Raw genomic sequence first — 72089 nt, 5'->3', positions numbered from 1 at the left:
CGCCAAGGGCTTGCTTCCTAGATGAGGTAAGGTCTGAGAGCTGCTCTCAAGTTACACAGCATGGTAGGAAAGGTGGCATTGCGGTGTGTGAGACAGAGGTATAAGACATACTCTCGAGTCTCCTACAGCCTTAGAATAGCATGAGGGGAGGGCAGAAAGTTTCCCTTATTCAGGGTCACAAAAGTGGCTAAGAAAGGCTTTGAAATACCAAGTAAATATGTCACAGTACTACTGTGTTTTGTCTTTTAATCCTCCACCAAGGCTGTAAAGGACATATACATAGGAAGCTACAAAACTTAACTAAAAGAAACCAAAGAAGATCTAAATAAGTGGAAGGACATTCCATGCTCATGAACTAGAAGACTAATTATTGTCAAGACATCAATTTTGCCCAAAATTATTCACAGATTCAACACAATCCCAATCAAAATTGCAACAACCTATCTTGCAGAAATGGAAAAGCCAGTTATCAAATTTATTTAAAAGGGTAAATGGCCCCAAATAGCCAAAAACATCTTAAAAAGAACAAAGTTGAAAGATTCATACTTTTTTACTTTAAAGTTTATAACAGAGCTACTGTGGTTAAAACAGCATGGTACTGGTACAAGGAAATATATGTAGACCAATGGCATTTAATTGAGAATTCAGAAATAGACCCTTGCATCTACAACTAAGTGATTTTCAATGAGGCTGTCACATCCACTCAATTGAGAAAAAATAGTCTCTTCAACAAACAGTGCCAGAAAAACTGGATATCCATAAGCAATCAAATTAAGGAGGACCTCTATCCCATACCATATACAAAAATTAACTCAAATTGGATCAAAGACCTAAATAAAAGAACCAGGATTATAATACTCCTAGAAATAAATGTAGGGAAGCATCTTCAGGATCTTGTGTTAGGCAATGGTTTCTCATCCTTTACACCCAAAGTACAGGCAACAAAAGGAAAAAACAGATTAATAAGACTTCTTTTGTGCATCAAACAACTTCATCATGAAAGTGAAAAGACAACCCACTCCCTGGGGAAATATATTTGGAAATATCATCAATAATAGTTTAATATCTAGAATATATAAAGAAACCCTATAACTCAATAATAAAAAGACAAACAGCCCAATTTAATAATGGGCAAAAGACTTGAATAGACATTTCTCCAAAGAGGATATACACATGAAAAGATGCTCAACATCATTAGCTTTTAGGGAAATACAAATTAAAATCAAACTGAGATACCATTTCACACCTGCTAGAAATGAGCTACTGTTAAAAAAAAAGAAAGAAAGAAAGAAAGAAAATTACAAGTTTTGGAACACTCATTCATTGCTTGTGACAATGTAAAATGGTGCAGCCAGTGTGGAAGACAGCTTTCTCCAAAAGCTATGTATAAAATTACCATATGACACTGGAATCCCACTACTAGATAAAAACCCAAAATAAATGAAAGCAGGGACTCAAACAGATATTTACACACTGGTGTTCCTAGTGGTATTATCCACAATTGTCAAAGAATAGAAGCAACCCAAGTATCTATTAACAAATGATAAACAAAATGTGGTATATACACAATGTAATGTTATTCAGCAGTAGAAATCATGAAGTCCTCATTGATGCAACAACTTAGTTGAAACTTGAAGACATAAGCCAAACACAAAAGGACAAATATTATATGAGCTCACTGATCTGAAATAATTAATATAAGCAAACGCATAAAGTTACCATCTAGAATATATATTACCAGGGACTGGGTTGAGGGTAAAGAATGGAGAATTAATTCTTAAATTGTGCAGAATTTCTATTTGAGTTGATTGTAAAGTCTTAGAAACAGATAGTGGTGATGGTAGCACAATATTGTGAGTGTAATTAACAGGACTGAATAATGCATGTGATTAAAAGGGGAAATTTTAGATTTATTACATATGTTACTAGAATAAAAATTAAAAGTTAAAAAAAAAAAATTAGAAGATTTCCTCCTCCACCAAGCTCCCCAGGCAAAAAGTTGCCACCCTGTGAAGAAAGAAGGGCAGAGGGGAATCTTGAGTTAACAGAGAAAACCCAGCTAACAGAAAACCCAGTTAACAGAGAAAACCCAACTAGATTAGGCCTCAGATATCAGGTAAATGGGGCTCCAAAGACAGAATTGCATTATAAATTAAGTTTTACATTGCGATAAACAGAATTTGTGGATTGTGCAAAGTGAATCCACCACTCTTGCTTTGCAAGACTATTTTAAATGTGAGGAGGTGAGACTAAGTTGGGAAGAGGTCCCATATACACCTCTCTAATTATCAACAGCTAGTTGTCATTATAACAACTCCTGATTTCTTCACCTGGTCTTTTTCTGCTCCATTATTTACTAAACAGAAGGGGCTACTCAGCTTGATTTAACTATGGGTAAGAATACATGAAAGTCCCTGGGACCGAAGAGGAAATGGGGCCTCCCAGCAGGATTGGCTTAGGGTCTCTGTTCAGCCTGGCTCCACCATGTGGAAGGCTGTCTTTAAGGTCACACTGACTTCGTACCCCCCACTATCAAACAAAGGGCTCGGTGTTCCTGAAAGGACACTTCTCAAAGCTGTCTTAAAGTTTGCAGCAGAAGAAGGTAAAGTTCCTGCAGCAACAAGTGCAGTTATTACCAATGATGGAGTGGGGACACATCCCCCATAGACTACTGGAAATGTGTCTCTAATGCATGGTTCAGTATGGCAAATTATTCTTAGAGATTGTGTTGGAAGTTAATGTCTCCTATTTGGAACACACAAGTACCTTTCAGAATCAATAATGTGGGGTTTTTTGTGTGTGTAAAATTGAAATCAGGCTATTTAAAATACTATGGAAACTCCAATAGTCAGTGAAGGAATGAAAGATGATTCTTGTATACCTTCTTGTAATTCACAATCAATGTGAAGAGGGAAAGTTTATGAAATGAGGAGGTAACTACCACAGAAGATCAATCTTTCACAGCTTCCTCACAGTACCAACAGGTAGTTCATTTTGGGTAAATGGATTATCCAACTGTTTTTTAACTGGAAAATACTTCTGATAATTCTTTCTGAAAACATTTGGAAAATTAAAGTTTACTAAATCTTAATTGCTTATCTTTGAGTTATTTTTTTTTAATTATGGTTCATAGCAGTTTTTTTGCATAACATCTGACTTGAAGGACTGATAGTTAAATTCTTATATTTGGTTTATGATGAAGGTAGTAGACATACTAATGAATACTTAAGTATTTTAAATATTTGTTGTTTAATTGCGTTGTTTAGTTTCAAACCTCATGTGTGCATATAACTTTCTATTTAATATCAAAGTGCCAAAAATTGAATCTTTTATTTAGCCCTTAAATAATCTATATCCCACACCAAATGGTTTTAACTACAATCTTACAGAATCCAGTACTCTTACTGGTGAGAAGTAACTATATATTATTAATAAAATCATCATTTACTGAATTATGCACTTCTTTATCAGTCTGTTAGTCCCACCTTTAAAACAAGAGTCCTCAAGAAACCATTATCTTTTAGAGGATAATAAATTAAAGTAGCATTCAGGAAGAGAGTATTATTGCAAAGAAGATCTGATATTCATAACAAAGCTCAAGGAAATATTAATTGGAAATGCTGATTTGTTCTACTTATTGAAAACCCAATGTTTTAGTTTGCCATATGCATTTAATTTGCCAATGCAAAGTACCAGAAATGGATTGGCTTTTATAAAGGGGATTTCTTTGGGGTAAAAGCTTACAGTTCTGAGGCCATGAAATATTCAAATCAAGGTACCATCAGAGGTGTTTTCTCACCAAAGTCAGCTACTGTTGATCCTGTTGTCCAACCATGTGGCAAATCAAGATGGCTGCCAATCTTGCAAGGCCTCTGACTTTCCCTGGGCTTCTCTGTTTTTCCTCTCTCTCACATGGCCAGATCAAACACAGCAAGGATTTCTTTTCTCGTGTGTGTCTCCACTTATATCAGACCCAGCAAAAGGGCAGAGACTCAACCTAAATCATGTCTCACTGATGTAGTCCAATTGAAAGGCTCTCACAACCACAGGAATGGATTAGTTCAGTTCATAATCTTTCTCTTCTTGGGATTCATAAATTTCAAACTGCCACACTCAACATTTAAAGAAGTGTAAAGATTAGTCACCAAAGTGAACAGGAAGCCAGGAAAGGGAAGATGGCGCAGCCCAGGTGACCAGGCTAATAAGGAGGAAAGCAACAAAGGACCACAGTGAAGGGAAAGAGAAAGCTGTAGCAAAGTGTCACAGAAAAAGTTAACTGGGGGAAGCGGACTTGGCCCAAGGGATAGGGCATCCACTTACACATGGGAGGTCCGCGGTTCAAACCCCAGGCTTCCTTGACCGGTGTGGAGATGGCCCATGCGCAGTGCTGATGCACACAAGGAGTGCCATGCCATGCAGGGGTGTCCCTCGTGTAGGGGAGCCCCACGGCCAAGGAGTGCGCCCCATAAGGAGAGCCGCCCAGCACGAAAGAAAGTGCAGCCTGTCCAGGAAAGGTGCTGCACACACACAGAGCTGACACAACAAGATGACACAACAGAAAGAGACACAGATTCCCAGTGCTGCTGATAAGGATAGAAGTGGTCACAGAAGAACACACAGCAAATGGACACAGAGAGCAGATAACTGGGGAGGGAGGGGAGAGGAGGGGAAAGGAGTAAATAAAAAATAAATCTTTAAAGAAAAAGTAACTGGGTAGACAAAACTGCAGAGGTATGTTGCAGAGGACTAAGAGGAAAAATGAAATACTTGACATTGTCATAAATAGCAAAAGGCAATTAGACAAAGTATAGGCCTTGTCAGGGAAATGGATGTGACTCAAGCAGTTGAGCTCCTGCAGATTCAGGGTTCAGTCCTCAGTGCCTCCTAAAAACAAGCAACAAAACAAAACAAAACAAAAAAAAGACAACATGCAAACAAATGAAAAACCCAACTCAAGGAAGCCGATGTAGCTCATAGCAGAAATTGATATGTATGCAAATCCTGAAAGATGAAACAAAGATTCATCATGATTCAGGGTTACCATGATTCAAAACCAGTGCTCTACCTGTTGTATTCTAGAAGGTTAGCTCTCTGAAAGCAAGCACTGTTCCTATCTTGCTCTGTCCAGAGCTGGAAATATAATAGGCTTGAAATAAATACTTGCTGAATTATTCATGAATAAATATCTCCAAGATCAATTTTTATCTAAGTGTATTTCAGTGTCTTCCCTATCATAGGCCCTAGGTTAATTGAAGAAAAAATCTATAAGAAAATGCAACAGAATTAGTAACTGAAGGCTGATATTAGTAGCTAAATTTAAGAAGAACCAGAGGTTTTTCATAAATTTGATAAATGAACAGCAAGGTTCTTACTTATCAAAGGGGAAAAAAATATCTTTGCTGAGATAGAAAAATGTACTGCTGATGTTTTCTGAAGTTGTATTTTTATAAATAAAGTTTGCTGCTCTATGGTTTCTGGTCCTAAGAAATTTATGAACACACATTCAATGAATTTTTGGTTGGATTACTATTTTTCTCCATTGTTACTAGCACAAAGATCTGTCTGGGCAGTGCCTAGTGAAGGAGAACAGGTCATTATGCCAGGCCCTTGATATTGATGGTTGCACTTATGAACCTTTCCTTGTGACTTTGAAACTTAGCCTAAGAGTTACCTCCTGAAAGGCTCTGAGTTGCTCAAATGTGGCCTCTCTCTAAGTTGAACTCAGCATTTAAACTCACTACCTTCCCCCCTGGCTTGGGACATGAGGTTCCCTGGCACCCAGGGATTATTATCAAGTGCCAACTAGCAATGTATCCAGAAAAAGACCTTGATCAAAAAGGAAAATATTAAATACAAATGAGTTTTCATGGCTAAGAGATTTGAAAGCGAGTTGGGAGGTCATTCAAGAGGTTATGCTTATGCACATCTCAGCAGGACCACACTGAATACCACAGTAAACAGTGCCTCAAACATTGGGGCTTCTGAGGGCTCTAGAGACATCTAGTCACTATAAGCAGGGCAGACAAGCTTAGGAATTTGGCACCCTGTCAGTAGGGTTTACTTTGGAATATATGCTCCCCAATGTAACAAAGTTAGACTCATTTATAATTTCCCTACACACAGTTCTTCTGCTCCCTTTATTTGAACCTATAATTAGCACTGTACTCATTAAATGTTGAGCCCTGAATCTCAGCAGAGTTGCAATACCTACTCTCCAGTTCATTGAACTTGCCCAGGACAACTAACAAAAGGATGATGGTGGATAATACCATCCCCAAAAATAGAGTATCTATAACTGCAAGCAAGACAGTTCCATCCATCTGCCCCCATGAGATCTAAGTCTCCTCTCAATCAGAAACAGAGTGGACATCACCTCCCAACATCCTCAAGATTGAGGAATGAACAAACATAATGGAGGAATGCAACTATGGACTAAAGTAGACATTATTATTATTCTAGCAATAGAAGAGCCTGCATCATTGATATAAAGGCTTTGGCCACCAGAGATTCTGAGAGGAGGGAGAAGGAAGAATAGGTATAACATGGGGTATTTTAGGGACATTGGAATTATCATCATGACACTACAATAACAGATATAGGCGGCGGACTTGGTCCAGTGGTTAGGGCATCCGTCTACCACATGGGAGGTCCGTGGTTCAAACCCCGGGCCTCCTTGACCTGTTTGGAGCTGGCCCATGTGCAGTGCTGATGCGCACAAGGAGTGCCATGCCACACAGGGGCGTCCCCCACGTACAGGAGCCCCACATGCAAGGAGTGCACCCTGTAAGGAGAGCTGCCCAGTGCGAAAGAAACTGCAGCCTGCCCAGGAATGGTGCTGCACACACGGAGAGCTGACACAACAAGATGACGCAACAAAAAGTGCCTCAAACCGCCAGCAGATCGAGGCAACACATGGACCTGAAACAAAGCAAATAATGCAGAGACAGGGACAAGAGACATGAAGAAATGGAGACAGAAAAAGATTCTGATCAAGTCTCGTTTATTGAGGATCAATCAGGGGTATTTATAGCCAGGAATGAAGGAGGTAGTACGTACTGATGACAGTGCATGTGTCGGTAAGTGATTGGGTAACTAGATTTTCGACTTGTGCGCCACACGCATGCGCAGATGGTTGTTTGGCAACATCCGCGGAAAAACTTTTGTGCGATTTAGGGAGTGCCCAATCGGAGCTCGGGGGAGTGGCGTAAGGAGAAACAGAAACTTAACTTACTTCAGCGAGGATGGGAAAATAGAAACTTAACTGGGTTAGTATCTAAGATGGCGTTCGGTAACAAGATGGCCGATACAATACCAGTGCCAGAGGCAGCTTCCCACAGGTCCCCCTTTTCTTTACTATTTTTTGTAGAAAAGGAAGACTGACAAGACGGCCCATTCTGGGGGGACTGTGCCTGTCTTAGGTCAGGGCTGGCAAAAAGACGACCACATTAAACCTTACCCGTCATTGAGAATCGTGGCAGCGAAAGGCCACGTCTCTGACTTAGGCGGTTGCTATCGTGAGAATGCCTTGCCCAGTTGCCCATCATTGACTAACCAGTCCAGCGCCTCAGAAGATACTGATGAGATATTCATGGTCTGGGATCAGGCCTACCGGCAGGATCCGTTTTGCAAGTAGTAGTTAGACCCCTCGTCGTGGGTGGCCATGTCCAGTCTATGATAAAGGACCTGGATGGGCTGCATATTTATGGCATTCAGTTGTTGCTTTAAAAAGGCCATAATCTTGTTAAAGAGAATAGGTCCTAGCGATAGAAGTATGAGTAAACCAAGCAGGGGTCCCAAGGGGGGGGGGCAGCAGGGCTGGAGAGAAGTATAAGCATGCTGTTTCTAGGTAATGTCTTCCTGTTGTCCAAGCACCCGATACTGCCGCAGCTGGGCGACGTATACTGCATAAGCTGATATGGCTTCCACATGTTTCTGTAAGAACTTAAGAAGACAGGGTGCAAAAGCACAGATTATAATGATTATGATAAAGGGGCTGATTAAAGGCACAAGCCAGGCCATGACGGGAGAGGTGAACCAAGCTGAAAAGGGGTGAGACGGAGTAGGGGGCAAAAGTCCGTTTCGTAGGTCTTTAAGTCTCTTGATGTTTTGCTCTACGATGCCGGACTCATTTACATAATAGCAACATTCCTCTTGTAGGAACAGGTAGGTTCCTCCCTTATCAGCCATTAAAAGGTCTATGGCACCCCGGTTCTGGAGTACAACTTGGGCTAGTGAAGTTAGTTGTCTCTGTAGGGACTCTAACAATTCTGCTGTGGATTGCAGATTAAACCTGCCTTAGGTTTTCAAAATGTTGTCCTTGAAGGACGGAATGAGCGAGGGCACCCACACTGAGTCCTATAGCGGTGGCGGTGCCTGCAAGGGCTGTTCCTATTAGAACGGGTAGTAGGACAGCTCTTTGCCGGCGTCAGTCAAAGAATTGTTCAAATTCACCAAGGGAGTAGTAGGAAAACTGAGGTATTAAGAAGACGGGACTGCAGGGGGAAAGTGTAGATGCATTGATGCACCGGTAGGTGGTATGATTGCACCAGTACAGGTAGGGTTCTTGGGAACAACTCTGATTAGTGGTTATGTCGAGGGTACAGGCTATAGGAGAAGTATAATTGGTAGCATTAAGTATGTGGATACAGGTGACGTTTGTTTCAGAGGGTGCCAAAGGGATAGTTTTGACAATGTTTGGGGTCACTAGTGATTGGTTATATGAAGGAGTGTCATTAAGCCACAAGGGGGTAGCAGCTAATGGTGGGCGGCTTAGGGCTGCGCAGAGGAAACAACTTGTGAGATCCAGCCGAGATGTGTCATTAAGGATGTAGAGTGTATTTTGAATGATATCAACCCAGGTTAGGAGGGGGTGAGCTGTGGACTGGGAATCAAACATTTGTGTTAATTTTTGTTCCTGATCATGTATTTCCTTAGCCACTTCTGATAGGTCCCAGGTGACATTATAAAGAGCATATGTTCTAAAAATGGACACTTCCGCAAAAGGCTGGGAGTATCTATCATCAGGATAGACTGCTCCGTGGACTCCTTTTTGCCACCTATCATCCCATGGGTCCAATATGCAGATCCACATGGTGCCATTAGCATGAGAATGATAAAAAGCACACTTTGGATTGGAGGGTGGATGCAACGAAACGTAACACGTGTGTTCATCATTCAAGAAACAGGACCAGTATGGGCATCCTCCGTAAGTCTTTCCGTAGTCATACTGGTTACAATAATCTTTGGTTTGTAAATGAGGAAAACACATGTAAGCATCATAGATAGTACCGACCGAGGTATCTAGGGTTAAAGCTGTTTCTTTAAAAGACATAGTGACTGCAGTTTGACATCCTGAAGGGCTACAATAGCCAGTGGCTAAGGTGGTACCTTTGTCATGTCCACCTTTGTTTTTAAAGAAGGCGCGCACTGTAAAGGTTTGGAGGTATAACTCCTTCTGGTATTTCTTCCTTGTGGTGGAAATGGAAGTTTGAGTGCAGGTGAAGGTGGATAGTAGGAAAATGATCCCTACTACAATAGGATGCATAGTGACAACAAGTTACCAAAAACAGGATACTGTAACAAGAAAGGATGTATACATTACAAAGAGGATAATAAGCAGGAGTTTCTCTAGCGTGGTCCAATCGTTAGGTGTTCCGGCGTAAAGCAGGAGGGCTCCTGTGATGATGGCTCCACCACAAAGGAGGATTCCGGGGATGCTGCACGGCTGCATGAAGACTGGTAAATATACCTGTGGGTGAAAAGGAGTGCTAATCTCAGGGAGAGTTCTCTGCCCTGGATGGATTATTGTTATCTATTTGTTTGACCAGACGTTCAGGCAACCATCTGTCTGCATCTAGTTCCTTTGAATATACACAGACGGATCCTCGGCCCCATATCAGAACTGGGTCAGGTCCATGCCAGGTGTTATCCATTGGGTCTTTCCATAGGACTGTGGCATGCTTCGTGTCAGTGTTAGGATGCCAGAAGCATTCGGCTGCTGAATGCCCTTGCTGGTCCAAGTTTAGAAAATTTAATATGAAGAGGGAATGAGATATTAGATGTTTTGGTGCTCCTCTTGTGGGATACCATTCCCCCTTTTTTATCTTTTGAATGGTATTTTTTAAAGACAGGTGTGCTCTCTCGACTATACCTTGTCCTTGGGGGTTGTATGGAATTCCTCTGGTGTGTTTAATACTTAACTGTTGGCAAAAGGTGGAGAAAACATGGCCAGTATATCCAGGGCCATTGTCGGTTTTTATGTGTTGTGGGGTTCCTAACACTGACATGGCAGCTAACACATGAGCAACAACGTTTTTTCCTGCTTCCCCTGTTTGTGGGGTGGCGTAGATAAAACCGCTAAAGGTGTCAACTGTGACATGCACATATTTTAGGTTTCCAAAATCGGGAATATGAGTTATATCCATTTGTCAGAGGGCATTAGGTATCAGACCATGGGGGTTTACTCCTAGATGAGGTGTAGGTAAAAGGGTTACACAGGAAGGGCATCCTTTAACAATCTGACGAGCTTGTTCTCTGGTAATTCTGAACATAAGCCTTAAAGTGTGTGCATTAATATGATGTAACTGGTGGGCTTTAACAGCTTTGTTAAGGTTATTCGAGTTGTCATGCATGCCCTGGTTAACATAGCACAGTAGCCGAGTGGCCTGATCAGCCAAATGGTTTCCTTGGGTGAGGGGACCCGGAAGATTGGAATGAGCTCTAAGGTGACCAATATAAAAGGGGTGATTCCTTTTATAAATAAGAGATTGCAGTTGAGTGAACAAAATAGCCGCCTCCAAGACGTTTTTTATTTGAGCGGCCGTTTCAAGTAAAGGGACTGACTGAGCTATATAAGCGCTATCCATGAAGAGGTTAAAAGAGGCACTTCGGAATGCAGAAAACACAGCTATGACAGCTTGTAGTTCTGTAAGCTGTGCAGATTTTGAATGAGTTTGAAACCAGACAGTTTTGTCATTAAAGATGTAAGCAGCCATTTCCGAGGAGGACCTGTCAGTGAATACTGACAGGGCTCCAGTGATGGGTTGGACAGAGGTGGTTAAGGGAAAAATGAAGTCATGGGTACTCAAAAATTATAATAGCTTATCATTGGGGTAATGATTGTCTATTTGCCCGGTATGATGCACAAGCAATAGGCCAGCTGTCAGTTGTCTGCAACAGCCAGCTAATTTGTTCCCTAGTATATGGCTGAATAATGGCATCAGGTTCTTTACCAAAATAACGTTTGCCTTGTTCTCTCCCTATACAGACAATATCTGCAACAACTTGGTAGTAGGGATAAATTACCTTAGCGGGTGACGCGGGTAAGTGTACCCACATTAGGGGGGCTGATTGCCAGAAAACTGCCGTGGGTATAAGAGAAGTTTTACATATGACAAAGAGTAAAGGTTGGTTATAGTCCACGGTAGTGACAAATTGTGATTGTATAGTTTGTTCAACCATTATAAGGGCTTGGCGTCACTCCTGAGTGATATCCCTAGGCGAGTTAGGGTTAGAGTCTCCTTGTAGTATGTCAAATAGGGGTTTTAAATCTCCCGTAGTCAGTTTTAGGTAAAGGCAGAGCCAATTTATATCACCTAAGAGTTTTTGGAAGTCATTTAGGGTTTTTAGTTTATCTAGTCTGATATTGGCTTTTTGAGTGGTTATTTTATTTCCCATCATATGAAAGCCTCAGTAAGTGTAAGTGTCTTGTAATTGTACTTTATCCAGGGCAATTCGAAGCCCATGTGCCTTTAAGGCCTTTTCCATATCATGGTAACATTTTAGGACATCTTGTCCATTTTTACCAGCCATCAAAATGTCATCCATGTAGTGAATAACATAAAGGTCCCTCCATATTGCTCTTACTTCCCTTATGGCAGTAGCCACAAATTTTTGACATAAGGTAGGACTATTTGGCATGCCTTGGGGTAGGACTTCCCATTGATATCTCTTCATAGGTTCTTTAAAGTTTACGGAGGGGAGACTAAATGCAAAATGCTTTTGGTCTGCTGGATGCAATGGGATGGAAAAGAAACAGTCCTGTAGATCTATGATTTTATAGTACCCAAGGGGAATGGCTACAGGGGAAGGAAGTCCAGGTTGTAGGGCCCCCATGGGGACCATGATTTTATTAACAGCTCTCAAATCTTGGAGCAATCGCCATTTTCCGGATTTTTTCTTAATGACAAAAATAGGTGTGTTCCAGGGTGAATTGCTTTCTATAACATGTCCGGCCGCCAACTGTTCCTGTACTAACTGTTGAGCAGCCTGCAGTTTGTCTGCTGACAAAGGCCATCGATTGACCCACACAGGTTCCTCTGAATACCAAGAGATGGGGTCTGCATGGGGTACAGGAGAATCAATGACCTCTAGGCTAAATTTCCTAAGCCTTTCCTATCACATTATCCCTTTATCGATAACGGCTGGTGGATGCCCGATTCAAATTTTCCTAAACCCTTTCCTGGTTTGAAACCTTGTGAGAGCATTTGAGCTGTAATCACGCTGTTGGGACTACACATGATAATTTGCATCTGGGAAAGTATGTCCTGTCCCCAGAGGTTAATAGGGAGGTTAGCTATGACGTAAGGCTGCACTGAACCTTGATTGCCTTCGTTGTCTCTCCAGGTAAGTAGTTTTGAGCTTTTTTCAGGATTTTCAGTTTGTCCTATACCTGTTAGGTGAGTAGGGTTGGGATGAGGGGCCAGGATTGGGGCCATTCATTCTTTTTTATAATAGTTACATCTGCCCCTGTGTCTATAAGTCCGGAAAATTTTTTGCCGTCTAAGAGTAGAGATAACATTGGTTTACCGGATGAAATGGCTTGGGCCCAGAAGACATCAAAAGAACCAAATCCCCTATCCTGTCACCGCCTTTTACTGTATTGTTAGTTTGCACTAGAGGGAGGATTAATAATTGGATCTGTTGCCCTGCAGGAAAGGAGATAATACTTTGTGGGGCAGAAGCCATTACCTTTATCTCACCGGTGAAGTCATTATCAATGACCCCAGGGGAAATATGGAGGCCACTGATAAGGGAACTGCCTCACCCGATTATTAGGCCAAAGGTGTTCTTTGGCATGGGGCCAAACACGTGGTAGGTAGGGCCTGTACTCCCATTTGAGGTGTTAATACCGTGTGGGAGGAGGCACAGAGTGCCAATCCTGCGCTCCCAGGTGTGGCTCTACAGAGTTGCGAAAGGGATTGGCGTTCGCAGGAACAAAGTTGATTGCCCCATAAGCTTGTTTGGGTTTTGAGGCCTGGGGCTGGCCCCGCCTCCCGTTTCCCTGACGGGGAGGGAGAGGTTGGCCTTGTATGTCGGTTTGGGACCTGCATTCATTAGCCCAGTGTTTGCCGCGGCGGCAACGAGGGCAAACTCTGGGGGCACTATTAGTTTTGTGGGTAGTACCAAGGGCGGCACAGTTTCGGGCAAAATGGCCAGGATCACCACACTTAAAACAGGCTTTTCTTTGTTGAGGCTGCAAAACATCTTTCAGGGCGGCGGCCATAGCAAGGCCTTGTTGATAGGCAGGGCCTATCTCAGAGCAGAGCCTAATGTAACCAGACAAGTCCTCCTTTTTTCTATAGGGTCTAATTGCGGCCTGACAAGCTGCATTGGCATTTTCGAAAGCGATCTGCTTTACATAATCAGCCTCTGTATTGGCATTGCCAAACATTCTTTCAGCAGCTGTACACAGTCTGCCCACAAAATCTGAAAAGGGTTCTTCTGGTTTTTTGCTTAACATTAGTGAGGGAGGAGGCAGCATTCTCTTTGGTAGGCAACCTTTTCCAAGCCTTAAGGGCAGCGGTTTGAATTTGGGCAAACAGGCCAGCGTCATACCTCATTTGGTTTACATTATCTCTATAATCATTTGATCCTGTAAGCATATCTATATCCCACCCATTGCCGGCTTGAGCATTACGCCTGGCTGTATCGGCACAGAACTCGGCGTACTCAGAGTTCCATAATAGGTAATCTCCCGCACTGAGAGAGCGAGCAAGAGTACACCAATCATGAGGTGTAAGCCAGCCATCGGCAATGTGCTCCAAGATGGTAATAGTATACGGAGCAGTGGGCCCATAAGTAGAGGCGGCGGACTTAAGCTCTTTTAAAGTTTTAAACGGGAAGGTAGAGTGCATCCGAACTTCCTCATCATCATCATTTCTTTTTTCGGTAACCAGGTATGCAGAGGTAATTATAGGGGGGTGGAACGAAAAAGAGTTAGGAGGGTATTTAGGTGATGGTTTAAGCGTGGGTGGCCCTGACAGGAAACTACAGCTGGGCAGAAAGTCGATAAAAGGATTGTGGCTAACTGCCTTCCTGTTTTTATGTTTTTCTAATTCTTTTAGCTGCTCTAGCTCCTTTATGAGTTGTAAATGTTTCCTCTGTAAACGAATTTGCTCTTTTGTTTTTTCTATTTTTGCTATGATTTCTTGGTTATCCTCTCTTTCAACAATGCCCGCACCGGTAGGGTGATAGGGCGGCGGCGCGGAAGGGAGAGTTGTATACGGCAGCGGGAAGGTAATGCAGTTATACTTTATCGGTTTGTCCGCGGCATGGTCTGTTTCAGAACCAGAGGATTCAGTATCTGAGTCTGTTTTAGTATTTTTTCCCACACCGGTATTTTTTATTCTTTGTTTTCTAGTTTTGGGTATGGCGCCTCTCGAGTCACCCGAAGATGTTTCTCCCTTGCTTTCTAGTGAAATTAAATCTACTTCATCTCTATGCCTTTCATGGATGCCAGGGGAATTTGATCCAGGAGGATCTGTTCGGCCCTGTGACAAGATTTTTTCACGCTTTTTAAATCACATTTGCTACGACTGCATCTCTATGGCGGACACAAACTATATCATTGATAAGGTTCCAATAGGAGAAGGCAGTTACGGGGATTTTTTCAGGACCAAAGGTTTTATAGAAATCCTGTAGAGCATCTCCTACTCTCCTCCACCATTGCTCATCTATGCTCCCTTCCTGTGGAAACCAAGGACAGACTTCTTTTAGGAAATCAAAGAATTGTAGGAGTTGCTTAACTTTAACCTTTACTCCTCGTGCCTTTAGTGCCTCACGTAAGCCTTCAACGAACACCTCATGTTCACTCATTGCTTGTCCCATTTCACCGCTTACTCACTGAGGTCCTGACTGCGCAGCAGGTTCCTGTGTGGTGTCTTCTCCAGCTACCAAGATCCTGACCGCAAGGCTGATTCCACACGGTGTCCTCTCAGGATTTAGGGTCGACCCTTTAACTGGCGCTCTCTACATCATTGTTCCGGATTCAGGCCCCACGTTGGGCGCCACTTGCCTCAAACTGCCAGCAGATCAAGGCAACACATGGACCTGAAACAAAGCAAATAACGCAGAGACAGGGACAAGAGACACGAAGAATGGAGACAAGACAGGATTCTGATCAAGTCTCGTTTATTGAGGGTCAATCAGGGGTATTTATAGACAGGAATGAAGGAGGTAGTACATACTGATGACAGCGCATGAGTCGGTAAGTGATTGGGTAACTAGATTTTCGGTTTTCACGCCACACGCATGCACAGATGGTTGTTTGGCAACGTCCGCGGAAAAACTTTCGTGCGCTTTAGGGAGTGCCCAATCGGAGCCCGGGGGAGTGGCGTAAGGCAAAACAGAAACTTAACTTACTTCAGCGAGGATGGGGAAATAGAAACTTAACTGGGTTAGTATCTAAGATGGCATTCGGTAACAAGATGGCCGATACAATACCAGTGCCAGAGGCAGCTTCCCACAAAAAAGAAAACACAGATTCCCTTGCAGCTGACAACAGAAGCAGACAAAGAAGATGAAGCAAATAGACACAGAGAACAGACAACCAGGGGGGGGGGGGGGGGGGGAAGGGGAGAGAAATAAATAAATAAAATAAATCTTAAAAAAAAAATAACAGATACAGGCCATTATACCTTTTGTCAAACCTAGAAAATTGTGTGGTACAAAGTGTAAACTATGTCATCTATAGTCCATGGTTAGTAGTAATGCTTCAATATGTATTCATCAATTGTAGCAAATATACCACACTAATGAAAGATGCTTTTAATGGGGGAAGGTATGAGAGGAGGAGGGGATGGGATATAGGGGAATCCCCTATATTTTGATGTAACATTTATGCAATCTAAAGCTTCCTTAAAATTTTAAATTTAAATTTTAAAAGTCTGCCTGCTGGTTTACATAAATAAGCATATAAGGGAAGCAGATTTGGCTCAACAGAAAGAGTGCCCACCTACCATATGGGAGGTCCAGGGTTCAAAGCCAAATGATGAGCTGGCCCACGCGCAGTGCTGATGCGTGCAAGGAGTGCTGTGCCATGCAGGATTTCCCCCATGTAGGGGGGCCCCACGTGCAAGGAGTGCACCCCATAAGGAGAGCCACCCAGCGCAAAAAAGATGGAGCCTGCCCAGGAGTGGCACAGCACACACGGACAGCTGACCCAGCAAGATGACGCAACAACAACAAAAAAAGAGAGACATGGATTCCTGGTGTCACTGACAAAAATATAGGTGGACACAGAAGAACACACAGCAAAAGGACACAGAGAGCAGAGAACTGGGGGGGAGGGGGGCAGGAAAGGGGAGAGAAATTTAAAAAATAAATCTTAAAAAAAAATAAGTGTATGGTGTCCTGTGCCATAAAGTGATTTATATAATATTTTCTCAGTTTAGAAATAGTTCTTAAAAGCATTTTTTATAACTAGATATTTTGCTAGTAAGTAAATGTGATCTGTAAGTTCTTATTTTGTTTCATATGTTGTGAAGTACTGTATTTAGTTTAATGCATTATTGGTACATAATATCTTATGAAGTACATTTCGTTACACTGTAGTAAAAAAACAATATATGAAAGCATTACTTTAACATATATTCTGTTTTCTTCCCACCTACAAGTAATGTGACTGGTTTTTTTAACTCAGTTGTCCTGGCTGTAACACAAGATATTAACTCTAAGCTGATAAAATACACTGATTCAAGATTTCCTTTACCTAGGACAATATGTGATTTAGCAAAGCATTTTTCCAAAGATACAATCCAGACCAGTTTTTCGGCTTCCTTGTCAAATCCAATTTGATTGAACTAGGTTAAAGTAAGCTCAACTGACTACCGGTCTTCACCTGCTGCTGAGCACCCCAGAGAACACTGATTATTTTTACTTTAAAATTGTGAGGAAGGCTAGGTTAGGGAATGGGAAGACAAATCTAAACCCTGGCAGAAAAACATGGCCATGAAACATGAGGCTATGGTACCCACCCTGGAAGCCCCAGGAGGGAAAGACCCCCATCAGAAAGCTGCTGGAAGATCCCACAAGAATTTCCCATTTGGAACGAGATTTCATCCCGGGTCAAGGAAAAGCCCTGGATATTCTCAAGAGGCCTTATCATTGGGTCCCCTCTGGGGAAATTCCAGGGTGGGGTAATCACTCAAAACTGCAAACAGCTGGGGTCCCTCCCCAGAACATGAGCAAGGGGGGGAATAATCAATGATTTAAAAAGCAGTCGCACAGGCTAAATCCCTCGCTCTCTCTGCCTGGAGCAGCCTGCATGTACACATAGGGACGAGTAATCTGTTATTTTCTCCCCTTTCTATTCTCTTCTCCCATTTCCTTAATAAACTACTGGCCTAACTAAACCAGGATGTTCTTAAATTCTTTCATGTAACATAGCCAAAAACCTAGAGGAATCTGGCTACAGTCACACCATTGGGCACAAGAAATGAATTCTCATTAATGCATTTATCATAAAAAGGATAGCAATGTCTATTGCATACCTACTATATGCTAAATATTTTGGATAATTACTTCAATCTTGACAACTATCCCTGTTTTATAGATTAGGAAACTAAGGCTCTGAAAGGTGAAGTCACACTAATGGCACAGTCAACGGCAACGCTTATATTTGAATCCAGATCTGTCTGACTTCAAAGGCCATGCTCTTTCCAGTATACCACAATGCTTTATTAATGCAAATATATAAGCTTACCTTTATGCTTAAAGAAAATTCTTGTCAGGGTACCCAAGGTCTAGAAAAATTAAAGTTAATCTACCTACGGCCCACTCCTCCATACACCTTTCCTCTGCCACACTGAATTATACCTATTGCCCAAACCCACCTGCCTTCTTTCCGGTCCTAACAGAAGCGGTTCTGTCTGTCTACCTCGATTGCCCTTCTCTTTCCTCTCCTCGAAGAGAAATCCAATCCATCCTCTACGACAGTGAGTGACTATGAAAAGTTTTGCGGGCTTCCCAAGAACAATTAGCTACCTCTATCCCAGCTTCTGCAATATTTCATCTTTCTACCAAAGCACAAATCACTTGAGATTAGCCTTCACTTATGCCTCTGTAACCACTACCAGTATGAACTCCTCAAAGTCAGGATCTGGGGCACACATCTTTACATAACCCGTAGCCTAGGGTATTTAGTTCATAGTAAGAGTTCAAGAGATGCCTGTTGAACTAATGCATTAATATTCTTTGAAATCAAGGTCTATGTTTTACATATACTCGATTGTGAAAGCAAGCCCTGTGAAGGGACTCCCAAATGATTTTGCGGATGAGCACCAAGAAAGCTTCAATAGTCCGGAAGAATTTTCCGAAGAGACTCAGAAACCCGATTTGCCACAGGGACAGCCAAAGCCAGAGGCGGCCCCGCCTTTCTACCTGCCAATCAGTCGCTCCTAGCGCCTGCGCAGGCCCCTCCCTTTCCCGGAGCTCCGCCCTGGCCACCGCCTAGAAGCGGTCGCGGGCGGTTAGGTCCAGCGGGAGCCTTTCCTTCACTGGCTCGGCCGCTATGACGATCACCTACAGTTGCATTGCTAATGGTCGAGTGGTGCTAGCGGAGCTGGCCCTCACCGGCGGCTCCTATCAGGTACCCTGGGACCGGCGCCTCCGCCTTCGCGGGTTTCTTCCGCCCGCGGGTCAAGACGCAGGGCGCGGCGGTCGCGAACAAGCTGCGGGGTCATGAGGCCCCGCCTCCCGGGAAGGCCCCGCCTCCGCGCGCGGCGGGACTCGCGAGGCGTGAACTCCGTCCAAGCCCAGAGCTCTCAGGCAGTGCGTCGCCCGTAGTTACCGGTGATGCTGCGAGCGACCCGTTTTGCAGTGATTTAATGGTCTCCAATTTCGGAGACCATTAAAGATTTTCTCTCTCCTGCGGAGAAATAACTTGCAGTTCAATACACATTCTTTGAACATGCCTTAGTTGCCAAATCCCGGGGTAAAGAATGTGGGTGATGTAGTGATGAAGACAAGACAGTGCCTGGCGTTGATCCTTAATGAGGTAACGACCTCACGCCTATTTCTTGATGTGCAAAGGATATATACAATTGTCGTACAGTGTAAAAGTATTTAAATGGAAGTAGGTCGAGAGTGCACCTGCAACACTCAGAGTGGATGGCTTCCTGAGACCACAAAAAGGTGATGTTAGAGTGCTTAGATTACAGGAAAAGGTAGTTCCAGCCTGGCACAGGAAAAGGGAATGGGAACTCCGCGCAATGGGAGCAGCATGCTGTTTGGGGGAATATCCCCAAGAACCTCAGTATAGTTAGAGCAGACGGTCACAGGGAGCACAGACTGGAGATGAGGCCACAAAAGTAGGCAGAGGATATTAATGAAGTACCCTATTCATATGGCTGTTTTCATATCCTAGAGAAACTGGGGGGCATTTAAAGATTTACAAATAGGGAACAGCAAGATCTGATTTATCTTCTAGAAATTCAGATGTTTGCACTATGGAAGATTGGTTGGATGGGAGAGAACCAGTTAGGATAATGTTGTTAGTTTTTGTGAGGTATCTGAGGGCTTGAACTAAGGCAGTGAAGGTGCGGATGGAAAGAAGGCAGCCGACCCTAAGAGACTGTAGAACTAATCCTCAGGTCTTGGTGACTGGTTGAATATGTGGGATAAGAGACAGGGTAATGCCCAGAATGAATCTTAACTTTTTTCTTAAACAACAAAGAATGTGGATGAAGGGGCAGGAAAGGGAGGAATGAGTTAGAGAGGATCTGGGAGGGGAGGAGAATTCAGTTTAGGACATGTTGAATTTTGTTGCCTGCTGGAAATGGCCAATCTATTTATTCCTCCACCTTATTCCTACAAGGTTTTAAGTCAGGGAAATGTCTAGTAGGCAATGAAAATGTTGTTCTAGCACTCAGAGGGTCAAGGCCGACAGTTGTAGTAGAAGTAGTTAAGTTACCTAGGAAAAGTATAGAAGGTAAGAAGAGAAAAAGACCAAAAGACAGAGCACTGTTTGAGAAGAGAGTAGAGAGATGGGTCACTATATGAGAGTAGTGGTGTTCTGAAAGCTAGGAGAAGAAAGTTACATGATGTCTCATGCTCCAAAGATGATCAACGAGAACTTAAAGTTGTTCAGTGGATTTGACAAGTGGGAGGTTATTGGGGATGTTACTATGAACAGTTTGGGAGAAGTGGTAGAGACAGTAGTCAGGTTGTTTTAGGCCCAGTAAGTGGGACATGAGGAAGTAGAGAGAGTAAGGTTAAACTGTTCTTCAAGAATTTAAAAAGGGAATGAGATAGGGTGGTGCTAGAAGCATGGTCAAGGGAGCATCCTCAGTTTTTCAGAGAGGGAATACTTGAGCCTGTTTGTAGGCTAAGGGGAAGGAGAAGAGGTTAAAGATACAAGATAGGAGGTGGAGTAAGACCTGAGGAGGCACAGGGATACAGAATCCAGTAGAAATAGAGCCTTGGTTTAAATGTGAGCTTTGGTTTAGAGGAATGCCCTCTTTCTCTTGGGAAAAGAAAGCATTTGGATATAGATACAGAGGTTCTTAACCTTTTCTGTGCCATGGTCCCCTTTGCCAGTCAGGTGAAAACCATGGACCCCTTACTAAGTTCACACTGTACTCTGTATTGTTTAATAAATATATCACACCTGCACCAACATTTCCCTACAAGAATAATGCTATTTTGAATTTCAGTTCAAGCTCACAGACCTCTTGTTAAGAACCTCTGATAAAGGACTTAGTCTCCTTCTGGGCTCTCTTCTTTGCCAGTTCCCTTAAATGCTGTGTACCTCAGCATTCTAACTTCAGTCCTCTTTTAACTTAATCCACTTATCGCATTCATGGACACCTTCATTCAGATCACTTCCTAATCCACAACTCCAGACTAATTTCATGTCCACGAATAAATTATCTTTCAGGTTATAAATTATATGCAGGTTATTTCCTAACAGGTTTCTCCTCCTAGATTTCTAATCTTGCTGAGTAGCTCTACTAGATCATTCAAGCTAGAAACTGGGAGTCACCCTCCAGTTTTCCTCATTTCCACCTCCATATCTGTTCATTTATCCCCTACCAGCCAGTTTTTATCTCCTGAGTACATCTTGAACCCATCTCCTTGTTCTCATTACTGTAGGCCCTCATTACTTCTCACCAGCATTCCTAAAAATGACTCTTCCCTCAAACTTCAGGCTTGTCCCTCTCAAAGCTAGCCTCCATACTTCTCCTCAAGTGATCTTTCCCAGAAGTAAATATGATCATGTCAATCCCCTACTTAAAATCATTTGGTGGGGAGTGAATTTTGTTGCCTGCTGGAAATGGTCAATCTATTTATTTATCCCTCCACCTTATTCCCAAAAGATTTTAAGTCAGGGAAATGGCGTAAAACAATCTGGCTTCTGTCTCTACCACTTCTCCCAAACTGTTCATGGTAACATCCCCAATAACCTCCCACTTGTCAAATCCACTGAACAACTTTAAGTTCTCGTTGATCATCTTTGGAGCATGAGACATTCCTGTAACTTTCTTCTCCTAGCTTTCAGAACACCACTATTCTCTTATGGTGACCCATCTCTCTACTCTCTTCTCAGTGATTTGAGGGCCTGCTTCCCATGTATGGGGTCCCAGGTTCCATCCCAGTACCTCCGAAAAATAATAGCAATAGCAATAATAATGAGGAGGAGGAGGAGGAGATCCAAGATGGTAAAGTAGGGAACAGAAGGCTGCACTCTTCCAGAAACTGCAGGAAGGTAGATAGGTTTACCTGGCAGAAGGGAAGCTGTGGGACCATGGGAGTAGTTGGAGAGGGCAGCTAGAGAGGGGATCCAATTGGCTAGGGGAAAGGGAAGCTGTTGGAGATAGGGCACTTAAGCCAGCACGCAGATGGCTCAGAGGGAACGAGAAGCCAGGGGGTGTTTTGGCTGGAAGACCAGCACTCTGCTCCAAGAGTGAGAAAAGCCCCCAGGTGACTAGGGGAGTGTCCCAGTACTCAGCAGGCTGGGACTGGCAGACATCCAACTCAGGGGGAGAGAGGGGTAGGGTGGAGGGAAGAAAGGGTAAGTAGACCAGAGTGGGGAAAAAAAAAAAGATACCAGCACTGAAGCAGCTCCAGGGAGAGGAGGGGTTAGTTGATCAGGCAAGCTGTCACACCCACCTGCCATGGGAGAGAGAGGAACTGGGTCAGTGAGGGAGTGGGCTGGCAGGCAGCAAACAGCCGAGGAGAGAGGGAAACCAGGAAAGTCAATTGGCAAACTATCAGAAGTCCAATTGGCCTAAGGGAAAAATGGGCAGGCAGAGGCAGGCAACAAGTCTTCAGAAGCCTAAATGCCTGCCTCACATATACAGGGAGGAAAAAATCATCTGGTGGCTCCTAATTCAGAATACTGTCCATGCTCCCTAGGCTGGCAGGTAAAGCCCTTCCTGGTGTGGATTTTCCATGATTATTTATTTCCCCACACTGCCCTGTGCTCTAGGTGTCCTGAACTTCATGCTCTTCTCCAGTATCACCAAGGTCTCCTTTTCACCTCCTGTTCCCACTGCCCAGAACACACTTTTCTTTACTTTTTGGCAGCATAAGCTCTTCTGTGCTTTGAAGCTTTTCTCATTTCCTTCTTGAAGCCTTCTCGAAACCCAGGCTAGTTTCTATCCCTCTACCAAACTGCTAACTAGACTGAATTGCAATCCTCTTTTTTTTTTTTTTTTTTTTACCTATATCCTCCATCATACTGTCAGTTCCCTCAGGACAAAGACTCTTCATCTTTGTCTTTCTGGTATATGAGTCCTAGTAAATAGCAAGTTCTCTAGAAATGTTTGGGTCATTAATGAATGAAGGAGGCAGAGACACAAAGTTGAAAGAGTTTATAAGCCAGCCAACCTTTCCTTGTGAAGCCACAAGATAGAAAGGTAAAAAGTGAAAGAGGATGAGGTAGCATGCAGTTCAAAGAGAAGAATAATGGTTGGAACTACTGCTATGTAGAAAGTTATCAGGGAGAAGTGAAAAGATAACAAGGAGCTTTAAGGAACAGTTCTAGTTGAACGGAAAGAAAAAGTATGATTTCTTCCCTCCATACCAAAGATTAATTTCACAACTTTGTATTCATTAGAAAAATATTATTACCTACCAAAGCTTAATCATGAGATCAGATGAGCTACTAGTACAGAATCCTAGAGCTGAAAAGGATCCTAGAGATCATCTTTCATTTTCCGCAAGAGGAAACCGATACCCAGACAAGTCACTTTCTTTTTATGTCACACAGCACAGTAATTACAGAAACAGAACTAGAGCCCAATCTGTCACTCATTTTACTGCCTCATGTTGCCACTTGTTTGGTTTCAAATCTTGCTATAATATTATTGTTTATATACTCTAAAAGAGACACTTGAGGAAAGCTAAGAGGATAAGTTCCAAAATTGATAGAAGAGGAACTGAAAGTTTATGTCCTCTTTACTTTTTCAAGTTTCTTATAAAATTCTATCCTAGAGAATGCCACCTGGACCCAGAGTTTCAATTTTTATTTTCTACCATTAATAATAAGTTTTATCCTTCCATAAAGTTTTATTTCAAGTGTCATTTTGTGAAAGTTGACAAATTAATTAGTTGTCTGACTATTCAAGGATTCTTAGGTACCTTTCAGGTTCCCTTCACACTTCTAAAGTAAATTATTGGGATTCGATGAAATTAACTATACATCAGGTATTTTAGATAATCGTATCTTGCAAATTTTCCCCTAAAAAGTGAGTCTCATAAGAAACAGGTATGACGGTTATGGGCAATTATTTGTTTTATAGAAAAAGATTAGTGAATAATCATGAATAAAAATGTTTTCTAAATGAAAAAAGGTAGAAGATGGGTAAGATATTCAGAGAATAAGAACTGAATAACCTTAGTCCATTAACATGTTATGTATAGTATAGTGACTAGAAGTCACTGAAAAATATTTATTAGATGGTTCTTTCAAGCCTTGAAGCCATATATAAGATATGGCTGTAAAAATAAGACTGATTATCTAGCACAACTTATACTTCACACTTATATGTGCATGTATACAGTATATGCATATTTATACAATTTAATATTTTTCTTCAGATTCATATGAAATATGTTCACAGTTACTTGCTTCTTACCATGCATTATTAATTGGCACCCATTAAGTCTCCTAATAAACAGCTTTTCCCTAAATAAACTGGTTAGTACACTGGTAAGTTTAGTAGGGGGATAATAAAAGACACTACAGTCTTCTATAAAAATAAATGCAAAATGTTTTTGATAAATTTATTTTTAGGAAGCAGCGGCAATAGTGCTTAGACTAGTGCTTCTTCGAGCTGAGCCAAAGACCATAACTCAAATGGGAAGGTAAAGTATCTTCTAATGCTTATGGTTTCTACAAGTCAACTTTCTAATAAAACCAATGATAAAGACATTAGGAAAAAATACTGTTGGCACATACCTTCATTGAGCCTTCAGAAAGGAGAACTTCTGTATGTTAAGTATAAAGTCATGAATGGGAATGATAACCACCAAATTCAAGATAGCGTTTGCCTCTGCAAAAAGAAAGGAAGAAGAATGAAATTGAGGAGGGTATATGGGAGTCTTTAAATTATATGAAACATTTTGACTGGATAGTGGATCTACACATATTCTCTCTTTTTTGACTATTTTTTTATCAAAGAAGTTGTGACTTTATAAAACAATCATTAAAAAAAAAAATCCTGCATAAAATACAGGATTCCTGTGCACCCTACCACCACCACCACCTTGCATTGATGTAGAACATCCATTACCAACGATATAGAACATCCATAACCAACGATGATAGCACTTTTCTTTAATTGTACTATTTTTTACCAGTATTTATATATTACAACTGATCAAAGATTTTTAAAATAGTTCTATCTAGTATCCATTATTTACATTAAGTGTATTTTCTCCATATACCACCCTATTATTACTAACGTGTGTTAGTATCATACATTTGTTTAATTCACAAAAGAGCATTCTTATACTTGTACTACCTATATTCATTCATCTACAATAGGGTTCACTGTATCATATAGCCTTATGTCTTATCCTTCAATTTTTATTCTAGTAACATATACATCCTAAAGTTTCCCCTTTAACCACATCTACCTATACAGTTCATTGCTGTCGACTATACTCAAAATAATGAGCTCCCATCACCACTGTCCATTTCCAGACCTGTACCATCAACCTATATAAAAAATCTGTACAAGTTAAGTATCAACTCCTCATTCCCTAAAACCAGTCAATCACCTGGGAACCGATGTTCTCAACTTTAACTACATGAGTTCACCTATTAAAATTAGTTCATAACAGTGAAATCATACAATATTTTTCCTTTTGTATCTGGCTTTTTTCACTCAGCTTAATGTCCTTAGGGTTCATCCATGTTGTCACATACATCAGGACTTCATTCCTTTTTACAGCTGAATAATATTCCATCATATATATATATCAATTTTGTTTATCTTTTCATCAGTTGATGGACATGGGTTGTTTCCTTCTTTTGGCAATTGTGAACAGTGCTGCTATGAACATTGACATAAGTGTGCAAATATCTGTTCAAGTGCCTGCTTTCAGTACTCTTGGGAATATACCTAGTAGTGGAATTGCTGGGTCATTTGGTAATTCTACACTTAGCTTCTGAGGAACTGCCAAACTGTCTTCCACAGTGGCTGTACCATTTTACATTCCCACCAGCAATGAATGATTGGCCCTGTTTCTCCACATCTTCTCTAACACTTGTAGTTTACTGTTTTCTTTTTTAATAGTGGCCATTTTAGTCTGAAATGATATCATGATCTCTCATCATGGCTTTGATTTGCATTTCCCTAATTGCTAGTGATGTTGAGCATCTTTTCATGTGCTTTTTAGCATCTGTATTATCTCTTTGTAGAAATGCCTATTCAAGTCCTTTGCCCATTTTTAATTGGGTTGTTTGTCTCGTCATTGTTGAGTTGTAGTACTTCTTTATATATTCTGGATATTAAACCCTTATTGGGTACAAAGTTTCCAAATATTTTTTTCTATTGAGTAACTTGTCTTTTCACTTTCTTAACAAAGTCCTTTGATGCACAAAAGTTTTAATTTTCAGGAGGTCACATTTGTCTGTTTTTTCTTTCATTGCTTGTTCTTTGGGAGTAATATCTGAGAAAGCATTGCCTACCATGAGATCTTGAAGATGCTCCCCTACATTTTCTTCTAGGAGTTTTATAGTCCTAGTTCTTATTTAGGATCTTTAATCCATTTTGAGTTAATTTTTGTTTATGGTGTGAAATAGGCATCCTCTTTCATTCTTTTGCATATGCATATCCAGTCCTCCCAGCACCATTTTTTGAAGAGATGATGCTTTCCCAATTGAGTGGGTGTAACAGCCTTGTCAAAAAATCATTTGGTTGTAGATATGAACTGTTTCTGAACTCTCAATTTTATTCTATTGGTCTGTATATATATCCTTGTGCCAGTATCATACTATTTTAACCACTATAGCTTTGTAATATGTTTTAAAGTCAGAAAGTGGTAGTCCTCCAAATTTGTTCTTTTTCAAGATGTTTTTGGCTATATGGGCCCCTTGGCCTTCCAAATAAATATTATAATTGGCTTTTCCATTTTTCCAAAGTAGGCTATTGGAATTTTTATTGGGGTTGCATTGAATCTGTAAATCAATTTAGGTAGATTGGATATATTAATGATCTTTAGTCTTCCAATCAATGAACAAATGACCGTCCATTTTATTTAGCTCTTCTTTGATTTCTTTTAGCAAAGTTTTGTACTTTTGCACACAAGTCTTTTGCATCCTTGCAAATTTATTCCTAGAAAATTGATTTCTTTTATTTGTGATCGTAAATGGGATTTTTTCTTTATTTCCTCCTCAGATTGTTCATTACTATTGTATAGAAAAACTACTGATTTTTGTGTGTTGATTTTGTATCCTACCACTTTGGTGAACTTGTTTCATGGCTTTTTTGTAGATTTTGGGTTCTCTTTCTACAAGATCAAGTCATCTGTTAATAGTGAAAATTTTACATCTTCAAGTTTGGATGCCTTTTAGTTCTGTTTCTGGCTTAAACGCTCTGACTAGAACTTCTAGCACCCTGTTGAATAACAGTGGTGATAGTGGGCATCCTTGTCTTTTTTCAGATCTTAGAGGGAATGCTTTCAGTCTTTCACCATTGAGTATGATGTTAGTTTTGGGTTTTTCATATATGTCCTTTAGCATGCTGAGGAAGTTTCCTTCTATTCCTAGTGTTCTGAGTGTTTTTATCAAGAAAGGATGCTAGATTTTGTCAAATGCCTTTTCTGCATCAGTCAAGATGATCACAAGGTTTTTCAATTCATTTTGTAAATGTAGCGTATTACATTACTTGATTTTCTTTGTTGAACCACAGTTGCATACCTGGGATAAAACCTACTTGATCATGGTGTATAATTTTTTTAATGTGCTGTTGGATTCAATTTGCAAGTTTTGTGGGGGTTTTTTTTGAGGATTTTTGCACCTATATTCATTAGAGAAATTGGTCTGTAATTTACTTTTCCCATAGTATTTTTATCTGGCTTTGGTATTAGGGTGATGTTGGCCTCATAGAATGAGTTATGTATTATTCCCTCCTGTTCAATTTTTTGGGAGAGTTTGAGGAGGAATGATATTAATTTTTCTTGGAATAATTGATAGAATTCACCTGTGAAACCATTTGGTCCTGGGCTTTACTTTGTTAGGAGTTTTGTTTTGTTTTTTTAATACACTTTTTTTTTAAATTTGTGGGGGTTTCCCCCCTCCCTGTCCCCCACTGTTTTGCTGTCTATGTCCATTTGCCATGTGATCTTGCTGTGTCTGTTTCTTTTTGTCTTCTCTTCTTATTTTCTCCTCTATGCTTCACTGGGATTCGATCCTGGGGAACTCCTGTGTGGGAGAGACGTTCCCTGTTGCTTGCGCAACCTCAGTTTCTGTCGCGTCTCACCTTGACTCTCTCCTGCATCTCTCTTTTGTTGCATCATCATCTTGCTGTGCTGCGTTGCTTGCCACATGGGCCTGGCTCACCGTGCAAGCCTGGCACGCCTTTACCAGGAGTCACTGGGGATTAAACCCGGGTACCCTGCCATATGGTAGATGGAAGCCCAGTCACTTGAGCCACATCCACTTCCCTTAGTATACTTTTTTAAAAATTTTTTAAAAGATACTTAGATTACATAAATGTTACATTAAAAATGTACGGGATTCCCATATGCCTCACACCCTACCTCTCCTGCACTTTCACACATTAACAACATCCTTCCTTAGTGTGGTACATTTGTAACAATTGATGAACACATATTGAAGCATTGCCATTAAGTGTGGGTTATAGTTTGCATTATAGTTTTTTGTAAGTTATGACGAGATATATAATGGCCTGTACCTATCATTAGAATGTCATTCAGGACAATTCCCATGTCCTGAAAATGCCCCCATATTACACCTGTTTTTCCTTCTTCCTCCCCTCAGAACCTCTGGTGGCCACTGCCTCCACATCAATGATGAAAGTTCTTCCATTGCTAGAATCACAGTAAGTCTATAGTATAATAACAGTAATTCTATTCTAGTCCATCATTCATTCCCCAATCCTAAGGATTCTAGAATGATGATGCCCACTCTGCCTCTGAATAAGAGGGGGCTTAGATCCCATGAGGCACATGGACAGGACTGCCTTGTTTAAAGTTGTAGACTCTCTGTTCCTTGGGATGGTCATTGTCCATCATCATCTCCTTGTTAGTTGTCCTGGGTGAATCCAATGAGCTGGAGAGTAGGTGTTGCAACTCTTTTGAGATTCAGGGCCCAGCTGGCACATGGAAAGCCCAAAGATTTAAGTCTCTTGGACATAAACCTGTCAACTCTAGTACTAACTATAGGTTCAGATAGAAGGGGCAGAAGACCATGTGTAGGGAAACCACAACTGAGTTCAACTCTGTCACACTAGAGAGCATAAATTACAAAGTAGGGCCCAATGGCAGGGTGCCAAACTCCTGAGCTGTCAACCCTACCTAGTGTCTGGATGTCTCTAGAACCCCCAGGACCCCCACTATTAGAAGCAATATTTACTGTGACAGCCATTGAGATCCTGCTGAGACGTGCGTAAGTGTAACCTCTAGAATGACCTCCCGACTCACTTTGAAGTCTCTTAGCCATATAAACTCATTTGTCTTTACCCTTTCCCCCTTTTGGTCAAAGTCTTTTTCTAGTTGCTATTTGGGGCGTGAAGTAATTTCTTGGGCCAGGGAAGCTCATTCCCAGGAATCATGTCCCATGCTGGAGGGAAGGTAATACATTTATAGGCGGAGTTTGCCTTAGAGGCCACATTTGAGCAACAAGGAGGCTCTCAGGCGATAACTCTTAGACAACCTATAATACTAGGTGTATTAGTCAGCCAAACGGATGCTGATGCAAAGTTCTAGAACTCTGTTGGCTTTTTCTTTTTATTAAAGATTTATTTATTTATTATTCTCCCCTCCTCCCCACCCCTGTTGTCTGTTCTCTGTGTCTATTTGCTGCGTCGTCTTTGTCCACTTCTGTTGTTGTCAGGGGCACGGGAATCTGTGTTTCTTTTTGTTGCGTCATCTTGTTGTGTCAGCTCTCCGTGTATGCGGTGCCATTCCTGGGCAGGCTGAACTTTCTTTTGCGCTGGGCAGCTCTCCTTATGGGGCACACTCCTTGCGCGTGGGGTTCCTTCCCCTCTGCGGGGACACCCCTGCGTGGTATGGCACTCCTTGCGTACATCAGTACTGTGCGTGGGCCAGCTCCACACGGGTCAAGGAGGCCCGGGATTTGAACCACAGACCTCCCATGTGGTAGACGGACGCCCTAACCACTGGGCCAAGTCCGCTTCCCTGTTGGCTTTAATAAAGGTTATTTATTTGGGGTAGAAGCTTATACAATCACAACGCCATAAAGCATAAGTTACTTCCCTCACCAAAGTCTGTTTCCACGTGTTGAGCAAGATGGCTGCAGGTCTCTTCAAGGGTTCAGCCTTCCTCTTCCTCCTAAGGCTCTATGGTCCCAGCTCCTTCTGTTCTCAGCTGTAGCTTAGCATAAGGCTTGTCTCTCTCCCCAGGGCTCATTTCTTTCTGGGCTTTCTCAGTTATTCAGGGCTCTGGTCTCTTCAGCTGCAAACCATCAGGCGAATGGCTGGGCTCTGTCCCTGGGACCCCGGCATCAAAACTAAAACTCTTCTCTCCTCTGCCATTGTTTTCTCTATGAGTCCCCACCCACCAAGGGGGCGGAGACTCAATGTCCTACTGATGTGGCCAAATCAAAACCTTAACCATAATTTAATCAAGCAAAAGTGAAACCTTTGAATTCTTACAATCTAATACACTGAGAAGAAAAGACAGGTTTACAAACACAATCTACTATCTCTTTTTGGAATTCATAAACAATGCTAAACTGCCACACTAGGCTAAGTTTCAACTTCAAAAGAAAAGTTTCATAAGTACAGTCATCAATATCAAGGGCCTGTCAATGGTCCATCCTCCTTCACTAGTCACTGCCCTGTACTTGGGGCTTTCTTAGAGAATGTGGCAGAACTCCTCAGGATGGGAATTTGATATTCTTTTGGTTATTGTGTGGATCTCTACCCACCATGACAATGCCCCATGAATGCTTGAACTCATTCATATGCCTTATAGGTATGCCCCAGGTGAACCTCCTCCCATGCATTCCCCCATCACTGACACCGAGTACCAATGATCCTACCCTGCCACAGTTGTAACTCTTCTGTGATCCAAAAGTTCTTTAAAAATGAAGCCAACAAAATAACCAAATAAAATTAATAAGAAAATGAAATAATGACAGTTTTAAAAATTAAAAATAATATACAAATTTTTTTAAAATTTTTAATAAAAGAAATACAATTTTTTAAAATTTTGACATTGTCTTTCATCAATGTAAGATCTGTTATCTTGTATGTACAGTGACATTTTCTTCCATTTATTCCCCCAGTGTCTTATTTTTTCATTTTATCTTCAAAGAAGGTTTAGGACTCAGAAAAGTCATGTACAGAATATAGGGGATTCTTATATACCCAACATCCTCTTCCTTTTTCCCTTTCCCCTATTAACAACATTTTACATGTGGATAGTACATTTGTTGCAAATGATGTACAAATATTAATATATTACTACTAACCATGGTGAATGATTTACAGTATGGTTTATATTTTTTACCATAGACTTTTATAAATTTTGACATAATTATTATGGCCTGTATCCCTCATTGTAAGAACACGTAAAACAATTCCAATGCCCCAAAAATGCCCCATGTTCCATCTATTCTATTCCTCCTTCCCCCTACCCTCAGGACTGACAGCAACCACCAAGCTTCACACCTTAATAAGATTCGTAGGGCTTAAGGGCTTGACATACTGGCCTGTCCTCCCCTATTAGGCACTGCCTATGCTCTCTAGAGCCCCTCTATTTGAGAACATAGCAGGACTCTCCAGGATGGGAGTCCAACACCTTCCCATACATTGTGTGGGTTTCCACCCACTGATACAATGCACTATGACAGGATGAACACTCACATACTTCCTAGAAGCCTTCCCCAGGTGTACCCTGTCCTGCATAGCCCCACATCCAACACCCTAAACCAGTAATCTTCCCCTGCTGTATTTGCCAAAAGAACATTCCCAATATTGTAGTTGCAACCACATACCCACAAATCCCTAGAGTTCATCTGCTCCCTCCCCCAACCCTGCCTATTAGGTTTTTGATGACTGATTCAGTCTCTTTATTTATGATTTATCTGTTGAGGTCTTTTATTAATTCTAGAGTGACTGTAGGCTATTCCAGGAATTTTTCCATTTCATCTAGATTATCTAATTTCTTAGCATACGGTTGTTCATAATATCCTGTTATGGTTGTTTTTATTTCTGTGGGGTCAGTTGTAATATCCCTCCTCTCATATCTCATTTCATTGATTTGCATCTTCTCTCTTTTTTTCTTTGTCAGTCTAGCTAAGAGTTTGTCAATGTTACTGATCACCTCAAGGAGCCAAATTTTAGTTTTGTTAATTCTCTCTATTGTTTTCCTATTCTGAATTTCATTTATTTCTGTGTTCTTTCCTTCTACTTGTTTTGGGATTTGTTTGCTGTTTTAGTTGTTTGTTTTCTAGTTCCTCCAAATGTGAGTTAGGTCTTTGATTTTAGCTCTTCCTTCTTTTTTAATATAGGCATTTATGGTATAAACTTCCCTCTCAGCACTTCCTTCAGTGTACCCCATAAGTCTGATATGTTGTTTTCTCCTTTTCATTCATCTTGAGATATTTACTGATATCTCTTCTATTTTCTTCTTTGACCTACTGATTATTCAAGAGTGTGTTCTTTAATTTCCATATCTTTTTTAATTCTCTAGTTATCTGCCTGTTACTGATTTCCAGCCTCATTCCATTATGGTCAGATAAAGTGCTTTGTATAATTTCAGACTTTTAAATTGTATTAAGACCTCTTTTGTGGCCCAACCTGTGGTCTATCCTGGAGAATGACCCTTGCACATTTGAGAAAAATGTATATCCTACTGTTTTGGAGTTGGATGTTCTATATATGTCTGTTAGGTCTAATTCATTTATTGTATTATACAAGTTCTCTATTTTCTGTCTAGATGTTCTATCTGTTGATGAGAAAAATGTATTGAAGTCTCCAGCAATATTGTAGAGATGTCTCTTTCTCCCTTCAGTTTTGCCAGTGTTTGCCTCATGTATTTTGGGGCACCTTGGTTAGGTGCATAAATATTTATGATTATTATTTCTTCCTCATGGATTTCTCCTTTTATTAATATAAAGGGTCTTTCTTGGTCTCTTATAACAGTTTTGTATGTAAAATTATTTTGTTCAATATTAATGTAGCTATCCCTGCTCTTTTTTGGCTACCATTTGCTTGGAATATCTTTTTGCAATCTTTTTCATTCAAGCATGCCTCTTTGAACAAAGTGGCTTAAAATGATAGATTTTCTAGCCCGCCAATTGTATTTTCAAGTATAATTCTGGTATTTCTACCAACATTAGAGAAGATGAAGCAGCAAGGACAAAGTGTCAAGTATATAAGACATAAAATGATTTCACACCCCTAGCTCTCCCATGAGATCTCCCATGAGTCTTTTTCATCAGGAAAAGTACATTCTGGGTCAGTCCAAGGTTAACACTGGAGGCATTGCTATTGATGGCTTATTGTAAGCAGGAGACAACTGCAAAAGTATTGAATCCTGGTTTTTCTCTTTCACGTTTGAAGAATATATGGGACAATTAACTGCTGGCTAATGACCTTTTCTCAGGATTTTGTTACAAACAATTAGAGTGGTACTAAGATAAAGAAGACAGGATAGAAGGATTTGGAGGGTGGCACCTGCAGTCTTTCACTCTTTACTGTGCACATTCCACTGGACACAAGTACACTTTCCCTAACCCAGAGTCTACACTAATTGGGTATTTTTCATTCTGGATTCTGACTGAGGAAAAATACTGATATGCAATGGGCTACAGGGAGTACATTTCTGTTTCTGTAACAGCATCTGAGTCCTATGCATGTCCTGAAAAGGTACCTGCCCACTGGCTAATTCACATGCTATAATGCCAACACTATAAATATCTGACTTCACATTATATCCACATAAATCCTGCCTCAGTAGATCTGTACTCAGCCACAGCTGCAATGATGTGCTGAACTATGCCTTTGTCTATGAGACAGCCCAGAGAGGATCCCTAGGCTATCACCAGAAATGAGGACATGGCTAGCTTAATATTCCTGTGTATAAAGGCATTTTGGTGCAGAGAGTTCAACTCTCTCACTGTTCCAAAAGGAATGTTTCTTATTAAAGTTTCAATTATTCTTTGAGGAAAGTAAGTCCTTATGAGTTGACTTGCTGAACCATAGGCATAAATGGAGAAATAACCCAAAGCCACCCGCCAACCGCGAAAACTGTCCAAAAAGTTGTTAATTGGGATGCTGAAAAAAGTAGGATAGAGTCATTGCTTTCCATAAAGCTTTCAGGCATTCTTTAATGCCATTTTCCAGACTTTTAATTTTTATAGTCACCCGTGTTCCTGTAGGAGTATGCCATGCAAGGGAGGCAGAAGTCAGATTCTCAAATCTTCTTCCTACTTCCACTTGGAGTTCATAGTCAGAAATGTTGGTAGAAAATATCACATTACTGGCTCTGGTAGTAGGAAGAGGAAACCAGGAAAGAGTTGGCTCATCAACCAAGTATTGATGGAGTGACAAAAATCCATCTATTTCAAAGTAGATTTTCATTTTATTTTCAAGGTGTAGAAATATCCCTGGCAGCAACCATGGCCAGCAACTCATCTAAGGCAGCTGGTGGCCCCAGGAGCCCAGCCCATAGAGGGCAAGGCAAGCATGTGAGGCCCGCTCACTGAATATGTCACAAGGCATTTGACCACAGTGCAACGGCAACAGAGGCCATCCATCTGGAACTCTACTCTAGCCATTCTCCCTCATTTTTGAAAGACAGTTTTGCCAGATAAAGAATTATTGGCTGGCAGTTTTTTTCTTTCTTAAATATGTCATACTACCACCTTCTCACTCCATGGTTTCTGAGGAGAAATCAGCATTTAGTCTTAATGCAATTTCCTAATATGTGATGAATTGTTTTCTCTTGCTGCTTTAAGGATTCTCTTTTTATCTTTAGCATTTTATATTTTGAGTACTGTGTGTCTTGGAGTAGATCTATTAGGATTTATTCTATTTGGAGTACATTGCACTTTTTGAACATATATATTTATTTCATTCATAAGAGTTGGGAAATTTTTGGCCATTGTTTCCTCAGATATTCTTTCTGCCCCTTTTCCTTTCTCTTCTCCTTCTGGGAAACCATGACATGTATGTTTGTACACTTCATGCTGTCACTCAAATCCCTGAGACACTGCTCAATTTTCTCTATTCTTCTTACTGTTCTTCTGACTGTATGATTTTGATTGTCTTGTCTTCTAGTTCACTGATAATTTGTTCCTTTGCCTGTTTAAATCTGCTGTTGTATGCCTCTAATGTATTTTAATCTCCATTATTATGCCTTTCCTCATATTTCTGTTGTTTCTTTTTACACTTTCAAATCCTTCTTTATGCTCACATAGTATCTACTTAAATATCCTTTACTTCTTTGGCTATATTTTTCTTCATTTCTTTGGATTTATTTAAGAGATTTGTTTGAACATCTTTGATTAGTTGTTCCAAATTTTGTGTCTCCTCTTAAGTTTTAATTTGTTTCTTTGACAGCACATATCCTCCTGTTTCTTAGGGTAGCAGTTTAATACTATTTATGAATTCCAAAATTGGATATTGGGTTATGTTTGTAAATTGGTCTGTTTTTCTGGGTATATGAGATGTATTAACTTCAGAGGTTTCACTTTTACTTTAAATTATGATTAGGGTTTTGATTGGGCCACGTCATTAGTACATTGAGTCCCCACCACCTTGGTGCACAGGGACTCACAGAGGAAAAAAATAGGGCAGGGGAGAGAGTTAGGGTTTTTTTGTTGCTGGAGCCCTGGAAAGTAAACACACAGGAGAAGAATATAGAGGAATAGAGATGGTTCCACAAACAGTGGAGGTCCAGGAAGAGAGAGAGCCTGATAGTCTATAGCTGACCTTGCGGAGAAAACTGAGCAGCTGAGCCTGGAAAGAAATGAACCCTGAGAGAATGATGAGACTTATCCCAGCCTACAGCTGATAGTAGAAGAAGCTGGGAACACACAGCCTTAAGAGGAAGCGGAAGCCTGAACCCTTGCAGATGTCAGCAGGCAACTTGCTCCAACACATGGCAACAGATTTTGGTGAGGGAAGTAACTTATACTTTATTATCTTGTGACTGTAAGCTTTTACCCCAAATAAATACCCTTTATAAATGCCAACAGATTTCTGGTATTTTACATCAGCACCCCTTTGGCTGACTAATACATTTAGTATAGCTTGGTATTTTCCTGATATTTATACATCTGATTATCTTGATGAATTTCCTCTAAAGGTCAGTTTCTCTCTCTTGCCTAGGATTTTATTGTTGATTGACTTTGTGTTAAATCTCATCTTCAACACTTGATTAAACTTATTCTAGACCTTTAGAATAGCCTGTGTTTAACTGATCAGATTTTTTCAGCTCTTCTTCATCTGATTCTTATCCTATATATGCAGTACAATTTTAAAGATCACGCTATTGGTGCAGTTGTTTCATCCCCAGGAAAAGTATCTATTATCTGTTTTTTCCTCCAGGAAACTTAAAATTTTTTGGATTGTTTTGTTTTGCTTTTTTTTTTTTTTTTTTTTCTTTTAACACTCTTTTCATTGTCTCTATCTGCTTTCACCTGGGGGACAAATTTTGAGAGGAAGGTCACCCCAGAGAGGACCTTTCCAAGTCAGTATTTCCCAGATAATACAGAGCCAGGGCATAAATCTGTTACAAAGTGCCATGGGGAGGGACCATGAAGGATGCCAAGCCTCTCTTGGATGGTTCCCCAAAACTGTGCTTTCCTGGCCTGCCCAGCAAATGGTGCTCTTCAGCAAACTGTTCCCTTCAGCCCTAAGGAGGTACTGTGCCTTTAAACCTCCCCTGCCTCTGCCCCTGTCAGGGGCAGGATTGAAATGATGGCTGCTGCTGACCACCTTTGTCCAGGTAGGGTTGAAGTAGTAGCTCAGAGCTAAGAGCCGGCAATCTGAGTTTGCTTATTAAAAGCTATGATCAACACACTTGGAGAAAAGGACCATGTGAAGAAACAGGCAAACAGTAGAGCGCTGTGTCTCTACCAAATACCGCTGAAAGCCAACATAAGCTTGGAGAAACACATGGAACAGAGTATCCCTCAGAACTCCAGAAGATACCAGCCCTACCAGCACCTCCATTTTAGATTCCTGGTCTCCAGAATAGAATGAAGACGATGGAAAGATCTCATACTGAAGTGGATGTGACAAGTTAATAGAGGATTAATAAGAAAAGAACATAATTCAGATAATAATAAATAGTGAAAAGAAACATAAGCAGGATATCATAGATCCCTGCTCTGTTGTGAGAGGAAGTACAGTATTCTAACCAAGAGAGTATCTTTTTTCAACTGGGATAAACCCAATAAACAATGTGCTATGAAAGTCCTCCCACCCCACCCCCCCAGTTTTAGAAGATAGTGAAGGATTCTAAGAAGTGATTCTGCTTGTCACTGATCCTACATTTCATTTATTCACTCTACCCTGCAGCTTGCTCTGATTGTAAAACCCTCACTGTCCCATAGCAGAGACTGCAAAGTTCCTGTTTCTAGGGTTCTCTCTCACCTCCCTTCCCACTCCAGTTGTGGTTTCCATGGCAACCGCAGAGCCCACCTTTGTCCTCCACCCCCATCTCCAGCAGGAGGGGACACCTGGGCAGTGAGATGGATCAGACCACCTGGGAGAGGGCTGAAGGCTGCCACGCATCTGTCAGTGGTTTCCTCCCTGAATGTTCTACTCAGTAAAAATGAGATCGTGCACAGAGCATTTATAGAAGAGGGGAAATAAAGAATGAAAAAGGTCTGCAGCCTTCCTGAGATTTTTTTAGGAAATCAGAAGTTTTCAGCAGCTTCTGGGTAACCCAGCCTCTGTTCTCACCATTATTTCCTTCTTTCATTATTCTTTTATTTATTGCATATCGTGTGGTGCCAGGCACCATTGTATATCTGGGAACACACACATGGGCAATCCCTGCCTTCCTGATGCAGCAAAATTTGCTTTACCTCCAATCTTCTCATCTGCATCAATCAGAGAACCACTGACATCTGCATTTCAACAATTTTTCACTGACACCGATTATATGTTTGACATGAGACAAAGTTGCTGTCCTCTTGAAGCTTAAATTCTGGTATGCAATATAGACAATAAATGAGTATATAAGTAAACAAAAGGAGCAAAACAAAAAAGCCGTGGTCAGTGCTCCTGTTCTTAGGATAAAGGACTTTTACGCCCCCTTCAGATAGCAGCAGCCAGCCAGGGTCTGGCTCCAAGGTGACCTGTCCGGAGAGTAGGGGATAGGCACCAGCAGCTGCTGCATGGAGAAAGCTACTGACAGCTCCTTACTATGGTTTATCAGCCTCTTCTTCCTGCTCTTCACTGGATGGTGAACAGTGTTCTTCAGACCTCCAAGTCCCAGGACAGTTGTTTCAGAAAGTTCCTGCCTGTTTACTAGCTGTTTTGGAGAATGGGCTGAGGTCTGAATGTTCTTCCAACATTTTCCCCCAAAGTTCCACACACGTTCTTATTAATTATTCTCCTTACTTTTTGCATACTCTAAATATTTCATTAATAGCAAAGGAAAAGTCTACTTTAAAATATTTTTAATAAGACCAGAAATGATGGTTATCACTCTAAGTTTTACTTGGAATAGTGCATGATGTGGCTTAAATCAATCTTGAAAACATTTTGCTTGTAAAGAAACATGGGGGGGAAAGAGAGCTTCTATTATTCTAGGCTCTGAATTCTTTTTTTTTTTTTAAGAGTAGTTTTGATTTAACCTCTTTGTTGAAAAAGAAGATGTAAACACACACACAAAAACAAATAAATGTATAGATTTGTAAAGTATTACAAGGGAACCCCCATACCAACTGCAGCCACCACCTTGGCCAAAAAAGAAAACTGCCAGCCACCCCAGAAATTCCATACCTTGTGTACCAGCTTCCTCTCTCCCCACAAACTTAGCCATCATCCCAACTTCCATTGCAGGTTCTTCCTTTTTTCTGCAGTGCCTCGACACCCATACGGGCAATCAAACAAGACAGCCCAGGCCCACCCATTTTTTAATTTGATGTCTTTTAAGTTGTTTTTAATCTACGTATTCTCCCCTCCATCCCTTTCTTTTTCCTACAATTTATTGTTGAAAACCCTTATCTATAGAGGTCCCACAGTCTGGTTTTTCTGATTACACATTCAAACTGTAGTTCATCATGTTCCATGCAGCTGGATCCAGAGGATTAATCCCTTTATAAGTAGTACATAACATTTGATTATATCTCTTTTGAAAGTTAGAAGTCATCCATACTCATTGCCTAGGCCCTAAATATATTAAATTTGCGGGGGTGGGGATTACAAAGTGGAAATATTTTTATTTTCACTTGTTAGCTGGAATGATTTTAAAAAGAGACCACTTACTTTTCCATTGCTTACTTGTATTTTTGCATTATAATCTGAATATTTTGAAAATCTCTTTCCTGAACTCCAGGCTCATATATCCAACTGCTATTCTACTTCTCTGGTCTAAGCATTTAAATTTAAAATGTCTGAAACCAAGGCTTCTTCTGCAGTTTTCTACATATCTCCTTTGTGGTTTAATATCTTTGCACATACTTTAAATTTTCTACCTCTGGGATTATCTTTTCTATATTTTTAACAGTTTTATTGAAATATATTCACGTACCATAAAGTCCATCCAAAGTGTACAATCAGTATACTTTTAGTATAGTCACAGTGTTATGCAGTCATCACCATAAAAAATTTCAAAAGTTTCACACTCATTAGCAATCACCTCTAAATCCCTGTATCCTTCCGTGGCCCTACATAAACACTGATCTTTCATCTTTATAAATTGATTTATATTTACATTTTATATAAATGGAATCATATAATATGTAATACATTGTGTCTGGTTTCTTTCACTTAGCATGTTTTGTTTTGATTTTTGCCTGATAGTAACATCTTGTATAATTAACATACATCTTTCAGTTTCAAAGAAAAATAGTCTTATATGTGCAATATTACTCATATTCATATTTCACATGAGGTTTCACTATGCTATACAGTCACATGTTACATTTTTTAGCTTTCCTTCTAATAATATACCTGTCCTTAGACTTTCATTTTCAACCACTGTCATCCCCATATAATAGCACTGCTAGTTAAAAACACTGTGATGTACTTTCACCTTTTCTAGTCATTTCCAGAGATTAACAAACAATCTTCTTACCAATTCTTCACATATTAACCCTCAGCTTTCCTTTCTCTGACCTCATTCTATTTTCTGGTGACTTATATTGAAGTTATTAACTCCATGAGTTTATACGATATATTTAGTCCAAAATATCATAATCATATGGTATTTGTCCTTTTGTGTCTGACTTGCTTCACTCAACATAATGTCCCCAGGTTCATCCATGTTGTCATATATTTCACAACTTCATTTCCTCTTACAGCTACATAATATTCCATTATGTGTTTACACCAGTTTGTTTGTCCATTCCCCTGTTGTTTCCATCGTTTGGCAATCATGAATAACACTGCTATGAACATCGGTGTAGAGATGTCTGTTCATGTCACTGCTCAGTTCTTCTGGATATATACCTAGTAGTGGTATTGCTGGGTCATATGGCAAATCTATACTCAACTTGTTTAGGAACTTCCAAACAGTCCTCCACAGTGGCTATACCCATTCTTTATTCCCACTAATAGTGAATAAATGTTCCTCTCTCTCCACATACTCTCCAACACTTGTAGTTTTCTGTCTCTTTAATGAAGGCCAGTCTAATAGATGTGAAATGATACCTTGTAGCTTTGATTTGCATTTCCCTGATCACTTCTGATTAACATTTTTTCGTGTGTTTTTTCACCATTTGTATTTCTTTTTGGGCACGTCTCTTCAAGTCTTTTGTCCATTTTTAAATTGGGTCATTTCTCTTTTTATTGTTGAGTTATAGAATCTCTTTATATACCATGGATATTAAAGCCTTACCAGATATGTGATTTCCAAATTTTTCTTATTGAGTTGGCTGCCCTTTTTTTTTTTAAGATTTTATTTATTTCTTTCCCCTTCCCCCCCAACCCCCAACCCCGCCATTGTCTTCTCTATGTGTCCATTCACTGTGTGTTCTTCTGCATCTGCTTGCATTATCTGGCAGCACTGGGAAACTGCATCTCTTTTTTGTTGCATCATCTTGCTGCATCAGCTCTGTGTGTGTGTGGCACCATTCCTGGGCAGGCTGCACTTTTTTCACACAGGGCAGCTCTCCTTACAGGATGCATTCCTTGCGTGTGGGGCACCCTTATGCGGGGGCGCCCCTGCATGGCACAGCACTCCTTGCATGCAGCAGCACTATGTGTGGGCCAGCTTACCACATGGGTCAGGAGGCCCTGGGGATTGAACCCTGGACCCTCCATATGGTAGACAGACACTCTATCAATTGAACCATGTCCACTTCCCTAGTTGGCTGCCTTTTTACCTTTTGACAAAGTCCTCTGAGACACAAATGTGTTAAATTTTGAGGAGGTCCAATTTATCTATTTTTTTCTTTCATTGCTCATGCTTTGAAATTAAGGTCCAAGAAACCACCACCTACCACAAGATCTTGAAGATGTTTCCCTACATTTTCTTCTGGTTGTTTTATGGTCTTGGCTTTTATATTTAGGTCTTTGATGCATTTTGAGTTGATTCTTATATAGGGAGTGAGAAAGGGGTCCTCTTTTATTCTTTTGGTTATGGGTATCCAGTTCTCCCAACACCATTTATTGAAGAGACTGTTTTGCCCCAGTAACATGACTTTGGTAGGTTTGTCAAATATAGGTTGGCTGTAGAAGTAACCATTTATTTCTGGACTCTCAATTCTATTACACTGATCAATGTGTCTGTCTTTATACGAATACCATGTCGCTTTGACCACAGTAGCTTTGTAATATGTTTCAAGGTCAGGCAGGAAAGTCCTCCCATACTGCTCTTCTTTTTAGGATGCTTTTGGCTATTCAGGTACACTTTCCCTTCCAAATAAATTTGGCAATTGCGTTTTCTATTTCTGTAAAGTAAGCTGTTGAAATTTTTGATTGGTATTGCATTGAATCTATAAATTAATTTGAGTAAAATTGAAATCTTCACAATATTTAGCTTTCCAATCCATGAACATGGAATGTCTTTCCATTTCTTTAGGTCTTCTTTGATTTCTTTTAGCATTGTTTTGTAGATTTCTGAATAAATCTCCTGTACATCTTTAGTTAAATTGATTCCTCGTTACTTGAGTCTTTTTTATTTTTGCTGTTGTAAAAGGAATTTTTTCCCTGATTTCCTCCTCAGATTGTTTAATACTAGTGTACAGCAAGAAACATTACTGATTTTTGCATGTTGTTCTTGTATCCTTCCACTTTGCTGAACTCATTTATTAGCTCAAGTTGCTTTTTCATAGACATTTCAGAAATTCTAAATATAGGGTCATGTCAAAGGCAAATAGTGAAAGTTTTATTTCCTCTTTTCCTATTTGGATGCCTTTAATTTTTTTTCTTGTCTAATTGCTCTAGCTACAACTTCTAGCACAAAGATGAATAGCAATGGTGACAGTGGGCATCCTTATCTTTTTCCCAATCTTAGAGGAAAAGCTTTCAACCTTTCCCCATTGAATATGATGTTGGCAGTGCATTTTTTCATGTATGCCATTTATCATATTGAGGAATTTTCCTTTTATTCCTGTCTTTTTAAGTGTATTTATCAAGATAGGATGCTTGATTTTGTTGAAAGACTTTCTGCATTGATCGAGATGATCATGTGTTTTTTTTTCATTTCAGTTTGTTAATGTGGTATATTACATTGATTAATTTTATTATTTTATTATGCTGAATAAAGGTGGTTACCCTTGCATACCAGTAATAAATCCCACTTGGTTATGGTGAATAATTCTTTTGATTATTTGGATTCTATTTTGCAGTTATTTTGTTGAGAATTTTTCCATCTGTGTTCTTTAGAGAGATTAGTCTGTAATTTTCTTTTTTTGTAGTATCTTTGTCTGGCTTTGGTATTAGGGAAATGTTGGCTTCCTAAAATTTATTGGGTAGTTTTCCTTCCTCTTCAATTTTTTGGAAGAGTTTAAACAAGGTTGATGTTAATTCCTCTGAAAATGCTTTGTAGAATTCACCTGTGAAACCATCTTGACCTGGAATTTCTTTGGTGGTAGATTTGTGATGACTGATTCAATCTCCTTAAATGTGATTGGTTTGTTGAGTTAATGTATTTCTTGTAGCATCAATGTAGGTTGTTTATGCATTTCTAGGAATTTGTCCATTTCCTCTGGGTTGTCTGTATGTTGGCATACAGTTTCTCATAATATCCTCTTATGATCCTTTTTATTTCTGTGGGGTCAGTCATAAATTCCCCCTTTCATTTTCAATGTTATTTATTTATATCTTCTGTCTTTTTTGGGGGAGGGAGAGTAGTCTAACTAAGGGTTTTTTCAGTTTCATTCATCTTCTCAAAGAACCAGCTTTTGGTTTTGTTGATTTTCTCTATTGTTTTTTGTTCTTAATTTCATTTTTTTCCTGCTTAATCTTTATTATTTCTTTCCTTCTGATTGCTTTGGGATTGGTTTGGTGTTCTTTTCCTAGTTTCTCCAGTTGTTCAGTTAAATCTTTGATTTTAGCTCTTTTTTAATATGGCCATTTAGGGCCACAAATTTCCCTCTGACAACTGCTTTCATTATATCCCATACGTTTCATTTGTCTCAATATATTTACTAATTTCTCTTAAAATGTCTTCCTTGACCTACTGATTGTTTTGGAATGTATTGTTTAGCCTCCACACATATGTGAATTTTCCCCTTTCCCATCTATTATTGACTCCGAGTTCCCATTCTATTATGATCTGAGAAAGTGATTTGTATAATTTCAGTCTTTTTTATTTATCAACACCTGCCTTGTGACCCAGCATGGTTATGCTGTAGAATCCGTGAACACTTGAGAAAAATGTATAACCTGCTGATTTAGGATGTAACGTTCTGTATATGTATGTTAGGTCTGGTTCATTCATCATGTCATTCAATTTTTCAGTTTCCTTGTAGATCTTCCGTCTAGTTCATCTACTGATGTGAGTGGTGTGTTGAATGTCCAACAATTATTGTAGAGATATCTATTTCTTCCTTCAGTTTTGCCAGTATTTGCTTCATGTATTTTGGGGCACCCTGGTTGGATGCATAGAAATTTATGACTCTTAGTTTTTCCTGGTAGATTGTCCCTTTTATTAATATACAATGGCCTTCTGTATCACTTATAACTTTTTTGCATTTAAAGTTTGTTTTGTCTGATATTAGTATAGCTTCCCCTGCTCTTTTTTGGTTATTGTTGGCAGGGAGTATCCTTTTTCATCCTTTCACTTTCAGCTTAGTTGTATTCCTGGGTCTAAGATGAATCTTAGCATATGGATGGCTCATGTTTTTTATCCATTCTGTCAGCCTGTATCTTTTGATTAGGGAGTTTAATCCATTCACATTCAGTGATATTACTATAAATGCATTATTTCCACCATTTTATTCTTTGTCTTTCATTTGTCACATCTTACTTTTGTCTGTCTTTTTACTCTTTTGGTTATTCTTTCTACTAGTCTTGCCTTCTACACTCGCCTTCAGACCTCTCTCCTGTCTTTTTCTTTTGGGCTGTAAGGCTCCCTTTAATATTGCCTGCAAAGGTGGATTCTTTTTAACAAACTCTCTTAGTTTCTGTTTATTTGTGAATATTTTAAACTCACCTTCATATTTGAAGGAATGTTTTGCCAGAAAAATAATTCTGGCTGGCAGTTTTTCCCTTTTAGTATCTTAATTGTATCATACCACTGTCTTCTCACCTCCATGGTTTCTGATGAGAAATCTGTACTAAGTCTTATTGGGCATCCTTTGTATATAATCTTTTGCTTCTCCCTTGTGGCTCTCAGAATTTTTCACTTTATTTTTGATGTTTAACATCTGAGTAGTCCTGGAGTAGGTCAATTTGGATTTATTCTGATGGAGTATGCTGTGCTTCTTGGATATGTTAAATTCATTTCTTTCATGAGATTTGGCAAATTTTCAGCCATTATTTCCTCAAATACTCTTTCTGCCCCTTTCCCCTTCTCTTCTCTTTGAACTCCATTGACACTTACGTTGTCGTGCTTTATGTTATCATTCAACTCCTTGAGCCTCTGTTCAACTTTTTCCTCTTTTTCCTCTCTTCAATTTCAGCTCTTCTGTCTTCTATCTTCTACATCACTTATTCTTTCGTCTATCATTTTAGTCTGCTGTTGTATGCCTCTAATATTTTTTGTTTGTTTGTTTTTTAGGAGGTACCAGGTTGAATCCAGGACAATGTATGTGTGAAGCAGGGGCTCAACCACTGATCTGCACCTTCTTCACTGTAACGTGCTTTTTACCTCACTTTTTGCGTCTTTCATTCCCATAAGCTCTGTTATTTTTGTATTTAGGTTTTCAAATTCTTCCTTTTGCTTACCCAGTGTCTTCTTGATGTCCTTTATCTCTTTAATCATATTGTATTTCAACTCATTAGTTGGATTTTGGAGATTTTTATGAACTTCATGGATTAGTTGTCTCAAATCCTTGTCTCATCTGGGACTTTGATATATTCCTTTTCCCAGGCATTTCTTCCATTTTTTTTGGTATGGCTTGTAATTTTTTACTGATGTCTAGGCATCTGATTATGATGGTGAGTTTACTCTGATGCTCAAAATTTCCTTTTTTCATAGGGATTTCATGGTGGGAGTCTGTGTGTTACTGCTGTCCTTTGATTCTTGCATCAAACTGTTCTAGGTCTTTAGGATTGTCTCTGTTAGTTGCTCATATCTGGGGTCTTAGATCAAGTAATAGGTTGCAGACTCACTTCCAGGGGCCTTGGGGAGGGAGGCTGTAAGCCGAGGGGAAAAGCCCTCTTACTTATTTACTTTTATTTTCATCACATGCACTTTCTTGGTCCACGAGCAGATGGTACTCTTTAGTAAGTAGCCTTCCCAGTTCAAAACCTGGGTGGAGTGTCTTTGAGTCTTTCCATCAAGATTCTTTTCCCGTGCCCCTCTCTCTTCAGGGTGGTATCCAGCCTTCGCTGGTGTCCTAAACCCTTGAACATTTTTTTCCGTGCTTTTTCTGCCTGTGTGTAGCTATTTTTCTGAGAAAGAAGTGAGTCCTGTGTCTTTCTAATCTGCTTTCTCCCCAGGAATTACTTTTCTATGTGTTTTTGAGATTCCTCATTCGTGTGCGTACCCAATTCAGCATTTGATCAGGTCTGTTAACCATTTGAATACAGAATGTTCAAAAAAACTAAATTAAAGTATAGACACCAACCAACTAACTTTTTTGCCATATTCTTAAATGTTTTGGGTTGTTGGACAATAAAGGATGAAAGCACTTCTGGGCCTTCTGAACACCTAATATGTGATTCTAAGTAGGCAGGAAAAGGTCAAAAAGTTGGAGTAATATGTCAGGGTAAGGTAATATTAGCATACAAAAGGGGAGTTTATTTCCCTTCTCTCAGTCCCTTCTCCACAACTCATCCTGCTTTCCAGAATATTTGGGATTAGAAATTTGTACCTTTTAAATTCTAATCTATCATAATAGAAAGCCAAGAAATGCTAAAATTAAACAGGTCTGACTAAAAATATAAGGATAATAAAAATCAGTGAAGATAGCATTTTCTGTTTGGTCAGAATCTTGATTAAACCTGTAATATGAGTGATTTCAACAAAACCATTTAAAAATATATATTCAGATTTTTATAGATTTTTCTATTAAATGTAATTTATTTTTACTGATGCCATTTTAAATACATATCAAATTTAAAGAGTTTAATGTAATTTATTTTTTCAGGTACATAGAAAGTTTTCTAATTATTTTGATAATAAAAATTATGTAGCCATTATACTGCTAATATGAGTTTGAAAAGCTAATTTAAATTATCTGTTTAGGTACTTAATTTTTTCACTATTATCATGTAACTGCATGTATTCTTTTCAAAGCTATGTATACCATACTCTCTTTATTGATGGAATCACTTACTTATGTGCTACGGATAATGCCTTGGATTCTGTGGCACCATCAGCATTTCTTAAAAAAGTAAGTAATTTCTTACACTACTTTAAGAACGTTTTCAGTTACTAAAATTATGAGGTCTCTGTTTTGTAATTTATTAATAGCAGTGCTACTAACCAAAGCCAATTGCCCATTTCCTGTCTATAAATCAGAAACCATGATGACCTTCAGAGATTTCTGCTGTTTCTTATTCTCATCCCTCATCTGTCTCCTGCTTCTATGCTTCCTTCCATTATAAGGCAAGATTTGCAAAAATGATTCACTCAGATTTATTAGAATCTCTTTTATATTTATTTTTCTTAAAAAATAAGAAATATATTAAAACTTACTAATATTTAATGCATCTTGTCAATAGTACATGTATATAATTTATAAATAATTACATATATAGGGAGGTAAGTGATCAAAAATTTTTGAGACCAGTGTTCTGAAGACACTTCTAGTAGTTGTATAAATTATAGGAGTTAAATAAAGAAACTTTTAAAGTCAAGACATACATGTATTTTTTACTTAAGTATTTCAGGCAAAATATATGGTAAATAGAATACTTATGTGTATTTGCTTATGTATATTTATGAGATTTTGTAAGTTTCTTAAAAAGTAATTTAACCTTCTCAGTAGATATCATCTATTGTTGATACCACCCCAAATTGGCCAGAAGAAAAAGACTTCATATAATGGAATATCAGAGACAGATTAGGGCTAAAGCATTATTCTGGTAACTTATAATCAAGATAGTATGTTTGCTTCTTATTTTAAAAAGTAAATAATACTATTCTTAAATTTTATTTACCAATGTATTTCAGGATAAGCATTTTAATAAAATTATTAATGGAAAAATCAGCTGTACTACAGTTGCTAAAAGTTATTCCCCAGTCACAGTCATGAACTGTGTATATGTTTATCCCTTTAGTGTACTGAATTACTTTAACACAACTCAACGTGTCACCATGTATTTTGGTTTTACCACATTTATCACCTTTTGAAAACCAGAGGACACAAATTTGCTAACCACATAATTTTTACCTCTGCTTCTGGGAATATAACATTATATGGAAACAGTTGTCAGATCTCTTCTTGAGATTACAAAACATCCTGTAACTAGGGTTTGAAAGATAGTATAATGGTGTTTGGTTAGGATTGTTTTCTCATTGTTAGAAAGAATTTGAGGGTAAAGGCAAGAAGGGAAAATCAAATTACTTTAAAAATAAAGTATCACATCTTCCTTGCCTGCCAGATGTAAATATATACTCTTCCCCTCAAGTCTTCAGGTATACCTAGAATCAAGGTAACATCTATAGTCTCATTGTGTGAAGTTCTATTCCACATAGCAGCAATGGATAAGACTGGGGCAAGTACAGTTTTCAAAAACACTACTTTTCTATCTTTAAATAGAAAAGATGCCCTGCCACCAAAAGGCCAAAAATGTGGTTTCTTTAATTGCAGGTTTCAGTCAGACTTAGCTTCATATGAACATTTGCTCTGTAATTCTCCCTTGACATTATAGATTAAATATTTCCATTAATTTTCCCAGGTTAGTGATACTTTTGTGAAAAATCCTTTGATGTCACAAGAACATTTTTCTCCTTCATATGCAGTTGCTGCAGATTTTCAACAAGTATTAGGAAAGTATATGGTATGTAACCTCAAATTATACCCCTCAACATTGTATTATCTCTTGCAAATCAATTAGGAATTATGAGTTAAGAACTGTGAAGACATATGAGAAAACATATGTGAAGACATATGAGAACTATCTCTATATAATGATATTAAGGAATGAAATTCATGATACATTGATAAGTTTGAAAAAGCAAATGGTTACCTATATTGGGGGTAAAAGGGAGAGAAAGTAGAGTTGTGGGGCAAGGAGAAACTACATCTCTCTGATTGAGTCTTGTTTTGTAAATTTGACATAGGAACCAGTAAATTTTTACATAAGTATAAAATTCTATAAAATTTAACATTTTAAAGTAATCCCTAAAACTCAACAGCAAAATGAAAAAAAAAGAACATAAGTATATTGAGTTGATGACTTAAAAAATAGTGAAAAATTATTTCAAATGCTTTTAAAGCACACGAATTTATATATTTCTAGTGAGATTATACCCTAATGACAAAAAGGACTTTAAGTAAACCATAAAATATTTTTAAAAGTCAGATTATTAGTAATAATAGTGGTATTGCTAATCTGAAACTAGTTTATGTAGATATCAGTATATTATTTTGAATATTTGAGTTAGTATTATTGGGAATCAAAACTTTCAGTGAGAAGAATTGTGAATATAAAATTTTAAAAGTTAAGTTAAACCTTGTAATCATAAATGTCAATTAAAAATATCAATAGGAACACATGATATGTTTTTTCTTGAAGAGAAAAAACACATATTTCCTAGCCTATCCACTGAAAAGGCCTAGAAACAATGACCAACTCAGTAGCAGTGAGCCCTTTAGTGCCTAGATTATAGTTTCTAACAACCATTTTCCACTTAAACGAGTCAGGCCTGTTTCTAGGTCTGGGACATGAAACATACAAGCCAGAAACTTGTTGTCACACCAAAAACAAGAAAGCTGTCAAAGACTCCATGCTCATCTCACAACCTTAGGAGCCAGCTTGAAAAGCTGCTACTGGGCAATGATGGAATAATTTGAGCGTTAAAAAGAATATTAACTGAGTGGATTATAACACATATGTTAAATATATTAAAATACATGAGTCCCTAGATACCACCAAAGGGAGAAGACATCCCTTATCAGTCACTTTTGGAAGATAGAGGATCCACCTCATTATTCTGAAAACTGATAAATAAATAAATAAAAATAAAAAGAATCAAGCATTTATTCTGACTTTTGTATATGTACTGTGTCTCAGAGTAACCAAACAGTTCATGAGAAACAGGTTTTGTTTTTGTTTTTCTTTATTGAAGTATTTCTGCTAACAAATGAAGAAGGCATGATAAAATACCATTTTGCAACCCCTAATAAAAGAATGTGTATAGGTAATTGTATTAGTCAGCCAAACCAATGCTGACGCAAAATACCAGAAATTGGTTGGTTCTTATAAAGGGTATTTATTTGGGGTAGGAGCTTACAGATACCAGACGATAGAACAAAAGTTACTTCCCTCACCAAAGTCTATTTTCATGTGTTGGAGCAAGATGGCTGCCAACAGCTGCAAGGGTTCAGGCTTCCTGGGTCCCTACCTTCCAGGGTCTTGCTTCTCTCTGGGTTCAAGGTTCCTTTCTTCCTGGGGCTTGGTTCTCTTTCCTCTGTTTGCTTACTTCCCGGGGCTCCAGCTTAAGACTTCAACATCAAAACTCCAGCATTAAGAACCCCTAACTCTGTTATTTGCCATGACTTTTATCTATGAGTCCCCACCCACCAAAGGGTGGGACCCTTTGGTGGGTGGGGACTCAATGCCCTACTGGCACAAGAGGTTTACATAATTACTTAATCAAGTAAACCTGTGAATCCAATATAATCTAATATGCCCAGAGGAAAAGATCAGTTTACCACATAATCCAATATTCCCTTTCAGAATTCATCAATAATATCAAACTGCTACAGTAATCTTCATCAAGGACTGGTAAAAATATTAGGTAAAAAACTGATGAGGAATTTCGTAATGAGTGAATCAGACTCAAAACCTTTAAACCCACAAAATTTCCAAAAAAAAAAAAAAAAAATAGTCACTATCTGTTCCCTAATGCCACACAATGAGTAATATATATTATACACCTGATGTGTTCTTGCCCAGCATCAAACCTCAATCTGACCAAGACTTTAGAGCTAGCTGCCAGTTTACAGAGAATAAAAAGATCAAAGTTCACCTTAGCAATACCATGGCAATGCAAGAGCAAAATCCAGAATACAAAAGATCTTACAGGACAAATGATCCAATTCCTTCAACAAGTAAGGTGCAGGGAAGAAAAAGTTAAAGAGAACCCATAGATTAAAAAACTTAAGAGACATATCAACCAAATGCAATGTGTGGACTTTGGATCCTGATTCAACAAGACAATTGTAAAAGGAATATTTTTTTGAATGAATGTATATATAAACTGAATATTAGTGGTTTTAAAGATTTGTTTAGATGTGATAATGGTGCTGCAATTTATCAAAATAACTAATAGATTCTTTATATTAAATTTATATATTATGAAGAATTCTGCATATTCAAAAGAACCAAAATATATTATTAAAAACAGAACCAAAATGCATTATTAAAATAACTCCCTGAAAATTACATACATCATAAGCAGTTAAAGCATCATCTGATGTGAAAGAAAATTCTGTTTAACATTTATAAACTAATCTGGTAAGCTTTAAACTTGAAGGGATTTTTTCAAAGTTACTGAATTTCTTATAGTTATCAAAATACACATGCAAAAAATTACATTTTTGAGAGATTAAAATATATATATATATAAATACCAAATTCAATTGAATGATTACATATTTCAACAAAACTTAGGGAATTCTTAGATTAAAAAAGAAGATTCATCATAAAAAATAAAAGGAAAAGTAAAAAGCAAAAAGGAACTTAAGGAAAAAAGCCAAAGGTTTTTTCATTTTTATGAACTTCAATGGTCATTTCTTGATCTATTTGGAAAATAGGAATAGATTTTTTGCCCCATTTTTTATATTCATCTAGTGAGCTCCTCACAGAATATCCATTGCAAGTTACATCATCCAGTAACCTACAAGATCTGAGTTCTGTTTAAGATGGATCTGATTACTTTCCAGGGAGCAGGGTTTTTAATACCCTCTTCTAATTCCAAAAGTAATGGTCATTATTAAAGTTCAGATAATACAGAAGTATGTAAAGTAAAATATGAATGACTTCCCCTATCTCCAGTCAAACCCCCAGAGGTGAGCACTCTGAGAAGTTTGACATGTAACTTCTAGAGTTATCTATGCATATATAATCTTATGTTATGTATGTGTGTGCATATATGTATGTGTGTGTATAGTAATATGTATTACCAAAGATTATTTCTACTTTTTTTTACAACAGGGGTCATTAGTATAGTATGTAAATGCTTATTTTCTGGAGCCAGGCTTCCTGAGTCTCAATCTTTTTCTACCACTAGCTGTGTGACCTTGGATGAATTATTGATTTTCTCAGCCTTAGTTTTCTTATTTAGAAAATAAAAGAATATAAAAGTACTACTTGCTTCTCCTCCAGAAAAAAAGCTAGAGGATAGGCTGAAACAGCCTATCTAAGGTTTAGGACACTAGGTGAAGGCTGGATACTGCCCAGAGGAAAAAGGAACAAAGGAGAGGAATCGTGACAACAGAACTGTGAGTTGAAACCAGCAACTTCTACTGCCGGCACTCTCCCCCATGCTAAAGACACTTTAAGTAATTCTCAGGCCTCTGGGCCTACTGCTACAAAGAAGTCTCCAGGGATCCACTGCCCCAGGAAAGGGGAGAGAGAGGGACACAGCCTAAGGCTGGCCCAGTTTTTATTTACAAATTTGTTCTGCTATGTCCCAGGAGCCCTTCCAGGTTGGGCCACACCATTAATTGCCTTGGGAGTGACAAGGGGCTAAAGATACACAACCCTCCAAAACTCCTCTACTAACCAGGACTGATTGTTGGGGACTCAGAGGGGAGTGGAAATATTTTCTACCCAGGAAAAGGAAGGGAGCTACCAGAGAACACTGGAGAACTGTCTCTGAAAAAGTTTAAATTACAAGGCTCTTAGCCTCCAGGCAGGAGGCTCTATCACATTGATCTGGTCTGTGTTGCAACAAATACACTCAACAAGACACTGAACTGGGAGCTGTCAAAGAGCATCACATGCTGACAGACCAAGGAAGTGCATGTGAGAAAATTAAAAATAAGAGAGACGTTTTTCAACCTTTAAAGCTTCCCTCCCCCAGGCCCTAGGAAGCAGGTCTGCAACCAATTACTTGGGTCCAGAGCCCAGTTTTGAGCAACTAACAGACAATCCTCAGAATCCAGGTTGAGCCAAGAATCAAAGACCAATGGTAACACACAGTCTCCTGCCACTAAATTCCTACAAAAGAGAAAGATCTGAGTAAACTACATCCTAATCAGATGCTTAGACACAAGCAAAAAATTGTGAGCTATACTAAGAAAATGGAAGACCTGGCCCAAGGAAAGGAATATATCAGAACCCCAAAAGAGATGCAAAATTTGAGAGAACTAATTAGTGAGGTATCCACAAATTTCCAGATCACATTAATGAGTTGAAATGATATCATAAATAATATCAAGAAGACCTTGAGTGAATGCAAAGCAGAATTTGAAATACTGAACAGAAAAGTAACAGAGCTTATGGGAATAAGAGGCACAAAAACACACTAGTGGCATACAACATCAGACTCAAAATGATAGAAGAAAGAATAAGTGATTCCAAAGACAAAACAGCTGAAATTGATGAGAGAAAAGAATGAAAAAATATGAGAAAGGGCTCAGAGAGTTGAATGAAAACACAAAACAACGACATGTGTCATGGTAATTACAGGAGGAGAAGAGAAAGGAAAAGGGGCAGAAAGAGTATTTAAGGAAATCATAGCTGAAAATTTCCCAACTCTCACAAAAGAAATTAACTTACATGTCCAAGAAGCACACTATATGCCACTCAGAATAAATACAAATAGACCTACTCCAAGACACATACTACTCAGAATTTCAAATGTCAAAGAGAAAATTCTCGGAGCATTGAAGGAGAAGCATACCATAACATACAAGGGATGCCCAGTAAGACAGTGCAGATTTCTCCTCAAAATCATGGAGCTGAGAAGTCATTGGTAAGAAACAGTTAGGATACTGAAAGAGAAAAACTGCCAGCTGAGAATTCTTTATCCAGCAAAATTGTCCTTCAAATATGGAGATGAGTATAAAATAGCCACAAACAGAAACTAAGAGAATTTGCAAAAAAGAACCCACCTTGGCAGGAAATATTAAAGGAACACTTAGAACCTGAAATAAAAAGACAGAAAAGAGAGACCTGGATGAGAGTGTAGAAGAAAGAATAAAGAAAGAATAACCAAATGAATAAAAAGACAGACAAAAATATGATACGACATATGAAAACCAAAGAATATGATACAATATATGAAAAACCATAGCATAATGTAAATAAATGATATTTACAGTAATATCATTGAATGTAAATGGATTAAAATCCCCAGTCAAAAATTACAGACTGACAGAATAGGTTTTAAAAACCTGACCCATCTATATACTGCTTACAAGAAACTCACCTTAGGCCCAGGGATAAAAACAAGCTGAAAGTGAAAGGTTGGAAAAAGATATTCCATGCAAACAGTAACCAGAAAAGAACAAGGGTAGCTGTTCTAATATCAGCAAAACAGACTTTAAGTGCAAGAAAGTTATAAGAGATACAGAAGGCCATTATAAATTAATAATACAAGTCTTGGAGAGGATGTGGAAAGATAATACTTTGTCACTGTTGGTGGGAATGAAGAATGGTACAGCCACTGTGGAGGACTATTTGGCAGTTGCTAAAGAAGCTGAATATAGACTTGCCACGTGACCCAGCAATACCACTATATAGTCAGAACTGAGAGCAGTGACACAAACAGGCATCTACACACCAATGTTCATAGTGGCATTATTCAAGATTGCCAAAATTTGAAAACAACCCAGGGTCTATCAACCAATGAATAGATAAATTGTGGTGTATTCACATGATAGAATATTATGCAGCTGTAAGAAAGCATGAAGTCATAAAGTATATGACAACATGGATGAACCTGGAGGACATTATGTTGAGTGAAGCAAGCCAGACACAAAAGGACAAATACTGTATGATTGCCTTACTATGAACCAAATATATTGTATAACATATTGTGTGATTCAAAAGGAATTTTATATATATCGAGTACATTTAATTGAGAAATGTATGATTTATTCAAAAAAGAAACATTTTTTAAAAATGAAATGAAATGAAAAAATATGACATTTTTTAAAATGCAAAAAATACTTTTTAGGCTGGTTTTGGGAATTAAATGAGCTAAAGCATGTGAAGTGCTTGAAACAGTATGTGACATTACTGTGTTCAATTAATGTTTTATTTTATATTGTTCTGTAGGTTTTTTAATACAACAGTAAATCTTAGAGGCCTTTCTTTGTTAGTACAGAACTACCAAATTTTTTCACCACTGCACAGTACCATAGCTTATTTAAACATTCTCTTTGGATTGTCACTGTTAAAATGTTGCAAGAGCATCCTTGTACACTCACACACACAAAGAGATATTCTTCACTTACCTGTGAATCTGTCTGTAAGATAATTTTCTAAAAGTAATATTTCTGGTCCAAAAGAAATGGGCATTTTTTAAAAACAATTCAATTTTATTGATGCGTAATAATAAAGCATACAGTCCATCCAAAGTGTAAATTTAATGATATTTGGTATAATCACATAATTGTGCATTCATCTCTTCAATCATTATTAGAGCATTTTTCATTATTTCAATTTTTTAAAAAAGATCCTTCATCTCTCAATCTCTCTGTCCTTTCCATGCTATACATAGCTGCCATTTCTGACTATTCTTATTTATTTATTCATTTATTCATTTATTTATTTAAAAGCAGTTTTGTTGTGAGGGAATGCTGAGTTCCTACTAAGGTGTAGGATTGTCACATTCTGCAATGGAACAACAATAATCCCCCAAGGGCAATGGCAAAGATCAACAAGGAAGGATAGTCCAATAATGAGCCTTTGATACTGATGACTGTGCTTAGGAGCCTGTGTGCCTGAAATATGAACTAGGCCTAGAGCTGCAGGGTGCCTAAGAGTTACCTCCTGAGAGCCTCCATGTTGCTCAAATGTGGCCACTCTCTAAGCCAAACTCAGCACATAAATGCATTACCTTCCCTCCTGCATGGGACATGACTCCTGGGGATGAGCCTCCCTGGTGCCAAGGGATTACTACCAAACACTACCTGGTGAAGCAACTAGAAAGAGACCTCGGATAAAATGGTCAATTCAGACCAGCAGAATATCTCAGCCTACATATTCAATCAAGTTTTAAAAACTGCTTTTCAACCTTGAATAAAAGGGGAAAATGGCAAAGACAAATGAGTTGATATGGCTAAGAGTCTTCCAAAAAGAGCCAGGAGGTCATCAGAGGGGTCACACTTATGCACACCTCAGCAGGGCCCCAGAAAAAGCCAAAGCAGATACAACCCTAGGTGCTGGTTCTCCAGAAGGCTACAGAGATCCACAGGGTATATGGTCATGGCAGATGGATTTGGAATTCTGTGCCATGTCAGAGGGCCCTACTTTGGAATTTGTGCTCCTGAGTGTGATGGAACTGAACTCAGATGTGACTTTTCTACACATGCCTCTTCTGTCTCTTACTGAACCTGTGGTTGGCACTAGGGATAGTGCATACTCAGGAGACTTGAATCTCTGAACTGCCCATGTGCCAGCTGGGCCCTGAGCCTCAGCAGAGTGGCAACTCCTACTCTCTGGTACATTGGTCTTACCCAGGTCAGCTAGCAAGGAGGTGAAGATGGTCAGCCACCACACCAGGGAGCTGAGGGTGCCTACAACTGCAAGCAGAGGAATTGCATCCATCATCCATGTGGAATCTAAGCCCCCTCTTGATCTAGAGATGGAGAGGGCATCACCATACCAGGGTACACAGAATGAAGGAATAAAATGTGGACTAGAGTGGACTTACTGATATGCTACTATAAAACTATTGTGACGAGTAATAGAAGAAATTTTAGCATTGAGGTGGAGAAAGTGGCCACGGTATTTGCTGAGGGCAGGGAGAGAGAAGTAGAGATGTGATGTGGGGGCATTTTGGGGATTTTGAATTGTTCTAAATGATATTTCAGGGTCAGATGCTGGACTTTATGTATCCTGCCATAACCTACTGAATGTACTGGGAGAGAGTGTGAACTACAGGGTAAACTATTATCTCTGTAGTGCATCAGTGCCCCAAAATGTGTTTACTGAGTGTGATGAGTGTGCCACAATGATGGGGGAGGTTGTTAGTGTGGAAGGAGTGGGGTGGGGAGGTGGAGAGTATACAGGAACCTCATATTTTTTAATGTAACATTTTTTTGGTGATGTATATATCTTCAAAAAAATACAATTTACAAAAGTGGGTTGGGGAGTGGGTTATATAGGAACCTCATGTTTTTTGTTTTTTTTATGTTTTTTAATGTAACATTCCTTGTGATTTATTAACTTTAATAAAAAAACAAAAAAACAGTTTTGTTGTGATATATTCACATATATCTATCTGAAGTGTATAATCAGTGGATTTTAGTATAATCACGGTGCTGTGCATTGATCATCACAAAAAAATTTTAGATCATTTTCTTTACTCCAAGAAGTAAAACTTTGTACCCCTTAGCAGTCACCTCTCAATCCTCTTAGGTATTTTTATTTTAATCAACACTGACAAATTGTCCTCTGAACAGGTTGTACTGCTTTACACTGTCACCAGCACTATATGAATGAAAGTGCCCCTTTATCTATAACTGTGGTCCAAGGAAAAAAGTGAACATAGTTCAAGTGGTTGAGCACCTGCTTCTCACACGGGAAGTCCTGGGTACAGTTCCCAGTGCCTCCTAAGAAGAAGAAAACAAGCAAATGAAAAAATCAACTCAAGGAGTCGATTTGGCTCACTGGTTGAGCATCAGCTTCCCATATACGAGGTCCCCAGCCCCAGTACCTAAAAAAAAAAAAAAATTCAGAGGGAGTGGGTGTATTAATAGCTCAGTTGCTGAGTGCTGCTTCCCATGTACGAGGTCTCCTTAGTTTAATTCCTGGTACCTCCTGAAAAACAAAAAATAGCTTTAAAAATAAAACTTTTGTCCAGAATGATGTTGAAAATATTTAGATTTTCAAATTTCCATTTCTCTAATTTTTAGAAAATAATCTCTGTTCATACATATAATCATTCATGCATTTTTTGAGAATTGCCTAGTCAGGTCTTTACCCTTTTTGAAATGAGTGGTTTTTTCTTACTTCTATAGAAAAGCTCTTTCTAAATTGAATATCAACTCTTTTGGTTCTATATTTTGCAAATATTTTCTCCCAGGTTGTCCTTCATCTTTCATCTTTGTTTGACTATGCAGAAGTTATTTTAATTTTTTATTTGTCAGATATATGTCTTTATTTTTACACTTTCTGGACTGTATGCCATGCTTTACAAAGATCTCCTCCACTCTAATATTATAAAAAATATCCTCCTAAAATTTGAGTATAGATAGAATTTTAAATATTTTCTCATATTAATATCTGATTTCCCTAATATGATTTGCCGAATCTTTTCCTCTATCTTTGTCACATATTAGGGTTAGTTCCTTGACCTTCTATTCTGTTCCACCATCTATTTGTTTTTTCCTATACCTATAATATTTTAATTGCTATAGCTTTCTTTGTATGTTGTTGTTATTCCTCTTCCTTTATTCTTGTGCTTCTGTTTTTTCTAATGTAATTTTATTATCAACTTAAAAAAAACTGTCAAATTCTATTTTGATTGTATTAAATATATGTATTCATCTGGAGAAGATTTACATTTTTCTAACAAATGTCTATTCCTATTTTTATTTTTTTCTTTAGGAAAATTTTATAATTGTATCTATATAAGTCTTGTGCATATATTAGTTAAATTTTCCTAGCTGTTTTGTTTTGTTGGTATTGTGAATAAGATACTCTTAATTATATTTTCTAACTCCTTAGTTCTAATGTAAGGAAAGAATTGTTTAATATATTTATCTTATATCCAACTACTTTTATTTTTTTAGTTGAGTCTCTTAGATTTTATGGGTATTCTGTGAAAGCATCTAAAATTAATAATTTCCTTTTTTCATTTTTTTAACCTCATTTATTTTTCTTCTTGCACTAGAACTCCAGAATAATGTTGAATAACACTAGTGATAACAAGAATTCTTATTAGCTTCTGTCTTTAATAAGAATGCTTTTTTTGTTCATTTCTGACAGATACCCTTTTTCATGATTAGGAGGTTTTCTTCTATTTTTATTTACTAAAAATTTAAATGATAAATGGTAATTGATTATTATCAGGTATTTGGAGGGTACCTGTTAATATGATTATATTAATTTTCTCCTTTATAATCTAATAAACTATGCTATTAAATATGCAAATGTTGAATGAACCTTTTTAAAATTTTTATTTAATTGTCTTTTTTTTAAGATGTATAGATCATAAAAATTGTTACATTAAAAAATATAAGAAGTTCCCATATACCCTCCATCCCACCCACCCCCACTCCTCCCACATCAAAACCTCAATCATCATTGTGGCACATTCATTACATTTGGTGAATGCATTTTGGAGCACTGCTACATCACATGGATTATAGTTTACATTGTAGTTTACACTCTCCACCAGTACATTCAGTGGGTTATAGCAGGATATAAAATGTCCTGCATCTGTCCCTGCAATATCATTCAGGACAACTCCAACTCCTGAAAATGCCCCCACATCACACCTGTTCTCCCCTCTCCTTTCCCTCAGCAACTCCCATGACCACTGTCTCCACATCAATGATACAATTTCTTTCATTGCTAGAGTCACAATAGTTCTGTAGTAGAATACCAGTAAGTCCACTCTAATCCATATTTTATTCCTCCATCCTTTGGACTCTGGGATGGTGATGTCCACTCTACATCTAAATAAAGAGGGGGCTTAGATCCCATATGGCTGATGGATATGATTCTCCTGCTTGCAATTGTAGACACTCTCGGTTCCCTTGTGTTAGCTGACCTGGGTAAGTCCAACAAACTGGAGAATAGGTGTTGCAACTCTGCTGAGGCTCAGGGCCCAGCTGGCACATGGACAATCCAGAGATTCAAGTCTCCTGAGTACACACCAACCCCAGTGCCAACCACAGATTCAGTAAGTGACAGAAGAGTGATGTGTAGAAAAGTCACATCTGAGTCCAACTCCATCACACTCAGGGTCACATATTCCAAAGTAAAGGCCACTGGCAATGCACTGAACTCCAGAGTAAGCTGCCATGACCATAGAACCTCTGTAACCCTCAGGAGCACCAGTACCTGAAGGTGTATCTACTTTGGCTGTCTCTGGGATCCTGCTGAGACATGCATTTTTGAAGTCTTTTCCCATATAAACTCATTTGTCTTTACCATTTCCCCCTTTTTTTCAAGGTCTTTTTCTAGTTGCATCACCAGTTGGTGATTGCTAGTAATCCCTTGGTGCCAGGGAGGCTCTCCCCATGAGTCATGTCCCACACTGGGGGGAAGGTAATGCATTTACATGCTGAGTTTGGCTTAGAGAGTGGGCACATTTGAGCAACATGGAGGCTCTCAGGAAGTAACTCTTAGGCATCCTGCAGCTCTAGGACTAGTTGGAATTTCAAGCACACAGGCTCATAAGCATAGTCTTCAGTATTAGTGACCCATCACTGGACCATCCTTCTTCACTGGTCTTTGCCCTTGCACTTGGGGGATTGTTGCTGTTCCACTGGAGAATATGACAGAGCTCCCCCCGCTAGGAACTCACTGCTCCCTCAGTTGTGTGTAACTCTACCTACTATAACAATACCCAAAGAATATCTGGGCATTTTTAAATACCTTATATACATGCCCTGGAGAACTCCTTCCCAACCATGTGTCCCCCTTCAGTGACACATGAGGTGCTCCTCTCCTGCCATAGCTGAACCCTTCTGTGATCCAAAACTGCTTCAAAAATGAAGCCTAATATATTGCAAAATTCAATTAGTAGTAATGATAGGTTTAAAAGTTACAGAATACATACTAATTTAGAAAAACTAAAATAAAGTAAAAAATTGTATTAAAAAATGAAAATATTATAAACCTTTGTTTTTGACATTTTGCCTTTCATCACTGTAATAGGTGGCAAAGCAATCTCTTCCATTCTTTCCTCAGTGTCTACATCCTTTTCTTTTTTTTAATTTTTAATTTTGCCTTCAAAAAAGTTTTAGATGATAGTAAAGTCACATGTACATACAGGGGACTCCCATATACCCAACATCAAACCCTTTCCCCCACTTCCCCAGCAATGATCTTTTTACATGTGGATGTTATATTTACTACAGCTGATGTACAGATATTGAAACATTGCTATAAACCATGGTTCCATTTTGATTTGCATTATGGTTTACATTTTAGACTGTACACTTTTCCAAATTTTAAGTTACATTATGGTTTACATTATGGTTTACATTTTAGACTATACACTTTTATAAATTTTTGGTGAAATTTAACATGGCCTATTTACATCATTGCATGATCTCATGGAACACTTCCATTGCTCCCCAGTTACCCCCTCTTCAATCTATTCTATTCCTTTCTCCCCATCCCCTCAGGGCCCACAGTGACAACCAAACTTCACTGTTTGAAGGACCAGATTCAAGGATACTTGCAGCAATGCTGAGGGCTTGACACACCAGAGTGTCCTCCCCAATTGGGAGCCACCAATGTTTTTGAGAGACATCATTCCCTCTGGTTGAGAACATCAGGCCTCCCCAGGATGAGGGTACAACACCTTCCTGCTCATTGTATCAGTCTCCACCCAATAATATAACACACTATGACAAGATGAGAACTCACACACTCTCTAGAAGTCTGCCCCAGGTGCACCCTGTGCCAGATGCCCCCATCAAACACCTTAAACAAGTAACCCTTACTATATTTTCTAAAGAGTTTTCTCAACATAGTTTCAACCATGTACCTGACAATCTCCCATGTTCAATTCCCCAAAAACCTTCCCACAATTCCATTGACTATTTGACCCATCCTCCCAACCCTAGCCCCCCTCAAGCCTGCAAAGCCCCTCCCAATAATATCCCTATGACCCCTTATCCCTTCCCTGCACAACTACTTAGCTCCACTTTATCATATCATGAGGGCATCAGCTCACAACCTTCGTCTCCCCAACCCCCAATTTCCTATAAGCCTATCATCCAGTCTCTAGCTCTCTGAGATAGCTTGATTTGCTTAATTCATATCAGAGAGGTCATGTAGTATTTGTCCTTCAATTCCTGGCTTGTTGCACTCAACATAAGGTCCTCAAGATTCATTCATGTTATCCAATATGTTAGTACTATATTCCTTCTTACAGCTGAGTAGTATTCCATTGTATGTATATACCACATTTTGTTTATCCATTCATCTCTTGATAGACATTTGGGTTGATTCCAACTTTTAGCAATAGTGAATAATGCCATTATTAACATTGGAGTCCGTATATTGGTGAATGAACCTTTCTTGATATCTTATTCCTTTACTGTAATGATGAATTTGAATTTGATTAATATTTATTTTGAATTTTAGCAGATATACTTGTGAGATTGGTCTAGAGCAGGAATATAAATTAAAAGCAAATGCTGCTCAGTTCACGTAACTGAATGAAACAGACTGGGTTTAAGATAATAGGAAGTCATGGCAGCTGTGAGAACAGGAAAGTGTACACTCTGCCCAAAAGCAAAATAATTCAAAAAATTTCTAAACACCATATTGCCACTCACTGGTAGAGTTGCCGCCTCTCATACAGTTTCCTTTCATGTGTGTTGGTATTAGATTATGCTAGCCTTATAAAAACAAATTGATGGGAAGTGGATGTGGCTCAACTCAAGAACACCTGCACAATATCGGAGGTCCAGGGTTCAAACCTAGGGCCTCTTGGCCTGTGTGGTGAGCTGGCCCACATGCAGTGCTGCCAAGCACAAGGAGTGCTGTGCCCCACGTACAAGGGGTGCACCCCATAAAGAGAGCTGACAAGCAAAAACAGCACAGCCTGCCTAGGAGTGGTGCTGTGCATACAGAGAGCTGATGCAGCAAGATGACGCAACAAAAAGAGACAGATTCCTGGTGCTACTGAGAATGCAAGCAGACATAGAAGAACACACAGCGAATGGACACAGAAAGCAGACAGCTGGGGGATGGGAGAAAAGGAGAGAAATAAATCAAACTAAAATCTAAAAACAAAAACCAAAAAAATGAATTGGTAAGCCTTCTTTTTTTCCTTTTAATAGTTGAAGAACTGGAAATTATCTGTCTTTAAAGATAAATGAAACAACAAATCATCTATACTTTTTGGAAGGTAGATTTTAAATAACCATTTATATTCCCTCTGTTGTTATTGAGCTATTCGGATTTTCTATACCTTGTTTTTTAATTTTTTCTTTTTAAATTTTTTAAAAAGATACTTAGATCACATAAATGTTACATTAAAAATGTAGGGGATTCCCATATGCCCTGCTCCCCACACCTCCCACATTTTCCCATTACTGTCATTACTGTGGTACATTCACTGTAATTGATGAACACGTATTGGAGCTTTGCCACAAAGTGTGGATTATAGTTTACATTATAGTTTAAACTCTCTCCCACACATTTTTGTAATTTACGAGAAGAATATATAATGGCCTATATCCGTCACTGCAACATCATTCAGGACAGTTCCAATGTCCCAAAAATGCCACCATATTGCACCTATTTTTTTAAAAGATATTTAGGTTACATAAATGCTGCATAAAAAATATAGGATATTCCCTGCTCCCCACACCTCCCACATGTTCCCACATTAACAACATCCTTCATTAGTGTGGTACGTTCATTGCAGTTGATGAACACATTTTGGAGCATTGCCACTAGGCATGGATTAAAGTTTACATTGTAGTTCACATTCTTTCCCAAACAGTTCCGTAGTTTATGGCAAGATATAGTAATACTATATAATGGCCTATATCCGTTGTTGCAGTGTCATTCAGGACAATTCCCAAGTCCCAAATATGCCCCAGTCTTATACCTGTTTTTCCCTTTCCCTGCCCTCAGAACCTCTAGTGGCCACTGCCTTCACATCAATGATATAATTCCTTCCATTACTACAATCACACTAAGTGATATAGTAGAATACCAGTAAGTCTACATTAGCCCATAGTTCATTCCCCAATCCTGAGGATTCTGAGGTAGTTATGCCCACTCCACCTCTAATTGAGAGTGGGCTTCAGTTCCATACAGCCAATGGATGGGACTCTCCAAGCTTGTGGTTGTAGGCTTTCTCAGTTTCTCGGTATGGTAGTTGTCCATCATCACCTCCTTGTTACTTGTCCTGGGTGAGACCCATAAACTGGAGAGTAGGTGTTGCAACTCCGATGAGGTTCAGGGACCATCCCAAAGATTTAAGTCTCTTGGATGTACACCTACCAACTCTAGTACTAATTATAGGTTCAAATAGAAGAACAGAAGAGCCGTGTATAGGGGAAACCACAAATGAGCCCAATTCTGTTACCCTGGGGAGCATAAATTCCAAATTAGGGCCTGCTGGCAAGGCATCAAACTCATGAGCTATCTGCCCTGACTATAGTGTCTGAGTGTCTCCAGAGCCCTCAGGAGCCCCAGTATTTGGGAAAGCATCTACTTTGGTAGTCGATGAGATCCTGCTGAGACATGCATAAGTGTAGCCTCTGCAATGACCTCCCGACTCACATTGAAGTCTCTTAGCCATATGAACTCATTTGTCTTTACCTTTTCCCCCTTTTGGTCAAGGTCTTTCTCCAGTTGCATTGCTAATTATTGCTTGGTAGTAATGCCTCAGTGCCAGGGAGGCTCATCCCCACAAGTCATATTCATGCTGGGGGGAAGGTAATGTATTTATATGCCGAGTTCGGCTTAGAAGCCACGTTTGAGCTACAAGAAGGCTTCTAGGAGGCACTTTTTTTTAAGATTTATTTTTATTTCTCTTCCCCCTCCCCACCCCCACCAACTGTCTGATCTCTGTGTTCATTTGCTGTATGTTCTTCTGTGTCCGCTTGTATTCTTGTCAGCGGCACTGGGAAACTGTGTGTCTTTTTTGTTGCATCATTTTCCTGCATCAGCTCTCCGTGTGTGCAGCAACAACACTGAGAGCTCAACACACTGGTTTGTCCTCCCTTATTAGGCACCACCCATGTTCTCAAGAGACTTCACCCCTTTATTGAGAACATAGCAGACCTCCCCAGGATGGGAATCCACCACATTGCCACTCATTATGTGGGTCTGCACCCACTGATATAACAAACTATGGCAAGATGAACACACTCCCTAGAAGACTACCCCAGGTGCACCCTGTCCCAAATGCCACCCACATCCAACACCCCAAACCAGTCACACTGTCTTGCCATATTTTCAACAGAGCATTCCCAGCATTATACTTTCAACCATGTACCTGCCAATCCCCAGTGTTCACCTACTCCATCCCCAACCACCCCACCCCCCAGTTCCTTGGACAGTTCAACCCATCATCCCCATCCCACCCCCCTGAAAAATCAGCAGCACCCCACCCAATAGTATTATGCCACATTCATGCCCCTCCACTGTACAACTAGGCCTTATCATAGATTTGGCTCACAACCTTCTTCTCCCTTTCTATTTCCTGTAAACCTGTCTTCCAGACTCCAGCTCTGTAAGTCTGTCCATTTGCTTATTTCTTATCAGTGAGGTTATGTAATATTTGCCCTTCAGCGCCTGACTTGCTTCACTCAACATAAGGTCTTCAAGATTCATCCATGTTATCCTGTGTGTTACTACTATATTTCTCTTTACAGTTGAGTAATATTCCATTGTATGTATATACCATAATTTTTTTATCCATTCATCTGTTGAAGGGCATTTGGGTTGATTCCAACTTTTGGCAATAATGAATAATGCTGCTATGAACATTGGTATGCATATATCTATTCGCGTCCTTGCTTTCAGTTCTGGGTATTTACCCAGCAGTGGAACTGCTGGATCATATGGCTAGTTCTATAGTTAGTTTTCTGAGGAACCACCATACTGTCCTCCACAATGGCTGTACCATTCTATGTTCCCACCAGCAATGGATGCGGGTTCCCATTCCTCCACATTCTTCAACACTTATAGTCCGTTTCTTTAATAGCTGCCAGTCTAATGGGTGTAAGGTGATATTTCATTGTAGTTTTGATTTGTATTTCCATAATAGCTAGTGATGTTGAGCATTTTTTCATGTACTTTTTAGCCATTTGTATTTCTTCTTTGGGGAAGTGTCTATTCAAATCATTTTCCCATTTTTTAAATGGATTGTTTGTCTTTTTATTTTGGAGGTGTAGGATATATTTACATATGCAGGATATTATGCCCCATCAGGTATATAGTTACCAAATATTTTCTCCCATTGAGTAGCCCTTTTCACTTTCTAGACAAACTCCTTTGAGGTGCAAGAGTTTTTAATTTTGAGAAGGTCCCATTTATCTATTTTTTCTTTTGCTGCTCATGCTTTGGCTGTGATGTTCATAAAACCATTTCCTATTAAAAGATACTGTAGATGCTGCCCTACATTATCTTCCAAGGTCTTTATGGTCTTGGCTCATATTTCAATCTTTGATCCATTGTGAGTTAATTTTTGTATAAGGTGTGAGATGGTGTTCTGCTCTCACTCTTTTGGATATGGAGATCCAGTCTCCAAGCAACATTTGCTGAAGAGGCCATTCTTTCCCAGTTGAATGGGCTTGGTGGCCTTGTTAAAGATCAGTTGGCTGAATATGTGAGGCTCTATATCAGAACTCTCAATTTGGTTACATTGATCAGTAGGTTTACCCTTGTGCCAATACCAGGCAGTTTTGACCACTGTGGCTTTGTAATATGTTTTTTTTTTTAAGTTGGGTAATGTGATTTCTCTGATTTCACTTTTCTTTTTCAATATGTCTTTGGCTATTCAGAGCCTCTTCCCCTTCCAGATAAATTTCATAGTTCGTTTTTCAATTCAGTAAAAAATGCTTTGATGATTTTTATTGGGACTGTGTTAAATCTGTAGATCAGTTTGGGTAGGACAGACATCTTCATGATGTTTAGTCTTCCAATCCATGAACAGGGAATATTCTTCCATTTATTTAAGTCTTCTTTGCCTTCCTTTAACAGTGTTGTGTAATTTTCTTCATGTAAGTAATTTACATCTTTAAATTTATTCCTAGGTATTTGATTCTTTTAATTGCTATTGTAAATGGAATTTTTTTCTTGATTTCCTCCTCAGATTTCTCATTATTGGTGTACAGAAATGCTACTGATTTTGCACATTGATCTTATAACCTGCGACTTTACTAAATGCATTTATAAGCTCTGGAAGCTTTGTTGCAGATTTCTCAGGGCTTTCTATGTAGAGGATCATGTTATCTGCAAATAGTGACATTTTTACTTCCTTTCCAATTTGGATGCTTTTTATATCTTTTTCTTCTCTGAGTGCTCAAGCAAGTACTTCTAACACAGTGTTAAATAGGAGCAGTGAAAGTGGTCATCCTTGTCTTGTTCCTGATCTCAGAGGGAAAGCTTTAGGATTTCTCCATTGAATATGATGTTACCTCTGGGTTTTTCATATATACCCTTTATCATGTTGAGGAAGTTTCCTTCTATTCCTATCTTTTGAAGTGATTTTATTAGGAAATGGTGTTGTATTTTGTCAAATGCTTTTTCTGCATCTAGAGAGATGATCATATGATTTTTTTTCTTTTGATCTGTTTATGTGGTGTATTATGTTGATTGAATTTCTTATATTGAACCATACTTGCATACCAGAGATGAAACCCACTTGGTCATGGTGAATAATTCATTTGACGTGTTGAATACAATTAGCAAGTATTTTGTTGAGGATTTTAGCATCAAATTCATTAGAGATATTGGTCTATAGGTTTCTTGTGGCATCTTTGTTTGGCTTTAGTATTAGGGTGATTTGGGCATCATAGAATAGGTTAGGCAATGTTCCTTCCACTTCTATTTTTTGGAAGAGTTTAAGCAGGATTGGTGTTATTTTTTTCTGAATGTTTGTTAAAATTCACCTGTGAAGCCATCTGGTACTGGGCTTTTCTTACTTGGGAGGTTTTTGATAACTAATTCTATCTCTTTACTTGTGATTGGTCTGTTGAGTTCATCAGTTTCTTCTTTCATCAGTATAGGCAGTTTGTGTGTTTCTAGGAATTTGTCCATTTCCTCTAAATTATCCATCTTGTTGACATATAATTTTTCAATTATGATACTCTATTTCTGTGGGGTCAGTAATGATATCTCCTTCCTCTTTTCTTATTTTATGTATTTGCATCTTTTCTCTTTTTTTCTTTGATAGTCTAGCTAAGGATTTATCAATTTTATGGATCTTTTTTCTAGTGCTTTCTTATTTTCAATTTCATTTAGTTCTGCTCTAATCTTTGTTATTGCCTTCTTTCTACTTTGTTTGTGGTTAGTTTGTTGTTCTTTTTTCTAATTCCTCCAAATGTGCAGTTACGTCTTTAATTTTGGCTCTTCTTTTTTAATATAGGCATTTATGGCTATGAATTTCCCTCTCAGTACAGCTTTTGTGGCATCCCATAGGTTTTGGAATGTTGAGTTGACATTTTCATTCATTTCAAGGTTCTTAGTGATTTCTTTTGTGATTTCCTCCTTGATTCATTGTTTGTCTAAGAGTGTGTTGTTCAACTTCCATATCTTTGTTCCTAATCTGCTTCTCTGTCCTTTATTGATTTCCAGCTTCATTTCATTGTAGTCAGAGAAATTACTTTGTATAATTTCAATCTTTCTGAATTCATTGAGAGTTGTTCTGTGGCCTAACATGTGGTCTATCCTAGAGAATGATTCAGATGTACTCAAGAAGAAGCATACCTCGCTGTATTTGGGTGTAATATTCTGTATATGTCTATTAGGTCCAGATCATCTAATGTATTATTCAAAGTCTTTGTTTCATTATTGATTCTCTGTTGAGATGTTATGTCTAATTTTGAAAATGGTGTATTAAAGTACCCCACTACAATTGTAGAGGCATCTCTTTATCCACTTAGTTTTTCCAGTGTTTGCCTCATGTAATTTAAGGCACCCTGGTTATATGCATAAATGTTTATGATTGTTCTTTCTTCTTGATAGTTTACCCCTTTTATTACAAAATAGTGCCCATCTTTGTCTCTTATAAAAGTTCTGCATTTGAAGTCTATTTTGTCCAGTATTGGTATAGCTACTCATGCCCTTTTTTGGTTATTGTTCGCTTGTAAAAATTTTTCCAACTATTTACTTTCAGCCTCCTTGTATCTCTGGGTCTAAACTGCGTTTCTTGTAGACAGCATATAGATGGGTCATATTTTCTTATCCATTCTGCCAATCTGTGTCTCTTGACTGGTGAGCTAATTCATTAACATTCAATGTTATTACTTCCAAGGAATTACTTACATTAGCCATATTTTCTTTTGATTTATGTATGCCATGTGTTGTTTTTAATTCTCTGCTTATCTTTTTAGTTCTTCCACTCTCCTCCAATTCTGTCTCTCCTGTTTTTTCCTTTTGACCTGCAGGATTCTCTTCAGTATTTCTTGAATTGCAGGTTTCTTATTGACAAACTCTCTTAATTTGTGTTTATCTGTGAATATTTTGAGCTCTCCCTCATTTTTGAATGCCAGTTTTGCTGGATAGAGAATTCTTGGCTGGAAGCTTTTTTTTCTTTTAACACCTTAACTGTGTTATACCACTGCCTTCTTGCCTCCATAGTTTCAAATAAGAAATTAGCACTTAATCTTATTGACTTTCCCTTGTATGTGATGATTCTCTTTACTCTTGCTCCTTTCAGTATTATTTCTTTGTCTTGAGTATTAGACAATTTGACAAGGATATGTCTTGGAGTAGGCCTGTTAGGATTTATACTGTTTGGGGTGCGCTGCATTTCCTGGACATGTACCTCCATGTCCTTCAATAGGGTTGGGAAGTTTTCAGCCATTATTTCCTCCAACACATTTTCTGTCCCCTTTTCCTTCTCTTCTCTGGGATGCCTATAATGCATATGTTTGTGTGTTTTGTATTGTCATTCAAACCCTAAGTCCCTACTGGATTTTTTCTTTCTTTTTTCTATCTGTTCTACTATCTGTTTGATTTCAGCTGTATGATTTTCCACACTGCTGATTCTTTCCTCTGCATGTTCAAATTTGTTGCTATGTGCTTCCATTGTATTTCTTATTTCTTGTATTGTGCCATTCATCACCATCATATCTGTTATCTTTTATGTATGTCTACAATTTCTTCAGTGTTTTCTTCTAGTGTCTTCTTAATATCCTTAATCTGTTCTTTCAGTTCATTAAGTTGATTCATGATATTTGTTTGGACATCTCTGAGTAATTGTTCCATGTTGTGCTTCTCCTCCTGTTTTTCAGTTGGTTCATTGGACTGGGCCGTGTCTTCCTATTTCCTAGTATGGGTTGTAATTTTTTTGTTGGTGTCTAGGCATCAGTTTATCCTGATGGGTTTGTTCAGTTGATTAGCTTCTCTTTCTAATCTAGGGTTTTATTTTGTTGTTGCTTTTGTGTGTGTGGTCAGTTTTCATTTTGACACTTCATACCTCTTATTCTGTTTCCTTGCTGTTGTCTGTGTTCCCTTAAAAAAAATTAAGGTCAGAGAAAAGGAAAGAACTATGAAGTGAAAAAAATAATAGTAATAATAATAGTAAAAGTTAGAAGAGGAACCATGTAAGACTTAGGAAAATGAGTAATTAACTAGAGTAAGAAGTGCAGAGGAATAAAAGTAAAAAGGTGGAGTACAAACAATGAAATGAGGAACCTAATAGAGAAAAATATATAGAATGAATTAAAAGACCAGAATGGTGAGGAGAGAGAGAAAGAGAAAAGACAGAAATTTTAAAAAAGGTTAAAAAAAGATAACAGGAAAAAGGAGAGAAAAATAAGAACAAGAAAAATTGAAGGCCATAAAAAGTGGAATGAAAGAAGAACAACAGAAAACATAAGATAGAAAGGAGAAGGAAGGAAAAGAAATAGTATAGGTAGACAAAATTGGTAAACAAAATAATAGGGAGACAAAGGAAGGGGAAGCACAAAAAAGAGAAAACAAAAGAGCAGCAACTAACAACAAAAAGGGTGTGGGGAGAAAGAGGATAAAGGGGGAAAAAAGAACAAAAAACAAGCAACCAACCAAACGAAAACCATGGAAAAATAGCCTCCCTCTTAGGACCCTAAGGAGTTTCTCAGGCTGCCTGTGTTCCTCAATTACCCTGCAGCCTGCCTTCTGCAGGTTTTGATCTGGGTTTTAGCAAGTAAACTAAGTTAAGTTGAAAAAAGAACATTTTTTAAGAAAAATAAAAGGTCCAAGAAAAGCTAATACAAATAGAATGTCTATATGCACCCTGTCCTAAAATATCAGCTGGATGTCTGATAGTCCAGTGGATCACTTCTCTGAGAAGAGCTGAGAATTGAACCAGGAACCTCATATAGTCAAGGCAAGAACTCCTCCACTGTGCTAAACTTTCTCCTTAGGTCATTTAGTCTTTAAGAAAGCTATCTGCCCACTTTACCTTGGGCATGTTGGAATCTTTGCAATTGGCCAGAGTCCTGCTGATTAGGCACCTATCTATCCCTGCCCCTTTTCTATTCTAATTCCTTTCTCTCCCAGGGCATCTGGGCATGATAGCCTGTGTGAACAGATGCCCCCTCCCCTCTCCTGATCAGGTTGAGGTCCCTTCCAGGATTTTAAAGGGAACCCTGGTGACCAAACTCACCATAAAGAAACCACTCTAGATTCTCTTCCTCCCAGGGGACACTAAATAAGCCCTTGAAAGCGTATTGAGCCTTCCTACCACCCACCTCCCTTAGGGGAGTTGGAATTTTGATAGTTTTCAGCACGGGACTAGTCTGTTGCCAGTCTCCACCCTCTCCCTGCCCAAGTTCCTCTCTCCTAGGCAGCAAGATATGTCAGGCTGCCTGAGCAGATTCCCCTCTCCCCTCTTACCAGGGCCACTTCAGTGCCGACTGGTATGGTCCCCCAAGTTTAAAGGGGCCCCAGGTAACCAAACCTACAGAAAGGAAATCCTTTTCCACCCTTCACCAGAACCCTCTTCCTCCCAGAGAATGTTCCTTCCCACTCAGTGCCTGGTGGGAGTTGGAATTTGTGGAGGCTTTTTTCCTTGAGTGTGGGGCTTAGCTGCCCACCATTTTCAGCCACAGGGCAAGAAACTCAGTTTCCCTTGGGTTTTTTATCTCTTTGTCCAGTTCCCTCCAAATCAATGCCCTGAAGCTTCCTGCTCTATGGGTTCCCAAA

At 38.9% G+C, this 72089-nt stretch overlaps 1 long non-coding RNA gene and 1 pseudogene across 1 annotated transcript; one reads left to right on the top strand and one right to left on the bottom strand.

The window, feature by feature from the left end:
* The first annotated feature begins 19116 nt into the window (after positions 1–19116).
* Positions 19117–47065, top strand: LOC139439838 (uncharacterized). Its single transcript, XR_011649923.1, has 3 exons — positions 19117–19276; positions 24518–24588; positions 46975–47065. It is a non-coding gene; the product is annotated as an uncharacterized lncRNA (long non-coding RNA).
* On the bottom strand, positions 33342–34523 carry LOC131279749 (STE20-related kinase adapter protein beta pseudogene; annotated as a pseudogene).
* Positions 47066–72089: the final 25024 nt, after the last annotated feature.

Source organism: Dasypus novemcinctus, chromosome 1 (genome assembly GCF_030445035.2).
Source record: "Dasypus novemcinctus isolate mDasNov1 chromosome 1, mDasNov1.1.hap2, whole genome shotgun sequence".
Classification (NCBI taxonomy): Eukaryota; Metazoa; Chordata; class Mammalia; order Cingulata; family Dasypodidae; genus Dasypus; species Dasypus novemcinctus.
Note: the sequence above shows the minus strand (reverse complement) of the source record. Positions and strands in the feature narration are given on the sequence as shown.